This window comes from Cervus elaphus, chromosome 16 (genome assembly GCF_910594005.1).
Source record: "Cervus elaphus chromosome 16, mCerEla1.1, whole genome shotgun sequence".
Taxonomy (NCBI): Eukaryota; Metazoa; Chordata; class Mammalia; order Artiodactyla; family Cervidae; genus Cervus; species Cervus elaphus.
Genome location: NC_057830.1, coordinates 14,450,066 through 14,522,154, shown reverse-complemented (window position 1 = coordinate 14,522,154; position 72,089 = coordinate 14,450,066). Strand labels below are relative to the sequence as shown.

Sequence of the window (72,089 nt, the reverse complement as noted above, 5' to 3'; positions counted from 1 at the left end):
TGGGAAGGACCAAAGGATATGGAGGCTTCTGAGCAGAAGGGAGCATCAAGGGTTTGAAAGACAGACACCAGCACCAGCGTGCCTGGAGCCTAGAAACCCAGGTGGATAGCAAGTCAGGATGAGTCTGCAGAGGGAGACCGAGCATGGGAGACCACGACAGGAGATTTAGGTTTATCCTAGGTTAGATGGAAGCTGTGTGCCAGTTTTAAGTCCAGGATTGATGTGCTAGGACTTAAGCTGTTAGGGAAAAAATGAACTGGGAGAGGATGAATGGGGACCATGGAAGAGGAGTGACAGTTAAGACTTCTTGCAATAATAGTTAGGTCTAAAGTAATGGCAGGGCTTCCCTGGTGGCTCAGATGCAGAATCTGCCTGCAATGTGGGAGATCCGGGTTTGATCCCTGGATCGGGAAGGTCCCCTAGAGAAGGGAATGATTACCCACCCCACTATTTTTGCCTGGAGAATTTCATGGGCAGAGGAACCTGGCAGGCTACATACAGTCCATGGGGTTGCAAAGAGTCAGATATGACTGAGCAACTAACAAAGTGATAGCAGTGAAGATGGAAATAGGTAGACAAGTTTGAAGATATTTAGGAGGTAGAATCATTAAGAATGGATTGACTGTGGAGGGTGAGTGTCAAGGACAACACCTGGGAGTCTGGCTTAGGAAAATTCATGGACAATGGTAACAAGTTGTAGGCCACCTAGTCAGTAAACAGCAGAGCCAAGCCTATAATCCAAGGCATAGGTCAACCTGTAATATCGTAACTGGTTCTCAGTGTCTGGGGTTGATTTATTTCTGCACAAGTTCTCTTGAAACATTATACTCTTGGATATGAACCTCATGGAAAAGTTCTTCCAAAGTTGGAAGCAGCTAACAACGTCTTGGATTTAGGGAAAATGAATTAAAATTCCTATTGCATGGACAGGTCACTCAACACTGCTGAGCTGGAATCCTCATTCTGTTAAACAGATAGTCAAAATACCCACATCATTGATTTTTTTTTTTGGTCACCACTTGGCATGTGGGATCTTAGTTTCCCAACCAGGAATTGAACCTGTGCCCCCTGCAGTAGAAGCCCAGAGTCTGAACCACTGGACTGATGGAAAAATCAAAAAACATCCACTTCAGAAGGAGATTCTAGGGTAGAGGTTAGAAAAGGCAAAGTCAGTCTACCATGGGTCCATCTGAACTTGGATCCTGAGCACCTCATTCCAGCCGGTTGCTCCAGTCACAGTCCTGTCTTTTTGTCTATAGGTGGTTCCTGTGACACAGGGGCCAAGAGGAACTCTGCGTTTAGGTGTCTTTTTGTCCTGGTGTCCCAGGTGAAGTCAGCTGCATTTTTGTGTGTGTTAGAGGCTCAGAAAATATGTGGTGGCCAAAAAGCAGAGACATTACTTTGTCCACAAAAGTCCATCTAGTCAAGGCTATGGCTTTTCCAGTAGTCGTGTATGGATGTGAGAGTTGGACTATAAAGAAAGCTGAGCGCAGAAGAACTGATGCTTTTGAACTGTGGTGTTGGAGAAGACTCTTGAGAGTCCCTTGGACTGCAAGGAGATCCAACCAGTCCATCCTAAAGGAGATCAGTCCTGGGTGTTCATTGGAAGGATTGATGTTGAAGCTGAAACTCCAGTCCTTTGGCCACCTGATGTGAAGAGCTGACTCATTGGAAAAGACCCTGATGCTGGGAGGGATTGGGGGCAGGAGGAGAAGGGGACGACAGAGGATGAGATGGCTGGATGGCATCACTGACTCAATGGACATGAGTTTGGGTAGACTCCGGGAGTTGGTGATGGACAGGGAAGCCTGGTGTGCTGCAGTTCATGAGGTCACAAAGAGCTGGACACCACTGAGCAACTGAACTGAACTGATACTCTTAAAAGATATATGATTTTGTAATATGATGAACAAGAGGATGTAGTTATAGGAAACTCATGGGGATGAGCAAAAAGGCCTTTGAAAGTACAAGGATAACAACTCTAAGACTTTGGCACTAGGGACTGGTTTCATGGAAAACAATTTTTCCATGGACTGGGGGTGGGGGATGGTTTCCAGATGATTCCATCACATTATATTTATCATACACTTTATTAGATCCCAGAGCTTGGGGACCTCTGCTGTAAGTGACTAGTCTTTTGCCTCCATCCCAACCAAGCTACCCACTAATGTTGATTCTCATCACCTACTTCTTTATTACTACAGTTGCTGTTCCACTTCTTTCTTCCAGACTGGTTCATGCTTTCTGAAGGAAACTGATGTTTTGCCTGTGACTTTTGACTGATCATGTGTCACTGATGGTAAAGAATCTGTTTGCCATGTGAGAGACCCAGGTTTGATCCCTGGGTTGGGAAGATCCCCTGAAGAAGGGCATGGCTTCCCACTCCAGTATCTTTGCCTGGAGAATTTCATGGACAGAGAAGCCTGGCAGACTACAGTCCATGGGATTACAAAGAGTCAAACATGACCGAGTGACTAACACTTTCACTTTTGATGTCATAGGGTCAATGTTCGATTATAGAAGGCCATCATGTGGATAGGAAGAACTTGGTAGTAGATAGAACCAAGTTTGACTCCTGGATCCCTTTCATGAGTGACCATGGATGAAATCTTCCACTCTAATAAATACCTGTGTTATGCTCCATGCCTTTCAGATGGGGAATGAACATGAGGGCAAGAAGAAGTGTTTAGCACTGAGTTTGTGACTCAGAGGGCATTGGAGGCCTGTCTCTTTATTAGAGGAGACACTATGAGCAGGATGTAGGCTTGTTTGCTAAGGTTTATTTTAGCATCAGAATTTCTGCTCTCCATTTGAAAGTTTGTCTGTTTATTGTTTATTTACTTGGTTGCACTGGATCTCAGTTGTGGCATTAGGAATCTTTTAGATACAGCATGTGAACTCTTAGTTGGGGCAAAATACATCTAGTTCCCTGACCAGGGATGGAACCCTTTATTGGGAGCACAGAGTCTTACCCACTGGACCACCAAGGAAGTCCCTAAAAATTTTGTGTTTAAATGTATTTGTTTCTTTTTTTTTTTTTTCCTCAGTAGTATTCTGTAACTTTATACTATACACCATTGTACATCTGAAGACTCTCTCTAGAGACATTTGTTGGGTGGGCAGCTCACAAACTCAAAGATATGTGGAAAGCCATTACATGCAATTTACAGAACAAGTTAGTGAGTCCTAGCGGAAACTGAAGGTGCACCAACGGTAGCAATCTTTCCTAATACAATGTTTCCCCTTGAATCTGAGAGAGACTTGGTTCCCCAAACTGAAAGTCACTGAGCAGAAATGTGTTTTTCGAAACTGTGGTCAGTCTCCGGATGAATATAAAGCAGTTCTGTGATGCCATGGTGATGGTGGTTTAGTCACTCAGTCATGTCTAACTCTTTTGTGACCCCATGGACTGTAGCCCACGAGGCTCCTCGGTCCATGGGATTTCCCAGGCAAGAACACTGGAGTGGCTTGCCATTTCTTTCTCCAGGGGAGCTCCCCAACCCAGGGATCAAACCCACATCTCTTGCATTGCAGGCAGATCCTTTACCACTGAAGCACCAGGGAAGCCTCCTCTGAGATGCCATGGAGAGAAATAAGAACAAGTTCATTGGCACTGGCAACTTTTCTGGCAAGTACAGTCCACTCCTCCCCTCAACCCCCACCTCCTACAAGCTTCTCTGTCTGAATCCAGTCCCTGCTCTATCCGGGACAGAACACACCCTCTACTATGTAATGTACTTTAGAACATGAGTGCTTTAGCAAAGGAATGACCAGTCTCCCAAAGGTCCAGAGGTTCTATTTGCCAGAGAGGTTGGACCGAAGAACATTCTGGGCTCCACCCAACTCCACATGAGTAAGAAATGCGTTCTCATATAGGACAAAGGGAAGGCATCTTATCAGACAGGATTTTACTGACTAGGAGTGAACCAACAATTTAACCCAAAGAGTGTGAACTGAGGAAAGACACTCCTACTCTATCAACCTGTAAACCCTTTTCTAACATTCCAGCACCAGCTATACTATCCAAACATCCATCCGAATTCCTAAGAGCACTCAAGTTTGGCCTAGAACATGAGTCATTTATTGAGAACTGCTATTGTGTTATGGTATGTTAGGCACAAAGAAAAATGAGAAAATGTATAGTAACACCTTAGAATGGTATCAAGGTCTGGGACATAGTAGCTATTTAAAGGTGTTATTTTTGTTGTTTTTATTGTTGTTGTTGTTGTTAGATGCCATTGTTCCTGGTCAAGTTTTCTGTCTTGTCCCAGTAGTATTTGACATTATTGATAAGGTATTGTCTTTTTAGAACGTGCTTGTATTAGGTTTGCCTCCTAATTCTTGATCCATGACTTCCTTCATCTTTGTTTTTGTTGTTGTCATTGCCATTGTTTGTTTTTTATTTTATTTTTGGCCATCCCACATGGCTTGCAGGATGTTAGTTCCCCAACTAGAGACTGAACCTGCACCCTTGGCAGTGAGAGCACAGAGTCCTAACCACTGGACCACCAGGGAATTCCCTTTCATTTGTTTATATAATAGATACCTTTATCTAGCTATTATCTATCTATCTGGCATCTCCCACATTTTATTTCATTCTCTTATCTCCAGTTTCACTATGATTTAGTCTGGATTATAGCAGAAGCTTCTTCCAATCTCTCTCACTTGAGTCTGTGGGCCCACTGAAGGCAGGCACCAAGGAGTATATCTTTTATATGACCAGAGTTTTGATAGGAATTCCATAAATATTTGCTGAGTGTACATATGATCAATGAATTGATAAATGAATGAATGAACTAGCTCGCTGGTCTTTTCACCACTAGTCTTTCTGTCTCTGGCTAGTCATGCCCCCTGCAAGCATGCTGTCTCCTGGAAATTTCATCTCTATTCTGTTACTCCCTTGCTCAAGAATATAAATGGCTGTCCATTACCCTTTAAGTCAGCCTTCATGCCAACCCCACTCTCTTGCTCTATCTCATGTCCTGTCCAAAGCCCTCTTCTGTGTATAAATCCTAGGGCCATGCAGGTTGGACTCCTCTCAGGCACTGAATTTCTTCTCCAAGAAGAAATTCACTCTTTCCAGATCCTTGCTTATGTCTTTGCCTCCCTCTTTGTATATCCAAATTTGACCCATCCTTCAATGCCCGCATCCCAGACTTTAGCAATAACACAGTCCATAGAGACATAGTCCCTTCTCAGAACTTCCCACATTGACACGGCCCCTGCTTGGCTCCTTGCCAAATGCTACCCTGTATTATTATCTGACAGTCAGTTTTTAAGATCTTGAGAGTAGGAACCATGCCTTATATTTCTTTCAATCTGAACTATTGTTAGTGTGTCTTACAAATGAATCATTTTAGTATTTTAATTTAATCATCAAATTCCTATGAAGTAAGTTCTACTGTCCTACTTTACAGGTAAGGAAACAAATCAAAGCTTCCAACATCATCAAGCCCTGATTTGTTTTCTTACCCAGTGTTAGATCCTGATGATACAGGTATGAATCAGGTACAGTCTCTATTCTCAAAGAGTTTAGAAATTAAGAGAGCGAGGAAAATGAATAATTATGATTCAGTTTGATAAAGAAGTGCTATATATGAGCTAGTATTAGCCTTTCCTCTATCAAATGAAGGCAGTGACCGACCCTTTCCAATGTCTAAACAATCCTTAAATTTCTTAACAACAGTATTTAACTTCTGTAGTCTTCCTCCTAATAACCTACACTCCCAGTTTAGTCATGAGAAAACATCAATCAATTCCAAAAGAAAGATATTCTAGAATATACCTGAGCAGCACTCCTCTAAATTATCAAGATCATCAATAACAAGGAAGGCTTGTGGGATAGCCACAGCCAAGAGGAACTAAGGAGACACAATGGTTAAATATTTGTGGTATCTTAGATGTGGTCCTGGGACAGAAAAAGGATATTATATAAAACCTAAGGAAATGTGAGTAAAATATGGACTTTTGTTAATAGTTATGTGGCAATATTAGTCACTTAGTCATTACAAATACTCCATACTAATAAAAGATGTTAATAATGCAAACTGACTATGGTGGTGCTAGTGGTAAAGAACCCAGCTGCCAATGCAGGAGACCTAAGAGACTCGGGTTCGATCCTTGGGCCAGGAAGATCCCCTGGAGGAGAAAATGGCAACCCACTCCAGTATTCTTGCCTGGAGAATCCCATGGACAGAGAAGCCTCAAGGGCTATAGTCCATGGGGTCACAAAAGAGTCAGACACAACAGAATCAACTTAGCACACATGGGATAAATAGGAACGGTCTGTACTATTGTCTCAATTTTTCTGTAATTCTAAAATTATTTTCAAATATAAAGTCTACTAAAAAATAATGTTAACTCTTAAAATTAGGGTTGTGAGTGATTGTCAGGATAAGGAAGGCAAGGAACCTGAGCAAAGGAATCCATTTACGGTGGGAGGTAGCGAGGTGAAGAGGGTGAGTTTGGTTTTGGAGATACTGCCTTGGAGAGGCTGGTGGGAAGTCCAGGTGTCCAAAAGGCAGCTGAAGAGCTTGACTTGGAGACTAGGGAAGTGGAAGAGGAAGACTCTGGTTGAAGACAAACACTTGGGAGTCCTCATGCACATAGATGATAGCTGAAGCATTTGATATTTTAAACACCATTCCAGAGATCAGCAGCCAGCAACTCTGTTATTACTGAGTGACGGATGAGCCGCAAGAGGGTGGGGGGTAGTCAGTTTGATTATAACTACGGAGCAGCTGGAGCTTTCATCCTCGGGGGGAGCCAAGTCAGCCATGTGGGCACAGATGCTGGGCTTTCCTTATTCTGGAAGGCAATTCTCCGAGATAAACTCTGGATACAGTAATTATGCAGCCTCAACTGCATAAATCCCACAACAACATGCTTCCACGTTATTCAATACATTGGCTTTTCTTTTTTTTTTAAAAAAGAACATTTTAATTCTTTCTTCCACTGTAGGTTTAGGGTAATTATGCCAGTTGAAACTATTTTGATAAACATCTTTCTTGAGGACACAGCACCTCAGTAGTTTGAAAACCTAAGTTAATTAGATAGCTGATGTTAACAAAAGCTTCCATTTAAAAAAAAAAAATCTTCAAGAGCTATACCCCCCAGACTCCTGCTACAGCAGAAGAGTCAATGCTAAGTACAGTTTTTATCATCAAACTGGCACTTTTGTATAGTTAATCATAGATGTCTGCTGCCTCTGGGACAGAGATCGTACACCCCCAACTTTTCCCCCAGGGATGAAAGACTCATCACCATGGTAAAATCTGTGTTTTTCACATGACAATACTAGTGGGCTGAGTCTCATATACACTAAGGTATTAACGTTGCTTATTGTCTAGTAGGAAAAAGCCATTTCTTGGAAATTTAAGGGAGAGCATCTCAGTTAACTCTAAGTATCCCAGTGAGCATGAAAAGATGAGTAGAATTACCTAGAAGTGAGCAAAAGGACCAGGATCCTAGAAATGTTCCTAGCAATAAATTCCCAGAAGTGTAAGGTCTTCCAACTATAAGCAAATGAAGTTTAAAAAAGATCACTGTAACAAAACGAAACAAGACTGCTATACCTTGTATAAGCCTCCCTGCCACACCCCAAACACAAGCATGAATAAGAGACACATACACGGACGCACACACATTTGACTTCCAAGCTGCGCAGTGCAAGGGTGAGTTCATCAGCTTGCTTTCGTTCAGAGAAAGAAAAAGTTGGTAGCTAGAAAGGCTGCATTTTTGACTCCTGGCAAATGGCAAAGAGTGGGATCTCTGTCCACAGGCAGCCTATGTCTGAGCTCCTATGCTATCTCTCAAAGGCTCTGTAATACCAAGCATGTTGCCCAGCTCCCCTGAGTCTCAGGCTCCTTCTTTAAGGAAACGGGGTTAGAGATGGTCATTACTATTCACCAAATACACATTGAATGTCTTCCAAGCAGCAGGCACAGTAAGAAATGAACAAGAAAACACAGTATCCCCACTCAGAGACAAGCGCATCTCTGGGAGGTTGCTTTGAGTATTCAGGGGTTCAGGATACTTGACCTGTTTGTAGCTGGACGCCTGGTCATTGTGTATACAATGTTACTGATCTTTCCTCCCACCCTGAGATGAGCAGTTGAACTTAAATAAAAGGACAGTCAAACTAAGCAACATTTAGCAGCACCAGGGCTAGGACTGAAGGGTGTTAGCTTGTGGTGCCTCAAAACACTTTAATAGCAACCACACTGAAAAACCCATGAGCTCTGGAGTCATAAAGAGCTGGCCCTGAAATCTCGGCCTTGTCAGTCACTACTGCCTATATGATATTGTGCAGTTTCTATAATCTCTTTGAGGCTGAATTTCCTCATTTGTAAACTGGAGCTCTTATTAGTCATACCTACCTAAGGTTGATGTTATAGGTGATAAGGGAAGTACTGTATGTGAAAAGGGCTGGTTCACACATTAATTATTATTGATTATGTTCATTGTTATTGATGATGAAACTCCAGCTGTGATGACAGCCCCCATGTGGTGCCTTTGGGGCTGATATTGCAGTAGCAATGTTAACACACTTCAAAGGCTCCAGGATGACCTCCAGTCACTGGAAAATATTTGTAAATAAGTCCCCAACCTCATCAGGAGCAGACCCAAGGATTGTGACTTTCTTTCAAGTAATAGCCGCAGACAATGGCATAGAGAAAAGGCCTGGGAACAGCCTGCCCCAAGTTCTCAAGAGCAACTTGTGGCTCCTTCTTGGTCTCTTCCTCATTGACTTGACCCCTTTCCACATTAGGGATCGAGTGGAGAGAATTCAAGCACCACAACTGTACATCAATCTCGGAAACACCCTTCACTGCTAGTTCACCGGAATTCTAACCTGAGGACAATTTCTTCTGGTTTTTATAACCCAAGATGAATTCTAGACTCACTTGGAGAACTATCACTGAAGCACTTGAGGAACATTCATGATCTCCACAAAGTTGAATTTTAATCCTGATAGTGCTGGAGATCTGAATCATTTGAAAGGGTTTCACCATGTTTTCTAAGAGGCCATGTGCTGCTCATGCAGAAAGACTCCTGGAAAGCATCTCAGATGGCAGGCTTGTAAGGATTCCCCTGTGTTAGAACAAGGTAATGGGATCACTAAGGCTTACTTGGGCTTCCCTGGTGGCTCAGACGGTAAAGAATCTGCCTATAATGCAGGAGATCTAGATTTGATTCCTGGGTCAGGAAGATCCCATAGAGAAGGGAATGGTTACCCATTCCTTTATTCTTGACTGGAGAATCCCACAGACAGCCAAGCCTGGCGGGCTACAATCCATGGGGTCACAAAGAGTTGGACTGCATAACTTACACACACTGCTTAGTTATGCCAACTTCCATAGTTTCATGCATTCATCATACAACTTCATACCCTGGTACCTTTGCACAGGTTTTCACTCTGCTTGAGGGAAGCAATTCCTCCTCTGCTTGCCTCTGCTCTCCCTATCCATCCTTTAAAACCAAGCTCAAGCATCTGTCTGTGAAGATATTCCTGATTCCCACTCTTTCTCCACTTTGCCAACAGACCTGGCTGCAAGTCGAAGGACCTGGCCCATTTAGTGCATTCTCAGGAAGTGATTATTGTTCTCTCAAATTCTTGAAGTTGACCTGGTTTCTTCTCCAGTCTCTGACAATTAGACCAAGTGCCGTGTGAGAAGCTGGAAATCAATTATGCAGTTGTGAAACCTTTGATTGGAAGCAAGATTCTAGGTTGCTCAAATGTGAGTTACGTATGCTACACGTTGTGTAATGGGGCAGGAGGACCTCACTGTGAGCACAGATTTGGAGGCTATTTCTGGTATACGAGCACCTCTGCCGCCTTCCCATTGGGGTATCACACCTCTCAGCCCCAGCACAGCTACTGGTCCAGAGCAGGCACTTAACACAAATTTTGCTCTTTCTGGGGGACAAGGAAAGAAGAGGGGAGAGTCTTTCCCTGGGAAAGTCTTTCCCTCATCTTCTCTCTAAGATTTAGTGACCTATTTGCAGAAACCCATGTTGGCTGCCCTGGCAGCAGTTTCCCCATTCTAGGATAGTAATTAGGACAGAGGAGGCAGTCTCTTTATTGATGATGAGACTCACTCTATGGAGCAGTGTGTGTTTGGATGATCAATGCCATCATAGCTCAAAGTAGTCATCACTGTCTTATCACAATTACTAATAAAAACAGTTGGTTTTTTGTTTTTTTGCTTTTTTATGGTATGAAAGCCACTATTTTAATATTCTTAGAAAACAATTCCCATTCCATAGTATCCTTCAATTTTTTCTATTTGGATATCCTTCTGCTGAAGATTTCTACCAGAAGAAAGAGCTGAACCAAGAAAAATTTAAATCTGGGGCAGCTCCATGGCAATTAGGCTAACAGGGAGTGGGGTGATGTTCACCCTGAGATTTGAAGCCTTTGGTGGACTAAATTTTCAATGCATCTCAACCCTACTCAATACTTCCTTCCCCTGGAGGCCTCTCCTGGCTCCCCAACCAGAGGTGGCCTTTCTTCCTCCACACCTTGTTTTTCTAAAGACACCACAGCTCTTTGTGTGTCTTAACACTCTTAGCAAATTAAGAACTCCTTAATTTTGAAGGCTGTGACCATGTGATTTGGTGGAAAGAAGATACATCTGGAGACAGACAGACTTGGGTTCATTTTTTTGATGTTGTTGATCAGCTGTGTGACGCTAGGTAAGCCACTCAACCTTTCTGAATTGGTTTTGTCATCTCTGAAACAGGGATAACATAACCCATTTTGCAAGTTCCTTGTGTTGATAGAGTAAGATCATATAAATGAAGGGTCTGGCAGTAGAAGTTAGTGCTGTGGGATTAGACAGCCGCCCCCACTAACTAGCCTATGGGTTTTGTCAAGATAACTGACCCTCTAAGCCTCAGTTTTCTCTTCTGTGATAAAGGACCGACAGGACTCTCCTCATAAGGATTCAAGAGGATTTAATGAGGTTATACATACAAAAAAACTTTTCACCTAACTTGACACCAAGAATGCTCATTAAATATTGGCTATTAGCAGTGCTTCACCCACTGTCATTTCTCTCCATTCTACCCTGATCTTCTGAAGCACTTAGGTGCTGGGCAGAGTCAGGAGATCACTGCTGGACTGAAATGATAACTGAAATGATGTTAGGATGCACATCACATGAGCTTGGATGTTCATGTCTCCTATTTCAATGTTTTACGGTCGTAAGGATTTTTCCCAGTTTTTCCTAGAAATTAATTTCCACGTTTAAAAGGAAGACCTCAGCTAAAATGTCCACATCCAGGTAGTTTAGAAGAGAAGAGGAAATAAGTGCTATGCGAAAAAGAGGCAGAGAGAGAGAGAGAGATTGGAGGAGAGGAGTGACTAAAAGGGGAAGAGACAGAGAATATTCCGGAAGAAAACTTCTAGGTTAACCTAGCAGAGGACTGCTAGTTCAGGTCACTATGCTCCTCCTACACTCATGCGTCTTTGGAGATACGGCCATTGTCCCCATGGTAGCAGTGGTGGTTGGAGGATGGTTGGAGGTTGGCCCGTTTCTTACCTAAACCAGGAAGGTTTAGCATCCAGGAATCTGTGACCAGGATGGATCCAGCCCTAAAACACTTCTCATAAGAAGTGCAATGAGGGCCCTGTTAGGACCATAAGATGGTGGCCCCAGTGGTCCAGAGAGTGCTCCTCCAAAAACCAGGTGTATCATTCTTAGTCAGAATTGTTCCTTCTCAGAGTCCTCAGGGGTCACGGTCAGGCCCCTCCTCACTTGGTTGAGCAGCAGAGCCCAATCAAGGCAGGTGTTGGGCTGTGGGCCATGCTGACCTTGGCCGGCCCCCTCTGCTTCCAGGAAGTCAAGCCCAGTAGGCAGCCTCTGAGTGGAGAGAGTCCTGGGTCTCTGCTGCAATTTAGCATGTGAGTATAAAATCCAAGATGATTCTATTTGTAACAATTCTCTTTTCACCAAATCCCAAAAAACTCATAAACCACCCAGAAATCCATACTTGCAGCAACATTTCCTTTGTCTCAGAACAATCTCATGGACGGGAGTCAGGGCAGGGGCAAGGAAGAGTATTGTCTTCCTTTTGCTCTTTTATTCCTAGATGTAAATAGAAAGGTGCGCTACCCTGGAAGGGCTCAGAGGTCAAGGTCACAAGGTGTTCACACAGGAGGTTTCACCATATCCAAACTTGCTATCAAGAAGTTAGGCAGCTGCTTTGCTCCACCCACTAGACCAGGTAACATTTCCTTAAGGTTCCTGTGGAAGACCGGATCTCTTCATCCACACATGTGTGCCCTGGATTTTGGAAATCATACTTTAGGGTAAAAAGTGGTTTAACTTTTCTAAAACTAGCTAATACACTAGGTCATATTTCACTTCACTTTTTGACTTGTTAACCTCCCAAGGAAATATGGGGGTTTGGAATCCACCGCCTCCCCAGGATGTTCAGGAAGTAGTGTATTAGTGATTTCCTTAGGAAACAAGCACTTCTCAGTGGCTCCCTTCTCCCTCTTCTTCAACCATAACATGTCAAAAAAATACTGAGATGTAATAAACCTGCAATAAAAATTCACCGTTCTCCAATATACAGTCCAATGTTTTTTTTTTTCTTTTTGCCTAATATATACACCTGTGTAACAGCCACTTTGACCAAGACATAGACCATTTCCAGCTTCTGGGAGCCTCTTGTGTGCTACTTGCTTGCCAATACTTCCTCCCAAAAGACATCACTATTCTGACTTTAATTTTACCTATTTTTGAACTTCATATAAATGAAACTGTACAGCATGTACATTTTTCTATCTGGTTTCTGATGCTTTTCTACTTGGAACTCATCTTCTTTCTTGACACGGGAGGGGCACTGAACAAATATTCACTGAAATAGACATATAAAAGATCCATGTATGAAGCTGATATTTAAAAGAACATGGATTTTAAGGGAAAGAGTTTCAGGGCAGATAAGATCTTCTCTAATAAGGAAAGTAAAGGCATTAGCAAAGCCATCACTCCTAGGTAATATTACAAAAGAAGAATATGAAAGATATTCTTCACCTACTCCCTGCTCCTCAGCACCCACAATGACAAATTTTGTCTGCTGATCAGTTCACGCTGGCCTCTCTTTTTTGGATTATTATTTTTGGAGGGGAGCCTGACCCCAGGCAAGGGCACAGCTCTAGAGTCAGAGACTGGGTTGGCACCGCTGTGAGGACGGCACAGTGGAGACAGTCGGGACACTTGCTTCAGACATTTACTCGTTGTGGGTGCTTGGAGAGTCACTCAGCATTTCAGCTTCAGTTTGCTACCATAAAATAACCTATTGAGTGGATTGAAGAAAATGATGGTTGTAAATGTACACTGGGAACTACAAAGCGTGAAACAGATTCATTCCGTAAACTAGTTGTGATGGCTTATTTTATGTGTTAATCTGAGTAGGTCCTGATATTGGTCAAATATTATTCTAGACATTTCTGTAAAGGTGTCTTTTTTTGGATGATATTAACATTTAAATTGGTGGACTTGAGTAAAGCAGATTGCCTTCCATCATATAGGTGGGCCTCATCCAGTCAGTTGAAGGCCTTAGTGAAACAAAGACTGAATTCACCCTGCGCAAGAATGAATCCTGCCAGCAGATGACCTTTGAATTTGAACTACAACTCTTCCCTAGTTCTCCAGCCTGATGGCCTACCCTGCAGAGCTTGGACTTAATTAGCCTCCATCATCACATGAGCCAATTCCTTAAAATAAATCTCTCTCCCTCTCTCTCTGTATGTATAAGCATGCATCCTCAGTCACTTAGTCCTGTCCCACTCTTTTTAACCACATGGATTGTATAGCCCGCCAGGCTCCTCTCTCCATTGGGATTTTCTAGGCAAGAATTCTGGAGTGGGTAGCCATTTCCTCCTCTAGGTGATCTTCCCGACCCAGGGATCAAACCTGGGTCTCCTACACTGGCATGTGGATTCTTTACTGAGTCACCTGGGAAGCCAAGTATATATATGCGTGTGTATATCTTCCTGACCTAGGGATCAAACCTGGGTCTCCCACACTGTGGGCAGATTCTTTACCATCTGAGCCACCAGGAAAGCCCTGTGTGTGTGTCTGTGTGTATACTTCTTCTTGCTAGCTTCTTCTTTCATTCCAAATGCTATCTAGTTTACTGTTTCTTTTCTAAATCACTGAAGAATATATTTAAATCACATTTTGCTTTTTTGCTTGTGTGTTATTAAATCTATTTCAAGTAATAATTTTTCTTATCCATGAGAGAGAAAGGTGAAAAGAACATTTTTGCAGACACACTATGCGTTTCACTCTGAGCTAGGTTGTTAGTGACATCTAGAGACATTACTTCTTACCATCCCATTAATTTCAGCACGCTACGCTTATTCGTCATGTATCTAGACCTACTGGCTCAGTGCTAGGCATACACCACCCTCTATGACACCAAGGTCATGCTTAAATTTCCCTAGAAGATTCAATGTAAACCCAGGTACTTGAATTGAATACACTTAGCTTGTCTGACACCTAGAATCCTTCTTTCTTCCCACCATAGTGAACTGATAAAATCAAAATGTGAAACTTTTTGACATTTCTTTGGTCCCTCCCCAACACAAATTTCAATCCAGAATTATTTCTTCTAGATCCTTCTTTATCTTATCTTGAGGGCCTCCCAGGCAAAGGGTACACCCAGTCTTGCCTCACTGTTCTATATGACCTGTGGAAAGGGAACTAATGGGGCCTGGGGGAGAAATGTTTATCTTCTTCCGTCCTAGTGAAAGCCCCACCCAACCATGGCCAGTTGTAAGTCTTTGACGACCACAAAGCGGGTCAGGGTGCTGTCAGACAAAAGGACAGTGGGCCATTGTAGTCTGTATCTTTTGTCATTAAAAATCTTGCCTTTTTTCTTGGATTGCTTCACTGATACATACATAACTTCAGGTTTTAAAAATTCCCATGTGATCAGATATCTTTAGCTTTATTACTTTCATCTGACTTTTTTGAATCATGATTTAAGAATACAATGAGTGGGATTTCAGTTTATATTACTGAGTTCATCTTAGATCTCTATGAGCGCTCCTCTTCATCCTCTTTTTCCTGCTTCCTATCCCTTTCTCCTTCTAAAAAAAGTTATGGTGGGGGACTAGTTCCTAGATTTTGAATACAGTTTTTTCCTGATATCTATCAAATCTATGTAAACATTTCCTTTTATTTGTAGAAAATGTTCTTCAAGTCTTTGATACTACATTGGTCAGATGTCAGTAGATTTTTAGACATGCTAATTAAGCCATTTAATCATGTACCAATAGCCAAAAATAATATAATTTGTCATTTGGTCTTAGACGGTAATTTATTCTCTCCATGTCTCACCTTCTTCATATGTAAAGAAGGGACAATAATGTTTGTCTTTCAATGGGTTTGTGGTTAGGATTACAAATAATGATTAATTTTAATGGTTCCTTACATTATTATTAGCTTTGAAACCTGCAGATTCATTACATATATGGCTCTGTGTATATCAAATATTTTGTTTAAGAGAAAGTAAAAAAGGTTTATGTGGTGCTTAACATGGTGCTGGGTATAACGGGTACCCAATAAATGGTGGCTACTACTATAGATATTACAAGTTCAAGTCATGGGTCTATATACAAGAAGAAATGTCTGAAACAAATATTTAAAGTATTCAGTCCAAACAACCCAATCAAAAAATGGACAGAAGACCTAAATACACATTTCTCCAAAGGAAACATAAAGGTGACCAAGAGGCACATGAAGAGATGCTCAGCATCACTAATTATCAGAGAAACGCAAATCAAAATTATAATGAGATATCACTTCACATCAGGCAGAATGGACAGCATCATAAAGTCTACAAACAAAAAATGCTGGAAAGGGCCTGGAGAAAGGGAACTCTGCTACACTACTGATAGGAATGTAAGTTGGTGCAGCCACTACGGAGAACAGTAGGGAGGTTCCTTAAGAAACTAAAAATAGGGCTACCATATGATTCAGCAATCTGACTCCTGGGTATATATGTGGAGGAAAACATGATTTGAAAGGATACATGCACCCCAACGTTCACTGCAGTGCTATTTATGATAGCCAAGACATGGAAGCAACTTAAATGTCCATCAACAGATGAATGAATAAAAAAAAAGATACATATACAGTGGAATATTAATCAGCCATTAAAAATGAAATAATGCCATTTGCAGTAACATGGATGGACATGGAGATTATCACACTAAATGAAGTAACTCAGACAATGGCAAATATCATATACTATCACTTATATGTGGAATTTAAAAAATATGATACAAATGAACTTATTTATAAAACAGAAACAGACTCACAGACATAGAAAACATATGTATAAATTATGATGAAACAAAGTTTTAAAGAATATACTAAATATTAAATGTATATAAAGCTCCCAAATAAATATTTCTAAAATTTCTAATGAGTAATTCAGCTTGTGTTCATCTTTATACTTGAAGTGACTGCACAATCCCTGACCACAATATTTTAATAATTATCTCTTCAAATTCTTGACCAGAAACTTCACATAGATGTGGTTCAAATTATGACATTTTTATAGCAATTTAAAATTTTCCACAGTTGAAATTGTGTTTAAAGAACCTAACAACTCTTCCTTTTTTATTGGTAACAATAGATTGTTTACAATTATGCAAATGGACTTCAAATCCAATTAAACTTCTTTATGTCAAGAGTTTCAAAATAATGATGAAGCTCTAATTTGTATGACATGCAGGCATTCTTAGAGCAGACACCCTTCAGCCAGCTGGTAAATCACTGTCAATGGCAACAGCTCACTTTATTGTTTTATTCTGATTCAGAGTATCTCAACTGTGGCACTAAAGACATCTGAAGGCAGATAATTCCTTGTATGGGGGGCTATCCTGTGCATTGTAGGATGTTTAACAGTTTCCTAGCCTCTACATACTAGGAGCAATAACCCTCCACATTTCCAGACATTACCAAGTGTCCCCTTTAGGGAGCAAAATCACCTTTTGTTGAGAATCACTGCTCTTCATACTAAATGAGAAACTTGTAAGGCACCGACTTGGCACATAGTATTATGGTTATGACCTGGGTTCAGACTTACCTCTTCCACTTATAGACTAGGTGACTTCAGAAAAGTCACTCAAATCCCCTGAGCATCATTTCTTCATTTTAAAACAGGAGCATCATCTCTACTGGGTCTGCCTCACTGGGTAATTATGAAAATCAAATGAGATCTCAGATACAGTAATGCATGTAAGCCATCAAAGCAGTCAAAACCTGCCTAGACACACTAGAACTGTGTGGTGAAAAGTGTGGCAATGAGGCTGCATGGCTCAACTAAAATCCCTTCGAAGTGACTTGAGATATCAGACTGCTCAAAACATTTTGGCTTCTATTGTTATCATCTGCATTCTTCAGGCAAAGAAGCTGAGGCTCTAAGAGGTAAAGGAGCTTGACCAATAGCGCATGGAGACAGGGTTGAATTCAGAAAATATCAACTCCAACACTGGTGCTGTGTCCGTGACATTCATGTTCTTCCCAGTGACGAGTGCCATGAGTACAAATAAAAGTAGCCCCTTCTGTGAGCAAAAGGGGGTTGCCACTTATAAAATAGATCTCTGTCTTCTGGTGGGAGTTGGAGGAAGTACCACAGGACAATGGGATAAGATAATTTTGATACTTTTTTCCTGCTTTCAACTCAGAAAGGCCATGTCTCCTTAAGATCTGCTTGAAGGAAGCTAGAAATGAACAGACAGGGCCAACCCCGCCTCCCTGCTATGAATCACTCACTCAGAGGGCTAAGTTCTGCCTTCCGCATCTGGGCTCTTTTATTTTTAACTTTGCAAGCCTCAGTTGTTCTGGCTTCCTAGGGAAAACCCCTCCGCTGCCCGCAGCCTCGCTCAAAGCCCCGGGTGTCCTGTGAGCATCTTGCTGGCGGAAGGGAAGCACAGAAGAGGGCTGTCCTCTTGGCGGCCTTCCCTGAGGGAAAGCTCCTGATCTCTGGACTTCTAAAGCCTGAGCCCAACAGCTATCTACCCTCTGCACTCAAACACAGTTAGCTCAGCTGCCTTGTGAATGTTCCCCTCTGGGTCTTGCCTGATCCTGGACATTGCACTGAGCCAGGGGCATCTTCTCAAGCTCCCAATTTGTGGTCTGTGGTTACAGAATCATCAGAAAGGCAGCCTCCGCAGGGTGCAGGTTACATCCAACCATGCACCTCTTCCCTCCCAAGCCCCTGCTTTGACACTGGATTCCAGGGTGGGGGTTAGCACATAGAGATCAGCTGCAGCTCTCCGCAGTAGAGTCCCACATGAAAAAAGAGGAGATTTCAGTTAGTTTGGGCAGTGTCCTCCAGGAAGATGCCTGGCAAAGTCTTAAATATGTGTCAAGAAGTGGGACAGGGGGAGAAGAGCATCAGCTTTGGAGTCAGGAAACCTGGGTCTGGAATCCCAGATCTGTCATCTATGAGCCATCTGAACTTCTACTAATCATTAACAAGAATTAATTTTCTCTCTCTTTTTTTTTTTCCTTCCCAGATGCTTAAACAAATCAAAAAATGCTTAATCAAAAAAAAAAAAAAACCAAACTAACCTTCAACTCTGTTCAATCAGATAATTCTATCAAACTCAATTGAGGACAGATTGTACAAACAGCACAGCACCCAGCATAGATGGGTGCTCAGTAAGTGTTGCTTCATGTCCTTCCTTCAACGACCCTTTATTCAGCACCTGCTGTGTGTCACTGTCCTGGGTCTAGTCCCAGATGGTCTTTGTGTTGTTTTTATTGTTCACCTTCTCAGTTGTGATCACCTATTTGAGATCCCAAGGATTGTAGCATGTCAGGCTCCTCTGTCCTCCATTATCTCCCAGAGTTTGCTTTTGGCCTTTTCATACTGGCCTTTGGGTTCTCCAGACAAGAATACTGGAGTGGGTTGCCATTTCCTGCTCCAGTGGACCATGTTTTGTCAGAACTCTTCAACTACGATGATGGTCATTACCCTGCGCTTTATAATGCTGCAAGCATGGACTCTGCAGTCAGAGCCTGACCTTAATTCTAGTTCCTCTTCTTAACACCTGCACCACTAGACAAGTCATATCCTTCCTCTGAGTCCACATCTCCTCACTTGTAACATGGGGAGAATACTTACAGGATTGGGTGGTGGCTCCCTGAGATCACACACCTAAGGCAGTGCCTGGCGTAGTGAATGAGTCCATCCATCTATTTTTGGGGGGCTTCTTCCTTTCCATTCATCTGCTAAGTACTTGAAATTGCTCAGAGATGGGGAACTTCTAAAATGCTTCTGATTGTTGCCTAAACCAGTTCAAATATTGCCCCTCGCACTAGTTGATTGAATAGTAGTAAGACTGAGTGATCCTCACACCAGCTGACACGGGCCACCATTTCTGTCTCTGTCTTAGCAGTACTGAACTCTGACTATTAAACCATCTGGGGAACTTAAAAAATTATCAGTGTCAAGGCTCTCCTGTGGAAGTTTCTAATGGACAGCCAGCAATGAAAACCACCGGCTCCTTTCCAGAGGTTCACTTTTCATTTGAAAAGTTCAGAGCTCAGAGAGGTTGAGTGAGTTGCTGGAGGGCAGTCAGCTAACACGGAGCCTGAACAGGAGTCCAAGCTACACAACAGTATTTTCTCTCTTGTTATCTCAACAGCCTTCAAACATTTGTTTGGCTTATCTGATTCAAACTAAAAATGAGACCTGAGAAGGGTTCCCCAGAAGTGGTCTCCACAGAGCAGAGAGAGTAGGCCTCTTTACTCAGCTTGAAATTTCCTGGAGTATCTTCATTCCACAGATCATTCCTGAGACATCTGCCATGACCCACAGGCTGGGCTGAATCTGATGATGCATGTGAATGAGATATAACACCTGTTATTGAGGAGTTCACGGCTGGTTGTTATGGACTGAATTGTATCCCTCTCAAATTCATATCAGTTCAGTTCAGTTCAGTCGCTCAGTCATGTCCGACTCTTTGCGACCCCATGAATCGCAGCACGCCAGGCCTCCCTTGTCCATCACCAACTCCTGGAGTATGCCCAAACTCATGTCCATTGAGTCGGTGATGCCATCCAGCCATCTCATCCTCTATCGTCCCCTTCTCCTCCTGCCCCCAATCCCTCCCAGCATCAGGGTATTTTCCAATGAGTCAACTCTTCTCATGAGGTGGCCAAAGTATTGGAGTTTCAGCTTCAACATCAGTCCTTCCAATGAACACCCAAGACAGATCATCTTTAGGATGGACTGGTTGGATCTCCTTGCTGTCCAAGGGTCTCTCAAGACTCTTCTCCAACACCATAGTTCAAAAGCATCAATTCTTTGGCACTCAGCTTTCTTCACAGTCCAACTCTCACATCCATACATGACCACTGGGAAAACCATAGCCTTGACTAGATGGACCTTTGTTGGCAAAGTAATGTCTCTGCTTTTTAATATGCTATCTAGGTTGGTCATAACTTTCCTTCCAAGGAGTAAGCATCTTTTAATTTCATGGCTGAAATCACTATCTGCAGTGATTTTGGAGCCCCCCAAAATAAAGTCTGACACTGTTTCCACTGTTTCCCCATCTATTTCCCATGAAGTGATGGGACCAGATGCATGATCTTAGTTTTCTGAATGCTGAGCTTTAAGCCAATTTTTTTACTCTCCTCTTTCACTTTCATCAAGAGGCTCTTTAGTTCCTCTTCACTTTCTGCCATAAGGGTGGTGTCATCTGCATATCTGAGGTTAATGATATTTCTCCTGGCAATCTAGATTCCAGCTTGTGCTTCTTCCAGCCCAGAGTTTCTCATGATGTACTCTGCATATAAGTTAAATAAGCGGGGTGACAATATACAGCTTTGATGTACTCCTTTTCCTATTTGGAACTAGTCTGTTGTTCCATGTCCAGTTCTAACTGTTGCTTCCTGACCTTCATACAGGTTTCTCAAGAGGTGGGTCAGGTGGTCTGGTATTCCCATCTCTTTCAGAATTTTCCACAGTTTATTGTGATCCACACAGTCAAAGGCTTTGGCATAATCAGTAAAGCAGAAATAGATGTTTTTCTGGAACTCTCTTGCTTTTTCGATGATCCAGCAGATATTGGCAATTTGATCTCTGGTTCCTCTGCCTTTTCTAAAACCAGCTTGAACATCTGGAAGTTCATGGTTCGCATATTGGCTGAAGCCTGGCTTGGAGAATTTTGAGCATTACTTTACTAGCATGTGAGACGAGAGTCTTAATCCCTAGTGCTTCAGAATGTAATGGTGTTTGGAAACAGAGCCTTTAAAGAAATAACTAAGTTAAAGCAAGGTCATTTGGGAAGACCCTAATCCAATACGACTGGTGTCTTTTCAGAAGAGGAGATTAGGTCACAGATACACACAGAAGGAAGAACATGTGAAGAAGATGGGCATCAGCAAGCCAAAGAGGAGGCTTCAGAAGATCTCAGGCTTTCCAGCCTCCAGAACTGTGGGAAAATACATTTCTGTTGCTTAACCCATGCAGTTTATGGTACTCTGTTATGGCACCCTGAGAAAACTCATACATACACTGGTTCTAGAAGGTAGCCAGACAGGTAAGGCGTTCGTCTGCTAAAATACCCCATAATAAACAACAGGATGACCATGAGCTGGGGCTGCTCTGGCGCCCAGGGGAGCTCCCCAACCCCGAAGGGAGGGCTGGGAGGCTGACTCAGATGCCTCCAGCAGGAAAGAAACACAAGCTGTGTTTTTGAGAACAAGGAGGAGGCTGCTTGGGGAAGTGGGAGAGTGAAATGCAGGAAATCAGAATAGGGAATGGGAAGATAGTATCTCCTGCAGCACCCATTGGGAGAGTCAGGGGATGGGGCCAGAAGGGTGGTGAGAGATGAGGCTGTGACATACATAGGGGCAAGTTATCCAGAGCCCTGTCCACATCCAGATAACAAACAGGCCAAGGTTGGGCAACAGGAGCCAATGAAGGGCCTTCCACGGGGGAGCACCAGGTTAAGTTTTGTAAAGGCACACTGGTGCTCGCTTGGAGGCTAGGTTGGAAGGGAAAGACTGAAGGCAGGGAGACTAACAAAGAGTTGCTACAGCTGTCCTGGTGAGAAATGCTGGAGGCTGGAACTAGTGCATAGTCCAAACCGTGGAGAGAATTTAGTGAGTCCTCTGGTGAAACAACGGTACAGAATAAAACAAGTGAAGAATTTTTCCTAAGACATTGTTTGTCTTAGGACAAACAATTGGTTAGGTGAGAAAGACAGAAGAAGTAGGAAAAGTCAAGGATAACTTCCAGGTTTCTGGCTGAGACAAACGGGTAGGTGATGGTGCCAACTGCTGGAGCAGAGTTTTTTCTCCTGCTGTCTTAGCCAGCTGAGGCTGCCATATCAAAATATCCTGGAATGTGTGGCTTAAGCAAGTGAAACACCAGAGTTTTCTCTCTCTCCTATAAGCACTCACTGAGGAGAGGCCACATAACGAGACAGTGGGCATCTACCAGAAAGAGAACGAGGTCTCATCAGAAACAAACTGTGTTTTTACCTTGACCTTGGACTCCCAGTTTCCAAAACTGCAATGTATTTACAGGCAGAGAGAGAGAAGAAGCTCTCTGGTATAATTTTTGTAGGGCACTAATCCCATCAGTCCCAGGGCCCCACCCTCATGATCTCATCTGACCCTAATTACCTTCCAAAGGGTACATTTCCAAATGCCATCACCTTAGGGTTAGGGCTTCAATATATGATTTGGGAGGATACAGTCGGTCTACAACACTACTGAAAAGAGATGAATAATCATGCCATGTATCCCAGCCATCTCCTTGTCCCAATTGAGTTGAGCCTCTTTGATGATTTCAGGAGGAGGCTTGCAAGCACATTTGTTTACATTCATTCTTCTATCCTTCTATCGATGGGGGGAGGTGGTGGAAATGAAACCTCAGTGGGAAAGTTTGGGCTAAGCTGTGAGTTAATAGTGAAGAGCTTCTGACACAAGCATGGAAAACTAACCTCTTGAGGACCCAATCTATGTGAGGCCTTGAACTGGAAACAGGATGTCAGCTGAATTTGATGCACCTCTGTCCTCAAGAATCTCACTTTGTAGATCCAGGGGAGACTTTCTCTGGTCAGACTCGAGTCATGGACCACTTGCTTCTGGATAAGAAGATTGTTAGAGATGATCCTGTCACTCTCCTCTCTGGGACAGAACTGCATCTAATTCCTCAGGCAAGGGACAGTCTGCTTGCTTGACTCCTAAGTGGTTTGTTAGGATGAATCATGTCCCAGTTCTCTAAGAGGGTTTACTTGTTGGAAAGAGTGTTCTCTTTGATCTCATGGCTTAGAGTGTAGGTTTTGTCCAGTTAATCATGTAGCTGGCATCAAGCTTTGTCAGCTTTTATTTTTTTATTTTACTTATTTTTTTTGAGGCTATATGGCATTCAAAGGACTTGGGCACTGGCCCTGTAGCCAACATGGCTTCATTTCAACAACAGCTGGAACCTGAATCTTTTTTCAGCCCCTTGATAATAACTGATCATTCAGTCTGGTCTATTCTAAAGTGTCTCTCAGATGTAAGAGGTGACAGAAAGGGTAGGCCTTTAAAAGAACATACTTCCTTCTCCTGAGAGATTCCCACATGGTTGAAAGAGCCATCCTGATGGACTATGCCGCCTAATCCTTTCCAGTTACAAAGCACATTCATTCTACCATCACCTTAACTTCTCAAATCAGCTCTGAGAGGTAGAAAGTGTGAGGTAGGTGGGTTTAATTTTACAAAAGGGAAATTTTAACACTGGTTAAAGGGTTTACCCAATGTCTCAGAGGGTAGGAGCTGTGAAACAAACTCACATTTAATGATGTGCCAGATTCTTTCTTACTAACTTAGTTAATCCATAAACAAACCCAGTGGAATAGGTATCATTGTGCCCGTTTGAAAGATGAAGACATTGAATCACAAGAGATTTAAATCACAGTTTCAAAGTTCTACAAACCATAGGTAGCTAAGACAACACTGACTCCCTAGTCTTCTATTAGCTAATCCAGTGTTCTTATTGGTTATGCTGCATTTAAACTCTCCAAGCCTGACTATAATGAGGAAAATAGTATTTCTGCTTAGTTGGATTTTGGGTAAAAAGAGCCACAAGTGGAAAAGTTGGTTGTTCTCCCTATTTATAGATAGACTTGGATTTTTTTTCCTTCATATACAAAATGAGCAAGACTCAGAGACATGAACCCACTATCCCTTGCACTCTTTCAGAAGGCTAGCATTCCAACAATCAGGCATTGTAAACCAAGCGAGACTCTCCAAGCTTGATTGCATTGTTCAAGACCACAGGCCAGGGTAGAAGCCCCTTCATGAAGAGAGCCGTGTCTTCTCTGATTGTTGTTTATTTTCCTCTTCTTGTGTGCTCTGTGGTCTGGCAAGGAGCTGCGTACCTCAAAGGGAAGGCACCACAGTGGCAAACCTCAGTTCTTCGTCCGAGGAAGCCCAACGCAGTTTCTCAGGCTGACAGAAATTATAATCTACATGAACTGAAATCAGTGAACCTATCTGACAGAGCATTTGCCAAGTCCAAAGACATGCAGACCCAAGATAACAGAACAGGTAGACATTCTTCTGAAAACTGAAAGAATGGGGCAAAAGCTGTCATCTCAGCAGCCTCTGGCCTCCTTTCCTGACCCTCCCTCTTGGGACCCCTGATTGTTTGCTCACAGTTACTCATGGGGTCCCTGGATCTCAGCTCTGAATGAAAGTGAAAGGGAGGGAGGCTAGGGCTGTTGTAGGGTAGGAGCCCAGGAGCTCCATCTCATTTAATCTCTATTAAACTCCTTCTTTGAGAAGTGGCTGTTAGAGCCCATCTTATAGCTGGAAAAACTGAGGCTCTAAGAGGTCTCTGGTGGCTCAGTGGTAAAGAATCTGCCTGCTAATGCAGGAGATGCAGATTCGATCCCTGGGTTGGGAAGATCCCCTGGAAAAGGAAATAGTAACCCACTCCAGTATTCTTGCCTGGAGAATCCCATTGACAGAGGAGTCTGGAGGGCTCCAGTCCATGAGGTCACAAAAAAGCTTGACATGACATAGTGACTAAACAATAGTAACAATAACAAGAGGTATGGTACTTTGTCTAAGTTAACTGGCTAAGCTTGCGTTTGAGCCTGAATCTGATTGCCTGCTAAACCTGTATACTCTCAATCATTTTATATTACCAGTTGGCACACACATAGCACTTTCTATTCTATTCTATTTCATTTCATTCCATTTCATTTTTATCCTATTCTACTGTAATTAATGGCTATGTAGAGCCAAACCTTTTCTCTCCAGTAGACATGAACAGTTTAAAAGCAATGATCCTCTTACTCAACCCTTCATCTCTCACCAGACCCAAAAGGGGACCTTGTACATAGTTGATAACCCAATAATTGCTTGCTTTTATTGATTTAAACACTCAGATGTGCATTTATCCCATGATTGTTTCTGCCCCAAAGTCAAAACCCACTGGCCATGGGTGGCATTTCCCTGTACCTAGAGCTGATGACTCTTTCTGTTCTAATAAGATTTCTTGCCCATCCTCTTGGGTAACAGCAGCAGCATTCAGGAAGTAAACCCTCTAACCCAACCCAGCTCTAATCAGAGATGCAAAGGGAAGCTAGATTATCTGGAGCAGGTTATACAGGATAGTGGTGCTTTGGACTCTACAAATTCCCAAATCCATGTTGCAAGGTCTGTTTTCAATCTTCAGGCATTGTAGGCATCTCCTGGGGCTATGAGAAGAATGCTCTCATTTTAGGACAGAGTATAGCCAACAGCCAACTTGGCAAGGGCCAGAGGGATATAAATTCAGAGTGACAACCTAAGGAACATGGTTTTAATAGAAATATACTTCTATTTCTTCTCCAATCACATGTTGACTGTCTGTTTGCATGGAGAAACCTGAACTAAAATGAGGATAGTCAGAACTGGTAATTGAGGGGCTCTGCTTTTCCCCTAAAGCTCTCCTGTCCTCCAGATGACAACTATGAGAGATCACTTGGGTGGCTGGGGACTTAGTGAAGTCAGCATTACAGAGCAGCCAGGGGAAATGTAGGTATGATTTGCTTTATACCATGGAGTACAATTCTGACAAAATTCATTCAACATCATGTTAACAAATACCAGGACGGTATTGGGCACATGTTAGGTGGCAGTGTTTCAAAGGTGAATAAGATACCTCCTTGAGGAGCTTGTAATCCAGTGGAGGAGACAGACATATGAAGAATTACCCATATTCTTTTTGTATTGCCTGTGTCACAATATACATCTTTGGACATGGGATGGGAAGTAGAGAGAAGGCAACCTCACAGAGAATGCCTAGGAGTTTTCAGGATGAAGAAGGGGGAAAAAACATTCCAGAAAGACAGAGACACTAAAAAAAAAAAAATAGGGTGTCTTGGGAACTAACAATACAGTTTTAGGGCCAAGGTTGTGCTTTTGGACATGGTGGAAAAATAGAAGTCCCTGGGGAGTTATATGGAGTGAGATTATGAATGGCCTCACACACCACACTAAGAAGCTCAGGCTGTCCCCTATGGAACAGCATGAAAGAGACATGGTCAGAAGAGCTCCGTGGAACAATTGCCATGTGGTAGGTGAATGAGATGGGGATGCTGGAGAAAAAAAAAAAAAGAAAAAACAGAAATGGGGTTGATGTGGTGTTACAAAGAGATGATGAGGCAGGCAGGACAATGGGACTGAAGAGACTGGAAGGACTGGGGAGATAGATAAGAGGCCTCCTTCATTGATTTCTATGATGTTATCCCTCAGAGAAATCACTTATTGCCAACAAAAGACCTTGCCTGGGTACCAGAACCTCAGTATGGCTACTTCTCTTACCCTGAGATTCTATGGTAAAGAGAAATGTAGAGTTTCAGAAAAGCAGATCCTTACATACACACAGAGTTTACTGTTTATAAGATTTTTTTCATGTGTATTATCTGTCATCACAGGAGTCCTAGAAAGTATACATTATTCATATTTAAGATTGTTTTTGTTTTTCTGATTATAAAAAAATTATAGAAATAACAATTGTTGAATGCCTGAAATACTTTTAAAAAAGTAGGAAACCAGAATTGGCCTAGTACTCAGATGGATAGTTAGTTAACATGTTGGTAAACCAGTTGCTTATAATACAGTGCTAAGTGAAAAAAAATACAAAAATATATTTCAATTCCAATTTTATAACAGATTTTTTTTTAGATTTTATTGTGATTAAAAAATTGGGATTTAAATATAAATAAACTTTTTTTTCTTAGCATTAGATTACAAGCATTTTTTATGTTGATAAATCAAATTCAAAAGCCTAATTTTTCATTGCTGCATTATATTTTCATATACAGGTGTGCTGAAATTTACTATTATCAGCTGCTAGGTGTTGTTGAAGGACATGTAGGTTATTTCCATGGATGGGAATTTTTACTCTCATGAGTAAAAATTGTTTTGTTGAATATGTTTTGCTTAATACCTCTAGCATACATTTTCCCTGTTTATTTCTAATTATTTCCTATGAATAAATTCTTAAAAGTGGAATCTCTGGGTGAAAGGATATGTGCATTTCAAAAATGGTATTAGTTGTCAAATTGCTAGGGCTTCTCTTGTGGCTCAGCTGGTAAAGAATCCACCTGCAATGTGGGAAACCTGGGTTCAATCCCTGGGTTGGAAAGATCCCCTGCAGAAGGGAAAGGCTACCCACTCCAGTATTCTGGCCTGGAGAATTCCGTGGACTACAGTCCATGGGGTCACAAAGAGTTGGACATGACTGAGCGACTTTCACTTTCACTTTCTTTCATTGTTGATTCCAATTTGCTAGACTTACCCACAGTGAATTAGCCAGCCCATATTAACCACTTTCATCAGCACCAATCATTCTTTTAAAAAATCTTTGTCAATCTGAAACACATAAATGATATCGCACTGTTAGGTTACTGTGAGTGTCCTCATCACATATGTGGTGAGTTCTTTTTCTCACTTTAGGGATAAGGGTTAGTCACCTGCCTGGACCATAGATTCAGTAAGTGTCTGAGGATGGACTCCTCCGGCAGTGCTCTTCCCACTGTGTGTTGATACTGTCTCTGGTGTGGGAAGACTCGCCCCGACTTCGCCATGTTGACGGCGCTTCCTTTCATTGGGGTCACACCCTCAGGAGCTTCGGCCTGCATGTCAAGGCAAGAACACGCCCTGTCTCCCGAGGGCCAGTGGCTCCCTCAACCTGTTGGAGGTCCCAGCGTCAGGGACAGTTCATGCCATGCTGTGGGTGGAGGCCCCAGATATAGTATGTGCTTAGGTGGGTGGTGGTTCCCATCGAAGCCGAGATGGACAATGACAGGAGGAACTGAACCCCGTGTTCCTTCAGAAAGGAAAACTTGGGTTGTTAGCCCGCTGCCGAAAACCTGTCCTTGTTCCCTCACTGCTTCTAGGGTCTGGTCTGGACTTTGCAGTCTGACCCGCAAGGCCCTGAGAACCTGGCCCGGCCTGCCTCCACCCCAGGGTCCACACCAGGGTGTCTCACACCAACACTGCATCATCTGTCTCCACTTCATGTTGTCCTAGAACCTGCTTGTTTCTCTCCCTTCAGGCCTCAGTTTCAATGTCAACTTAAGAAGTTTTTCTTGCTACCACAGCCCTCTGAGCTTACCCCTCCTATAGTCCTCCTCTGGGAGTCAGACTGGCTGTCTACATATCTGCCTTCCTTCTGGGGAGAAGGGAACAAGTCTTACTCATTCCTGAGCCAGACACCTGCACAACCTTGGCTGAAGGTTGCACATCTACAGGTACATGGACTGAACGGACAGTCCCACAGAGAGCCTACAAGATTCCATTTGAGATCGGTCACAGGCTCCTTCATTCACTCGGCAAGTGTTCACTGAAGCGCTTCAACAAGTGAGGGGCTACCAGGCTCGGAGATGTTAATAGATACGCCTGCTCCAGCCCTGAGGCTCTCATTCACCAGTAGCTCCAAGTGTTGGCAGCTCTCAACTTTGTCTCTCTGTGGGAATGTCCTCAGCTGAAAAGAACCATTCAGCTGAAAGTTTCACCCCCTTCATCAAGGCAGCCTTCATCCAAGACAGGTCAATAGGAGGGTGTCCATTGAGGCCCCATCTGCTTGTCTCAATTTGGGACAACTCTGAAGGTTTGTCCCCAGCTCCAGAGTTCTCCACAGGGCCAGCTGAGTCCTTTTGGCCATGGCATTGCAGTACAAGTTCTGTCTGCCCAATCCTGTTTCCCTTACTCTCCCATCCCAATGAACCTCCCGGTAAACTCCCTGGATGCAAACTTCCCTCTCAGAGTCTGCTGGCTGGGGAACCCATCCTGCAATAGCGATAAGCAAAACAGGCATGATATGTGTTCTCACAGAGCTTTGGGGCTGGATTTGCCCATTAGTCCCACCTCTGTTTCTCCCCAAGGATAAACCAGAGGGCTTCCCCAATGGCTCAGCAGGTAAAAAATCTATCTGCAATGCAGGAGACACAGGTTCAATTCCTGGGTCTGGAAGATCCCTTGGAGAAGGAAATGGAAACCCACTCCAGTATTCTTGCCTGAGAATCCCATGGATAGAGGGGCCTGGCAGGTTACAGTCCACGGGATTGCAAAAGAGTTAGACTCTACTGAACAGTTGACTAAGCATAAGGATAAACCAAGGACATTCAGGCCCAGAATAGCTGTGCTCAATGTGACAGCTGCCAGTGGCCCAAGTAAAGACCTGTGCAGCCACACCATTCCCCAGGGCCATCACTAAGGCAAGAACGGGACTGAGTCAACAGCTTGCAATCATCCATACTTGTTCCATAAATCTGTTATTGAGTGTCCTCCTGTCTCCGGGTGCCAGGGCCAGATATCTATGGGGTAGCTCTTGACTTTCAAGACCATTTTCTTGAGGGAAAATGGACCCCAAAACCCAGTCAACTGGGGACATAACTGTCCCAACAAAGACCTGCAGAGTGCTGTGCGAGCCCAGAGAAGGAGGTGATGGCTTCCTAAGGGGGCAGGAAGGATCCCCAGGGAAGCAGGAGAAGGGGAGCTGGGTAAGGGTAGTGTTGATAGAAAAGAGAGGGGAAAGGAATTTCAGTTTGAAGGCGTGTCATGTAAAAGCGTGACTAGGAGTGAGGGAAAAGCAAACTTGGCGTTACTTCATGGAGCTGCACAACTGAATGAGGTTGTCTGCAAGGATAACCTATCTCTATATTATGCTGAGACTATAGAGAAACTGAGACTCTTGGAGGAGAAACAGTCATTAGAAGTGGGTCACTTGTGACTTGAACCTGATTCTTCTGACATCAAATCAGTGGCTCTGTTTAGTGCCCTGTCGCAAACACTGAGCTTTTTATTTTAACAGTCAGCATTGTATCCAATGAGGATTAAAAGGACTATAAAGTCAAAGCTTGGCTCTTGAAGCATTTATATGTAGCAATAAAAACATCAATAATAGCATGGGACAAATGCAGGAGTCCAGGCCCAAGCAAATGCCCTGGGTTCAGTACAGAGGTATGCCCCAGAAAACTGTCCTCAGACCTGTTCAGTATTTGGTACCAGTGATTTGGACAAAGACATATAAAGTCCACTTATCACAGCTATAGCTGACACACAGCTGGGAGGGAGAGAAGAAATGATTGATGACAAAATCAAACTATTAAATGATCTCAGTTGGCTGGAATGATGAGCCGACCTCATTCGGCATCCATGAGATGGAGTGCAGCAGGGGTCCATGTGAGGGCCAGAGCTTCCCTTCAGGCAGTCAGTTGTTCTAGAAGAGGAGAGGGTAGGCCCGCCTGACCGGCCATAAGGGAGGGACCTAGAGACTTCCTCAGACCTCAGTCTAACTTTGTTGTTATTGCTGTTCAGTCACTAAGTTGTGTCCCACTGGAGTGGGTTGACATTTCCTCCTCCAGGGGATCTTCCTCACCCAGGGATTGAACCTGCATCTCCTGTGTCTCCTGCATTGGCAGGTGGATTTTTTATTTTTTTTTTATTTTTTTTACTGCTGAACCAAACAGTGTAACAAACTAGGACATCTATGGCTGTGTGAAGATTATAGTCATAGTTGTAGCTCACCTTTAATAGGACATTTTATGAATTACCTTGGAGATGACTTAGTGGGACAGTTTATGAATCCCTCCAGTGGTGGCCTAGCAGTGAGGGCCAACATTGTCAGATGGAAGAGGAAGCTACTTCTGCACAGCTTCATCTGAGCAACAGTCCCGTGAGCTTACCCTCTGAGAGGTCCTGGACAGCAGAGAATATTAGCCAAGGACACGCTGGGACCCAACAGAAGGACTCACTCATATTCTGCCACTAACCAGGTGCGTGACTGGGCAAGTCATGAAGGCTTGACTTCTACACACACAAAAATACTGTATACAGCATAAATGGGCATTCCTGGTGGCTCAGACAGTAAAGAATCTGCCTGTAATGGAGAACTGGGTTTGATCCCTGGGTCAGGAAGATCTGGAGAAGGGAATGACTACTCATTCCAATATTCTTGCCTGGAGAATCCCATGGACAGAGGAGCCTGGTGGGCTACAGTCCATAGGGTCACAAAGAGTCAGACATGGCTGAACAACTAGCACATGTATAGCATAAAGCACAATTTTACATTCTATTTTTATTTTGAAATTTACAGAAATGTCCTTAAGTGACAGTTAGATTGTCAACTTTTTTGGAAAAGATGGTTTTTCTTTCTGAGATTCCATCTTTCTTTTTTTGAGGGGGTTGGCTGTTAAAATTCTCATTCTTTCATGAAATGTTTATGACAATTGATGGAAACTGTTTTTTAAGTGGGCTTCCCTGGTAGCTCAGCTGGTAAAGAATCTGCTTGCAATGCAAGAGACCCTGTTTCGAATCCTGGGTTGGGAGGATCTGCTGGAAAAGGGATAAGCTACCCACTCCAGTATTCGTGGGCTTCCCTTGTTATTATTTTCAATTGAATTACTTGAAAGGATACAAAAATTCCCTAGTCTATGAAATACAAAAAATACCTGAAAACAAATTTAGTAAAAATTTATGATTTTCATCCCTAAGGTAAGGAGGTAACTCTCCAATGTGGCTTGAGCAGAAGTCTTGGTTCTCCAGAATCTAATGTCAAATTCTGTGTCTAGCAATTGGCTGGGCACAACATGGAAAATATAAAAGGACAATCCCTGATTCCAGAGCTCTTAGCATCACATTTGGAAGGTTAAACAGGGGTTTGGAACAATTTGGTGTTTAGATGTTGCAGTGACACTAGCTGCCTGTTGACTACAGATGGATATACATTCAATTTAGCTCAGCATTCAAGGCTCTTTGTGGTCATCTTTCAACTAGTCCTAAGAACTTAATTCCTCTTCCTCTCCCTTGTAGCCTTAAACTCTGCGCTGGGAACTTCTTTGGAAGTCTAGATAAATATATACCTCCACCCACTAAAAAAATTTGTAAGACTGTGTATCATGTTACCACCACTTCTTAGAATCAGGTTCTGCCTGGTTGTGCACTTATCTGTATATTTCTTTTTCTTCCTTTCTCCTTAGACAGATGGTTGGCTGCACTGGAGCAGGAGCTAGAGCCTCTCTCTTCCTTTTGGTCCTAGCACAGCTAATAAATATGGGGTGAGTTGGATGGAACTGAACACTTCTCCCTAGTTCATCTGACTCAAATAATCCACACTAAATTACTGAGTCTTAAATGTGAGCAGGAAGCCTCAAAACATCAGATGTCACCTCCTACTTGCTGTCTCCCTACTTTAGACTCCCAACAAGCCTAAAATGGTCCTGAGTTGGTTTTCTTTGGCTGAAGCCATAACAAGACCTAAGATGTGAGTGGGAAGAAAAAAATAAAGTCAAGTTGTCAAATCTGAAAAGTGTTGGCAAGGTTCTTCTGATGTTTGGGCGGAAGACTTGTCCACCCCCACTTTATTGACTTAGGAAACTATGCCTCTTTTAAGACAATCCAGCATGGAGCTGCAGAACCCAGAGGCTAGACAAGCCAGTGGCCCTGGCTCCTGCTAATCATAGATGGATATACACACAACTTGGCTTGGCATTCAAGGCTCTCTGTGGTCTTAACCCCAAACTGCCCTTCCAACCTTCTTCCTTCTCCTCTTCAGCTCATCAACTTCAGCTCAGGGCAGCCCAGCCAACGTATGCAGTTCCCTGCACAGTGATAGGAAACAGAAGAGGCACTGGGGATAAAGAATGGAGAAGATCCGGGCCATTCCTTTGAGAGGAACAACATTAAGTGCTTCTCAGAAAGGTGTGAGGTTGGCCAAATAGGAAAGGAGAAGGCAGATGCAGGTAAGACTCTTGACCACACTGATGAAATTGGTGATGCCAAAGCAAAACTGGACTTGATTGTTGTAGGTTCTGTGGATGCCAAGTGAGGCACTTTTTCATATAAATTTACATTTATTTTCTAGTGATAATAATCACATTTGGTAAAATTACAGCATTTGCTTTATGGTAACCTTTGTCAAATCACTTGAGCTTCCCTGGTGGTTTATGGTAAAGAATCTGCCTGCAATACAGGAGACATGGATTCAATCCCTGGGTCAGAAAGATCCCCTGGAGGAGGTCATGGCAACTCACTCCAGCCTGGAGAATCCCCTGGACAGAGGAGCCTGGAGGGCTATAGTCCATAGCATCGCAAAGAGTCGGACATGACTGAAGCGATTTAGCGTGTACACAAGCACGTCAAATTATTTAATCTCTCCAAGCCATGTTTATTCATCGTTAAAATAGATGTCAACATGCATAGTAACTGCCTCAAACAGTGGCATCAACAGTGGATTAAAAAGTGCTTGACAAAAAAAAAAAAAAAAAAAAGTGCTTCACAAGCAACCTAGATATCCATCAACAGATGAATGGATAAAGAAGTTGTGGTACATAAATGGAATATTACTTAGCCATACAAAGAAATGAATTTGAGTCAGTTCTAGTGAGGTGGATGAACCTAGAGCCTGTTACAGAGAGTGAAGCTAGTCAGAAAGGGAAAAAATATCATATATTAATGCATATATATGGAATCTAGAAAAGTTGTACTGATGAAACTATTTGCAGGGCAGGAATAGAGAAACAGACGTAGAGAACAGACTGGTGGACACTGCTGGGGAAGGAGAGGGTAGGATGAATTGAGAGAGTAGCATCGAAACACATACATTACCAAATAGATAGCTAGTGGGAAGTTGCTGTGTGATGCAGGGAGCTCAACCTAGTGCTCTGTGCCAACCTAGATGGGTAGGATGTGGTGGGCAGTGGGAGGGAGTTTCAAGAGGGAGGGGAAATATGTATACTTATGGTTGATTCACGTTTTTGTATGGCAGAAACCAACACAACATTGTAAAGAAATTATCCTCCAAATTAAGAAAAAGTGCTTCACAAGTTACTAGAGATTATTTTATTTTCACCAGTTTCTGCATGCATGGTATAAACTAGTGTTAGACTTCAGGGGAATGGAGTGGTGCCAAATAACTAGGACCTCTTCCAAGTCACATTCACGAATTGCTGGGTGACCCCACATACAACAATTTATTTTTCTATCCCTCCCTCATGCCTGATTTAGAAGGCAGGGGAGATTGTATCTGCCTTATATCTATGTCCTCCACAGATAGAGAAGATGATTTAGAGTCCAGGAGACAATGAGCACCTATGGGGAAAATAGAAGGCAAGATTTTTTGTCATGTTCTCTCTTCCTCTTGTTCCTTTTATTTTTTTCCCAGGCTTTGCCAAAAACAGTTTCTCATAATTTTCTTATTTTCTAAGGCTGGCAAGACCTCCTGCTTGGAAAACAAGAGTACTTAGCTGTTAGAATGACCTGTTTTTGATTGAAAACTTGGAGAAGCATGAAGAATATATTGAGGATGGAAGATGCATGTCTACCTTAGAAGCAAGCCCAGCACTAGGCCAACGGTTGGAATGGAAAGAGCATTAGAACTGGGGTCAGGACACCTGAGTTTGAATTCCTGTTCTGTTTTTCATTAGCTGTTTGACATTGAGCACATCACTTTACTTCTCTGGGTTCTTACTTTTCTTACATACAAAATAGTAATAGCACCATCTATCATAGAAGGTTTCATGTCCACATACATACACAGTATGTTTGCCCTTGTTGTAGCTCATGCACTTGGAAGATGATGTTGTGTAGAAAACTACTTAATCTCTGTAAATCCTTGATGCCCAATGCTTATCACTACCTTTTCATCTCTGTCTTCATTCACTACCCTAATAATCTAGTGTTTGATCGTCTTTAGTATCATCTATGCGTTTATGACTCTCATCTGCCGGGATGCTCTATTTCAACTTGAATGTCCAATAAGCATCTCAAAATTAACATGTGCAGCACTGAACACCCAGTCTATCCTCCCTAGCCTGCTTCACCTATGGTCATCTCCCTCTCTGCTAACAGCAGCTTCTTTCAGCTGCTTTTAGTAGCATTATTTGTTTGTTTGTTTTTTAAACTTTTTATTGTGTGTTGAAGTATAGCCATTTAACAATATTGTGATAGCTTGAGATGAACAGAACAGATGCTCAGCCATACATACACATGTATCCTTTCTTGGAGCCTTTCTTGACTGCTCTCTCTCAAACCCACATTCAAACCAGCAGCAAATTTGGGAGGAACTCGCCACTCCTCATCACCTCCAATGTCATCATCTCAATCAAAGAAATCTTTGTCTCTCATCTGAATTCCTGCAGCAGCCTCCTGACTAGTCTCTCTGCTTCAGCACCTGCTCAGGCAGCCAGGGTCATCCTGTTTAAAAAAATTAAAAGACAAATCTAATCCTGTCACTTCTCTTTTGAAAACCTTTCCAAGACATTCCACTTCAACAGAGTCAAGCCAAGTTCCTTCTTAAGCATCACCCGCCCTGGCAGCCTGGCCACCCCCATACCTTCCTGGTTCCCTTCACTCCAGCTCCGCTAGTCTCTGGAGCACCCCAGACTTCCACTCCAGGGGCTTCTTCCACTTTCAGTATTAGCCTCCCCGATAGGTCTATGTCTCACTCTCTCACCTTCTTCGATTTTTGTCCATATGTCACCTTCCCAGCAAGGCCTTCCTTGACCATCCCACTTAAAATTGCATCTCAATCCCTGCTCCCTCAACACCTTTCCCTAGTTGCTTGTATCCATGGCATGTTCTACCTCCCAACACTCTATGCTTTACTTACAACTAGAATGTAAATTCCGTGACAGTAGGTGTGGTTTTTTTTTTTATTGTTTTGTTTACTGATTTATTCCTCTGTAACCATGTCTGGCCCCATAGCAGGTACTTCATAAATATTTGTTGAATGAATGCATGAATAGGGCAAGCTACTAAAAAATAAGGAGAATCAGCACATATAGTCTTGGAAACAGTCATTGGTTACATTATCTCCACGTTACACACTAATAAACGGAAGCTCGGAGAGATGAACTAATTTGTTTATGTTTATACAGTGGGTGTGTTTATGGTCAGAAGAAATCAGGCTCACAATTTTCAAATCCATATTCTTTCTATTACACTATGAAGCAGGATACATGTGAAAAAGATCCTAAAGTTTCAGCTTCAATTTTTTTCTTTCAGTTGCTGGCCTGGCCTCCTTGTCCTTCAGGCTTCATCCTCTGTCGGGATGGTTGGTTAAGAGGATGCATACATACCTCAGTGCAAATCCTACAGAAATTTGTCCTGCGTGCTGAGCCTTGGCTCTGTGCCCAGAAAGAACCTTCTCTGCCCCCTCTCAACTGGGGCACGAGAGTGTGGACAACCGGGCCAGCGAGGGCTGACGTTTCATGCAAACGTCTCTGCTTTTGAGGAGTCCTTTGCCTTCATGTCCCGGTCCCTCCTCCCCCACCAGGCAGGCTCCCGTGTCTAGTCTTCTGAAACAACTTTTTTTTTTCCTTTCTTCACACAGCTTTTGTCTTCTGCACTCAGTTTGACGTTGCGTCTGGCCACATGGGCCATGCCGGCTATTTTTACTGACAGCAGCCACCAGCCCATATGTTTCCCATTACCACAAACTGTTACCTTCTTTGAAACCATTTTGTAAATGAGCGGGACTGCAGACAACCAGGAGGTCAAGTCCACGTGGCCACTCACAGGGCTCCCAGGATTGGCCTGGACAGGTATGTTGGTCTTGATGAATGTCTTTGAAACCAAATTGGGTTGGACAAAATGCTGATTAATTACCTCATGTTTTTTTTTTTTTTTTCTTTTTTTAAATCCCCTTCTCCTCCTCTGTGTTCAGTTCAGTAGGTTTTCAACAGGGTCAAGTTTCAAAGGCAGGCTGTTTTTTATAGGGACATGAACTTGAGTTTTGTTTCTTTCCATTTGGGGAGCTTGCTGCAGGATGAAATCTTGATGGGAGATGAGGCACGTTAACCCCACAGGGAGGGATGCACAGTGACATGCGTCTGTCAGTGCAAAGTAGAGAGATGTATGATGTGATGAGCGGGGTCCTGAGCTTTCCCTTCCTCCCGGAAGAAGATGAGCGACTCCAGGGCTTTGATACTAACACCTCCTTCATCATGTAGAACACTGGAATTCACAAAACATCTCGAACACACCATTTTATTTGAGCCTCACCATATTGTTGTGATATTGCGCTTTTCGTTTTCATTTTACAAATGAGGAAACTGAGCGTCCAGTGGCTAACTGGCTTGCCTGAAGCTGTGGCCAGTAAGAGTCTGAAAAGAGATTTAACCTCAGCTCCAAGATCACAGGCCAGAGCTCAGGCCCCAACAGAACAGTTGCCTGAGTGACTTGAAACAAAACCAGGTAGGGCTTATTCAGAGAAGCAGCTAGCAGCTCACAGTGGAGCCTGATGGGGCTTGTTGCAGCAAAACTGGAAGCTGGCACTGAGACCCAGGCTCACGGGGTACTATAAAGCTGCCGCCACTCTGGCTGGATGACATTGAAATAGATGCAGACAAAGGGCTTCTTCCTGCAGGGCAGAATGTCACCGGATCAGGGCCCAGGAGCTGTTGTCATGCACTGAGGGTAAGCCTTCCAGGGAAGGAGATAGCTGAAAGGAGACCTCAGGGCTGAGAATGAGATTGGATGCTGGCCCAAGTGACTTCCAGCCTGACCATCTGTGACTCAGGATGGACCCACCTACCAGGCCGTACAAGGTATTCTTGGCTCCTCTCTCCCTTTCCTACAGTTTTCCAGTCCTTTTAGCTTCTCAGATGTACACAGCTCTTTCCTGCTTCAAGGTTTCTGGGTGTGGCATTCTTATTACCTAGAACACTCTTCCCTATTCTTTGCAAACCAGACTTTCCACAAGAATGTCCCCATCTCAGAAAATCCTTCCTTGGCCACTGAAATGGGTCAGATAGTGAGTGCAGCCCCCTGCCCCCAAACAAGATATGTTTATGTCCCAACATTATGTCCTAATATGTTTCCCAACCGGAAACTCTGAAGGTGACCTTGGAAAACAGGTCTTTGCAGGTATAATTAAGTTCATCCTGAAAGGAGATAATCCTAGATTTAGGGTGAATGTTAAATCTAATGACAGGTGGTCTTATAAGAAGAGGAGAAAACACAGAGACACACAGGAAGAAGGTACGAAGGTGATGTGCAGATGGAGGTAGAAACTGCAGTGAGAAGCCAAGCCAGGCAAGGCTGACAGCCACCAGAAGCAGGACAAGGCAAGGAAGGAGGCTCCTCCCCTGGAAACTTCAGAGGGAGCGCAGGCCTGCTGACCCCTGGATTTCAGGCGTCTGGTCTCTATAACTGTGAGAAATAAATTTCTCTTGTTTAGTAGCCACCAACCGTGTGGTGATTTGTTATAGCAGCCCTGGGATCTAATTTAAGCAGCACCCCCACCCTCCACATACACAAGGACTCACTAGTCATTCCCTTTTGATCCTCTCATGTCAATGATCAATTTCCAAATAAACCATCATCTGGAATGACTTGTGCACTGTCCTTATTCCCACTTCTTTAGGGCAGAGACCAAGCCCATGTCATCCTTCTCACACTCAGGCAGCTCCCAACACATTCCTAGGTACAGAGTTTGTTATTTAATCACTGAGTCGTGTCTGACTCTTTGCAACCCCATGGGCTGTAGCCCACCAGGCTCCTCTGTCCACAAGAGTCTCCAGGCAAGAACAGTGGAGTGGGTTGCCCTGCCCTTCTCCTGGGGATCCTCCCAACCCAGGGATTGAACCTGGGTGTCCTGCACTGGCAGATGGATTCTTTACCACGGAGCCACCTGGAAAGTCCAGGTACAGAGTAAGTGCTCAAAAATACTTAAGAAATAAATAAGGTCTGAGTTTTCTAGCTTCATATCTCTGCCTTCACTTCACTCCAACACACTCCTCACTGCCCTCCCACTTCTCAGCTCTTTCACACAGACAGCTCCCCCAGCCCAGAAGGCTGCCCGGTCCTTCTTTACCTGCTGTATTCCAGCTAGTTCTCCAAGGTGAAGTACAGAGCCTTCCAGTGTAAAAGAGAGATTGGGAGGCCTGATTTCTTGGCTGACTTCCCACAGGCTCCATGCTCTTTGGGAGGCCAGGACCATGCCTTGTTCACCCTGTAATCCAGCACCCAGCACAAGGCTTAGCGTAGAACATACACTTCATACAAGTGTGTTAACTCAATGAGTTCACAGAAAGGGGCTGTTATGTTTAAAATTTTTTTTTAAATATATTTTTTAAAATATATTTTATTTTTCAGATTTACAGACAAATTAAGAAGACAGTACAGAGTTTCCATATACCCTGCACCCAGTTTTCCCTTTTATTAGCGTCTTATGTTAGTATGACACTTTTGCTATAATTAATGAACCAATACTGATCTATTACGAGTAATCAGAGTTCAGATTTCCTTGTTTTATGCTTAATTTTTTTCTGTTGTTGTTATTCCAAGATCCTATCTAGGACACCACATTATATTTAGTCATCATTTCTCCTTGGGCTCCTCTTTTTTTCTTTCAAATCATTTAGTCTCAACTTGACATTGAAAAAAAAAACTTTTTTTCAGTTTTACTGAGGAGTAATTGATATATATGTATATAATATACATATATCACTGTATAAATTTAAAGTGTACAGAATTAAGTTCTGATTTACATATATTGTGAAATGATTATCACAACGGGTTTAGATAACATCTCTCATCTCATATAGATATGCTAAAGAGAAAAAAGCAACTTAAAAATGTATAAATGTTACAAGAGACAAAGGTTTAACACCTCCACTCCTCCTTTTCATCCTCTCCCCAAAACTTTGCCATACTTCAAATTATATCAACAACTAGTGTTTGCATCATTATAAGACTGTAAATATTATTCACTGTAGAACCCATTAGAATACTGTGATTGCGTGTTCCTATTTTTTAACTGAAGTATAATTGACTTGCAAGACTGTTAGTTCCTGGTGTACAACATAGTGATTCTATTCTTCAGTACACTGCAAAATGCTCACCACAGTAAGTCTAGTTACTATTAAGTATGTCACTGCCCAAAGTTATTATAATATGATTGTCTATAATCTCCACTCTGTACATTTTGTCCCTGTGACTCATTTATTTTGTAACTGGAAGGTTTCACCTCTTAATCTGCCCCCTCCTTTCACTCATCCCCTCTTTAGGTTCATTTTGACTGTGACAGTTCCAGGCTTTCTATGTTTTTGATGACCTTGATGTTTTGAGGAGTACTGGTCAGGTATTTTGCAGCATGCCTCCATATTGGACTTTAATATTTTTCTCATGATTAGACTGGGCTTATGAGTTTGTAAGAGGATGATCTCACAGATATAAAGTGCTACATCATATCATTACATCATACCAAGCATTTGTACTACCAACATGATTTATCATTGTTGATGTTTACCTTGATCGCCTTTACTGAGGTAGTATACATCAGGTTTCTCCATTGTATTCTTTTCCCCTCTTTCTATACTGTAGCCTTAAAGGAAATTGCTATCAGAAACTATATTTCATTTTTAAGCTATAATTATGCTTTAATAAGTAGTACCCTAAGTCATATCTACCACTAATTAATCGTCATGACACTCTAAATGGGAAACTGAGAGTCAGGGAGTTTAAACTATATTCCCAAGGTCATATAGTTAATAAGAATGGAGATAAATTCAGTTTTATCTGATTCCACAGTCTGACCTCCATGCCCTTTTTATACTGTTATCCTTCAGTACTAATCCGCTACATTTTTACCATGGTCTTCTAAGTGTCCTGGGTCTTGCTCCAGTGAGAGTGAAATGGAAATCAAGACTGGCAGAGCGATAATTTACCATCTACACTGTCCTTGAAAGCAGATTAACATGCAGATCTAGTCGACACACCAACATAAACCTCTTTATGTCCCCCAGCCCCAACACCATGAGCAAGAGTCCCAAACTCACATCAGCTCTGCTTGGGAAATCAGACTGCAGCTTCGGCAAGCTAGCTCAGCTACATAACACATTCCAAGCTGAGAGGATTGGAAGGGCAGAAAGTGCTTTAGGATTATTTTTAAGGGTATAGGGAAGGAATCCAGTATAACATCCCAAACCTCAAGTGACTTGAAGGCCCAGAGACAGAAAGTGACTCACCAAAGGCCACAGGGAGATACTGACAGAGCTGGAATTAGAAATAATGTCTTCAGTTTGGCACAGGTCTGTTTGGCACACATCTTCTAAGAAGATGTGAAGTCATGGCTGATCATTGTATGCACTTAGCAGACTTCATTGTTAAGAGCAGGGCCTGAGAAATGAACTTCCCATCACTGGTGCGCCATTGTCTTCACAACAATCTGGTGCCATTTGGGGGGCAGTGTTGGGATATATAACTAATCTCCTATGAGCCTCATCTGTTATCCATGAGAAAAACCCTTAGCCTTCTAGGTTAGCCAGGACCAACAGGGGAAGGAACCACACAACAGGGTATATAAAAAGTTTGGAAAGCACCAAATAAAAAGGAGGAGATTCAATGATCCAAAATTTGCTATCTGCCCTTTTAACAGGAAAACATCCTGTTTCTCACTGAGGCTATTTCTAGAGCTTGGATGAGGACCAGTGAGACACAAACAGCCCAGTGGTCCATATGACCACAAACAGAAATCAGGTAACATGCATTGGACATCTTTCCTTTTACAGGGTTCTGTGAGATTACAATATCAAGGACTACCATGATAAATTAAAGATATCAAAAACTGTTCAGAGAAGATAGTAGATTCTTTTTAAAGTATTTGTGTAATGGGCTCCAGTTTCATCCACAAAACCCACTGCAATGTTGTGAAGTAATTAGCCTCCAACTAATAAAAATAAATGAAAAAAAAAAAGAAGCTAAAGTATTTGTATAATAACAAACTCCATAGTGACAAGCATTTGTGGAGAAATTTCTCTTCTATATCATCTCATGGGTATCTTCCACTGAACTTGACATGACTGTCCCTATTTTACAGAGGAATAAATTAAAGCTTAGAAAAGTTAAATCTCTTGCCCAAAGCCATGAAGTTGAAGCTGGATTCAAGATTTCATGAATTTACATGTTGTCCTAGTGCAGGGGCCATGTTAATCTTCTTTGCATCATTGTAATTTTAGTTTAAGTGCTGCCAAAGCGAGCACACCGTAACTGCTTTCACGGGAGTTTTCTCTCTCAATCTATGAGCTTCCCGAGGGCAGGAGTTGGTCTGATCCATTTCCACCAACCTAGCACTGCCTTGCATGGCACAATGGAGATATCTGACTAGTGCTGGTTAGATGAACAAATGAATAATGAATGGATGACAATTGATGAGATGGATTGAATTCTATCTTCTTGGGACTTTTCTTTATGGGGTAAACCTCAAAGTTCTTTTCAAGTATAAATATAAATACTATGCAGAAAGAATCTCCAGAAATAACAACGATGTAGGAACACAACGGATCACTTGCTCAGTGGGTCTGAGAAGGTTGATGTTCAACCGCTAAGTCATGTCTGACTCCTTGAGACCCCATGGACTGCAGCACACCAGGCTACCCTATCTTTCACCATCTCCCAAAGTTTGCTCAAACTCAAGTCCATTGAGTCAGTGATGCCATCCAACCATCCCATCCTCTGCTGCCACCTTCTCCTCCTGCCCTCAATCTTTCCCAGCATCAACATCTTTTCCAATGAGTCAGCTCTTTGCATCAGGTGGCCAAGGTACTGGAGCTTCAGCATCAGTCCTTCTTTTAAATATTCAGTGTTGAAAAAAAAATATTCAGGGTTGAGTGGGTAGAGAACTCTTTTTGATAATGGATCAAATGGATACAGTGGGAAGACAACACCACCATGACAATCAATTTTTGAGGGACAATGATTGAAAGAGTTGTGTATTGAAGCAAAATATCATGAGATTATAGCAACAGATGGAGAAAATACAAAAAATGCAAATGATATTTTAAAAGCCTAAATTCTGAGCAATAATCAACTTCAAAGTAAGAAACCAAAGGACAGGGAGGATTAAACAAGGGGGTCAGTGGAAGATGCATTTTGCTTCCTCTCCAGGGAGGGCTAAACCTGGAAAGTGCCCCCTGCTCACTAAAGGGCAGATTCTGAATGTGAGACAAATTAGGGTGTTTCCAGATGACAAGCAAGTTCCATCAGCCAGTCAAGGAAGGCCACTCATACTCCCGTTTTCAAGACACGTTTTGCTTAAAAACAAACTAAATGAGCTCTCCTAATATATGGTTTCTGGTAAAAGACATGACCACAGGCTCAGCTCACCTTCCCCGTTTCCATTCTCTCTCCAGGATCAAGAGTCAGGGATGAGAAATGGGTGGAGGGTGCAGGGAGGAGGGGCAGGACTGAGGTTTCTCAGAGAACATTGCTGGGGGGAAGAGGAAATAATACTGGCAAGAAAAGCCACCCTACTGTGCATTGGGCATGGCATGAAATGTTTCTACCTTGTTGTTTTTAGTCGCTCAGTCATGTCTGACTCTTTGCGACTTCATGGACTGTAGCCGGCCAGGCTCCTCTGTCCATGGAATTTTCTAAGCAAGAATATGAGATGTGTTGTCATTTCCACCTCCAGGGCACCTTCCCGACACAGGCATCAAACCCGTGTCTCCTGCATTGGCAGCTGGATCCGTTACCACGGAGTCGTCTGGGAAGTCCCTTCTCAGGTTAGAAACCTTCAATGCTTCTCATTGTCTAGAACAGCACTCTGACAGTGGAAATGGTCTGTGTCTGCAGTGCCCAATACAGTCGCCACTAGACATATCTGGCTATTGAACACTTGAATTATTGCTTTTACCACTGAATTTTTTATTTTATTTGAATTAACTTGAATAGCCTCATGTGGCTAGTAATTACCATGTTAGACGGTGCACATCTAACATCCCACATCTTTAGACTGACAATGAGACCCTTCCAGACCTAATACACAGTGACAGCCCTTCCCCCTCAATTTTAGACGTGTTATAACTTGGGGTTAAGACAGGACATGTGATGTCAGCAGGCAGAAGGGAAGGGAAGAGAAGATATTCTTATGACTTTAAGTCATAACTCTCTTCTAGGTCCAGCTATACTTCTCTTGTGCAGGTACCCCATCCCCCCAGCCCCCGACCCCTCCATGCCCCCTTCTCTTCCCTCTCTGTCGTAACGTGGCCCTGTTCTGTTGGCCTCAGCCAGACTTTGGACTCTGTCCCACCTCCGCTTACCTCCTGTAGAATTAGATTCTGTTGGTCTTGGCAGCAACCTTGAGGCTACACTTGCTCCTCTACCAGCGCTAATTAGTTACTAAACAAACAGCAAGAGAGCCTCAGGGAAGGCCCACATGCAGGACTTTCGGACCCGGTGGAAAATGTCAGGATGTAATGGAACTTCTGCTCTGAATCTCGTCTGGAGAATGAAATGTTAGAGAGAGCCAGATCCTGAGACACGTGAGGAGAATAGGAGAACGGAGCGCAGTTCTCCTTGGAGCCTCCTCATCTTTGCTATGTCACGGGGAGGCGAGAAAAATTCATGCGGATGGGCAGGGCCAGGACACTGCTTAGCTAAAACCTCCCTTTGTTCTGGGTTTTGCTCTGTGGGTTGATGGACCCCGTGCTCTTGATGGAAGTTTTATGTTTGTGGATGGTTCAGGAGAGGTAAAAGTGATGAAGATTCCTCTAAAATGTGGAACACCTAATGTGGGACAGGACATTACAGCCACGTGGGCTGCCTGGGGTCAGGGCTCACTTCAAACACACTCCTAATCAGAGGAGCTGCAGCCCAGAGTGGGGACGCCCCTTGCCAAGTATGTGGAACATGTTAGTGGCCAAGGATTCTGGGCCTTAGAACCCGGGATTCCATTTTTTTTTTTTTTTTTGGTCTATAACATAGATGAACTTTATTTTTTTTAATTTATTTATTTTAATTGGAAGCTAATTACTTTACAATACTGTAGTGGTTTTGCCATACATTGACATGAATCTACCATGGGTGTACTTGTGTTCCCCATCCTGAACCCCCCTCCCACCACCCTCCCCATCCCATCCCTCTGGGTCATCCCAGTGCACCAGCCCCGAGCACCCTGTCTCATGCATCAAACCTGGACTGGCGGTCTGTTTCACATATGATAATATACATGTTTCAATGCTATTCTCTCAACTCATCCCACCCTCGCCTTCTCCCACAGAGTCCAAAAGACTATACATCTGTGTCTCTTTTGCTGTCTTGCATATAGGAGCCCAGGGTTCCTTGACTCCCAGGTAACTGCTTTTCCTGTTGTAGCTAAACAACAGAGGGAATGCACAAGAAAACACAAGCTGGGATTTCCCTGGGGGTCCAGTGGTTGAGAATCCACCTGCCAATGCAGAGGACTCCGGTTCAATCCTTGGTCCAGGAAGATCCTACATGCTGTAGGGCAACTAAGCCCATGAGCCACAACTCCTGAGCCCGCACTCTAGAGCCGAGGCTCTGCAACAAGAGGAGCCACTGCAATGAGAAACCTATTCATCACAACTAGAGAGTAGCCCTCGGTTGTCACAACTAGAGAAAGCCCATGTGCAGCAAGGAAGACCCAACACAGCCAAAAAAATAACTCAAAAAAGAAAACGCAAACTGACTTTCTTTCTTAATGGCCTCTCCTTCCAGCCTTACAAATGTCCCTGGCAGAGAGAAGGGAGATTGAGCGGTTTGCCATAAGCTCTGAGGTTGTCACACCTTCTCAATGGGGTGGACTGGGAAAAGCTCAGAAGTGAGGGGCAAATAACCTGGAGACAACCCAGATTCTTTCCATATTTTTTGCTCCTGATTCTCAGCGTATTGCTTAACTTTCTGGGCTTCAGCCTTCCCATGTGAAGTGGGGCTGGTAAACCTGATCTCGCAGGCAATTTATGGGGGTTAAATGAGATGATGGATGTATGGTAGCTAATTTAACAGCTCTGTTTATCAAACTGAGCAGCTGCCCTGCTCCTGCTGTGGGGATTCAGAGGTGCCACCTAGATGCCTGGGAGGTGGCAGATGTTCATTATGGTCAGTTGGTAGGAGATGGTGGGGGTGGGGATGCCAGTGAAGGCATCCCTGACCCAAGCAGTAGTCCTCACCCCACGCACCCTTGCTTCAGGCTGGGCTGGGCTCCTGCTGCCTCTGCCCCTCCCCCTCCCACCAGTGAGATGATGTTTTTATTTACTTTGTTTGTTTTTTGTTTATAAACCTGGGCTCCTGGGAGAAGCCAGATCCCAAAGCAGGTCCTAGACGTGAAGGTCAGCACCCAAGCATGGGTGCTGAACAGGTACCCAAGGATCATAACATGAGAGAAACCCCAGGCTGAGTGAGAAGGCCCCCATGTGATGCTGAGAACTGTGCCTCATACCCCTCTGGCTGGAGTGAAAAGTGGGCTGCACATGTGTGGGATGGGGCACGCGGAGTGATTGTGAGCTTTCTGTGACGGTATGAATGTGTAGAAAGGTGAGAAGGGAGAGGGAGTCCACTTGGGCAGCTGTTGTGACAAGCCAGGTAAAAATAGAGAGGGAGGAAACCACATCACTTGGGGTGAGAAGGAGGGGAGGTACCGTTTAGGAGAACAGTCAGGGAGGCGGAATCCAGAGGACTTGGCGACTGGATGCGGGAGACCAGGGAGAGGGAGGAATGGAATGGTTGCTAGGACACCAGCTGGGGGCGGGGCTGGCCACCTGGTGATGCTGTTCATTCAAAGAGGGAATTGAAAAGGTGGAAGGGGATTTCATATTTCATATAAAAAATTTCATATAAAAATTTCATATTTTATTTGAAATGGAACAGGGGTTTTCCCTTTCCCAAGTGGAGAGAAAATGAGACCTCAGCTTTCCTGGAAGGCTTTGCTAAGAAATTCCCTGTCTTCAGGAAACAGAAAGAAATTCCAAAATCATGCAAATGGGGCTGGGCCAGGGACAGGGAATGTGCATGCACAAGACTTCTTTTTTTCTTCCTCCTCCACTTACTCTTACCTCTACAGAACTACTACCTTCTCCCCTGTCTTACGGACTCATAGACACTTCTGGACAGACCCTTTTCATAGCTGGAGAATCTGACCACAATAAAGAGATATACCCATATACCTCTGTGTGCGTGTGTGAATGAAGTTGCTTCAGTAGTGTCTGACTCTCTGCGACCCTATAGACCATAGCCCGGAGAAGGCAATGGCACCCCACTCCAGTACTGTTGCCTGGAGAATCCCATGGATGGAGAAGCCTGTGGTGGGCGGCAGTCCATGGGGTTGCTAGGAGTTGGACATGACTGAGCAACTTCACTTTCACTTTTCACTTTCCTGCATTGGAGAAGGAAATGGAAACCCACTCCAGTGTTCTTGCCTAGAGAATCCCAGGGACAGAGGAGCCTGGTGGGCTGCCGTCTATGGGGTTGCACAGAGTTGGACACGACTGAAGTGACTTAGCAGCAGGAGCAGCAGCAGCAGACCATAGCCCAGCAGGCTCCTCTGTCCACGGGATTCTCTTGGCAAGAACACTGGAGTGGGTCATGCTCTTCTCCGGGGGGGTCTTCCCAACCCAGGGATCGAACCCACATCTCTTATGTCCCCTGCACTGGCAGGCAGGTTCTTTACCACTAGCGCCACCTGGGAAGCCCATATATCTGTGTGTGTGTGTGTGTAAGATATGAGATATATTTCATATCTCCCATATATCTCATGTATGGAAGCCCATATATCTCTGAGATATAGCCTATTCCCAACATGAGTAGGGATCAGAATCTCACCTGTAATTCAGGCCCATTTCTTATTCCTCTTCCCTACCCCTTTATGCCTTATTTCTGTACGCTGTCAGCTTTCTTATCTTAGAATGGGCCATGGGGTGCTCTGAGGTTTGGGATCAGCATTCCCTAAGCAAGGAAACAAGCAAGCAAACAAAAAGCCTTGTGTGCGTCCAGTCTTTAGAATACCTGATGCCTGTTTCAGGTATTACCTTTCTTAAGCCCCAGTTCTCTCCTTGTTTCACTGAGGATAAAACTGGTTCAGAGAGCAGTAAAGCAATTTGCCTAAGGTCTCATGGCCAGAGGTGAGACTCAGGCCTGAAACCAGGTTTCCTAGATCTCTCCTTATTTCTAGTGAAAAAGTGAAAGTGTTCGTTGCTCAATTATGTCCAACTCTTTTCAACCTCACAGCCTGTAGCCCACCAGGCTTCTCTGTCCTTGGGATTCTCTAGGCAAGAATACTGGAGTGGGCATCCATTCCCTTCTCCAGGGGATCTTCCTGACCCAGGGATTGAATCAGGATCTCCTGCAATGCAGACAGACTCTTAACCGTCTGACCCACCAGGTAAATCCCGTTATTTCTAACATGGAATTAAAACCATGTCCATAGATGAAGCACAGTAGCTCAGAGCAGCCTCCCTAAATGTTGTTTTCCTCTCCTTCTCATCTGACTCTTCTGACGAACCATGCTGTTGCTCCCATAGATCCTCCAGCCTGTGCATTCTGGAGGATTTTCTGGATTACTTTGTCCCTTTATGAAAGGACAGGAATGCAACGGTGACTCCCTCCAGCTCAGACAACTTCTCTCATTTCTCTGAGTCTATGTCTATAACCCTCAGGATAAAGTCCAGACCCCTTACCCTAACATCCAGGCATCCCGTGTGTACTCTGATCTCCTTGCTTTCTGAAACCATCCTAATCTCTTGGGCACAGCTCCTTGCTCTCGCAGTTAGTGAGAGCACTCATTACTCTAGAAGTTCCTGCCTCTCTGGGGAACCGCATCGATCAGCAGAGGGGCTCCCAGTGGCTCAGTGTTACGGATTCCCTCTGCCAATACAGGAGACACAGGAGATGCGGGCTTAATCCCTGGGTCAGGAAGATCCCCTGGAGGAGAAAATGGTATGCTTGCTTGGGAAATCCCATGGACAGTGGAGCCTGGTGGGCTATAGTCAGTGCGGTTGAAGAGTCAGACATGACTGAGCGACTGAGCACGCACACACCCATCGGTAGGCTGTGCTTCTTGAAAGTTAGATAAGTTTTATTCACGTCGTGTGCCTCTATTGATTAGCATAGAGCTTTGCACAGGGTAGTTAATAAATACTCATTGAATTAATGCAGCTATAGATATGTCCATAAATCCAGGGAAGCAATGAATGGGGATAATGATATCTGTCCCTAAGGAGCACACAGTTATTGCGGTAAAGATACAAGATATGTAAGGACAATCTAATCATAAGAGCAGGACAGTCTATGAGGTGCCAGGCAAATACGGAGCATTATTTCCATGGGCTTATAAAAAGGACAATGAAGAGTTAGCGTGCTCACTCACACAGCCCGTGCTGGCACTGTACGTGCTGCTGCCTGGGTGGCGGGGCCACGGAGAACCTTGTGACCTCATTTATTGTTATGGAAGAAACCGTGTTGTGGTTTCTGAATAGAAGTTGGTATAGAAAAAGCACTCAGATCATATTCAGATCAATAAACAGATTCAAGCTATATAGGGCAGTCTACCATCTCCACTTAGTGGGTCACCTGGAAATTCCAAAAGCTCAAGTTGATCTAATTAATTTCATTCAAGTTCTCTGAGACTCAACTTTCTCTCCATGAAATGGAGACATAAGAGCAACGGCTTCCCAGAGTCACTGTGTTAGGATTACGCAGATTAGACAACGCATGGTTGGAAGGTGCCTGTCCCGGTGTCTGCCTCACAGTAAATGCTAAGTATGTGGTGGTTCTGCCTGCAGTGATAATGCTTTTGATGAGGCTGGCAATCGACTGCTCCCAGATCCCAGGGCAGCACTGGGCTTGTTGGTTGAGCTACGTAATGTTTGCTGAAGAACAAATAGACAGATCCTCCAGGAGAGCTGAATCAGGCAAGAGGGATACACATGTGGAGTGAGTTACTTGGGAAAACAATTGAAGCCAAGACTAAATGAGTTCATGAGAAATTAGGTTTGTTTCTTTGTAAGAGATGGACAAAAAACTTGGTGAAGAAAACAGGAAATTGGGATCCTGATGAACCGGAAAGAAGGACAGTAATTGACAAAAGCCAGATGGCTTCTTCTGTCTCTTAGCATTGGGTCCCTCCCACAGCAAAGAGGGGACTACTTCATGTGAATGATCTTGTGGTCATTTAACTGGGCCAGACTGCAAGGCATGCTGGGATCTCAGGGATTCTTTGGGATCCCTTGGCTGGGTAACTGACAAAAAGGTGAGATAGGACACCCTGGGTCAGGTGTCCTCTTACCTCCAACCTGCGTGGTTGACTCCAGGTCTGCCTGGTTCAGGAAGTATCTCCATTTATCGACAAGAGGTCTAGGGTGGTGGGAAGAGCCCAGGCTTCAGAAAGAAGGCAACTGGAAAGAGACACGTCCTTGAGACCCCAGGCCAGAGGTCTAAGGTCTCAGACTAGGCATTTGTACAAGCGAGAAATGGAACTCAGGAGTGGGTCGATGCCTGGGGCATCAGTGGGCATCGGTTGTCCTAGATGGGAATGTGCTGTAAGCAGCCCAGGCAGAGCTGCCTGATGGCTGCAGCACGGCTCACTAGACACCAGTCATTGTTGGCAGTGACAGTTGGCAGGGATCCTCTCAGAGCTAACTTGCTATTGTACCATCTCCTCAATTCCGAACAAAATTGCCAAGTGGGCGGGGTAGGGCTGAACTTGTAAGCTGAAGGCTTCGTGGGTGGCTAGATGGCCAGCCTGGGGAGACAGGAGCTGACAGTTGCACTCGTGTTTACCCACAGTGTACTGACACTGGTTAGATGCATCCTCTGCTCTTCTCCAAGCTGTGTCGAGGCCACGGCCCCTTCTCTGTATTTCTAGCACTCAACATGATCCCAGGCACGTGGGGAGTGTTTAGTACATCAATGCAGGATTTATTTTATGAATACACATTTAGAGCTGGGGAAATACTGTCCTGAAAAAAGCACAAACCTCAGATATCAAATATCATCCTCTTCAACTTGAGATCTTCTTAGGTAACCATAGGGGTGTGTGTGTGTGTGTGTGTGTGTGTGTGTGTGAGTGTGTGCGGGCTCAGTTGTGTCCAACTCTTTGCAACCCATGGACTATAGCCTGTTAGACTCCTCTGTCCATGGGATTTTCCAGGCAAGAATACTGGAGTGGGTTGCCATGCCCTCCTCCGGGGGATCTCTCCGACCCAGGGATCGAATCCGCATCTCCTATGTCTCTTGCACTGGCAGTGGGTTTTTTACCACTAGCACCACCTGGGAAGCCCAGCAAGTAGGAGATGATGCCTATTCATTGGGTAACAGAGGATTCGGTAAGATGACATGTGAGAAAACAGCAGCCCACAGAATAGCTTGATAAATGTTTGTTGAATGGCAGATGCCATTCTGGTAACTAAAGTTCACCATGGCTCTGTTCTGCTTTTTGCCCTGACTCATTGCCACATTGTCTGTCAAGGACGATTCTGTTGTTCAGCCCGGTTCTTCTCAAACTAAGAGGGATATGTATGAGTTGGCCTGACAAATGGTAGGAAGCCACCATTGGTCACCTACTTCCTTGGAAGACAAGCAGTGATAGACAGACAGGCTACAGTAGCGGAATCCTGGGCACTGTTTATCTGAATGCACCGCTAGAGCCACTATTCTGGGAGAACCTGGGCAACTTCAGAGGGGGGCGCTAGACAGTGCCAGCTGACTGGCATCCCTGGCAGCAGGTAGGTTCATATTTTAGCAGGCCTCTGAGCTTATGCAAGTATCATCTGGATTAGAGAAGCCACAGGTTTAGGTCTGCTAACTATGTAACTGGATAAGGTAGAATGTCACAAGAGAGGCAGAGATGAAGCTTGTAGACTCAAAAAGCTGTATATTGAGAAAAGGCCACGATACTGTCTTTATATCTTCCCTGAGAAAAATGGACACAAAGCAATAGATTTCAACTGCAGAGAGCATGAAGACGCACGTGGAGGACTGTGGGAGGGCTGCAGGCTGGGCGTATCACTGCATTTGTGGCCTAGAAGTCTGAGCCAGGCTCCCCATGTATTATCACTCATCCACACAGTAGTAGTGTGTATGTGTGTGTGTGTGTGTGTGTGTGTGTGTATTTATGTGTGCACTCAGTCATGTCCCACTCTTTGTGTTCCCATGGACTGTAATCCTAAATAGTAAAGGTTATTATGCCCGCTTTAGTGAAATGGAAACTGATGCTTAGGTTTATTTAAGCAATTCACCCTAACTCATGACATTATTGAGAGTCAGAGCTAGGACTTGTCTGTCCAAAGGGTATTGTTTTACTGAATCACACTGCCAAGGGAAAGTTCTGGCTTATAATTTGTCTTTTAATGTAAATGGTATATATGTAATCTAGCAAAACTGAAAGGAGAAGGACTGCAGGGTGAATCTTTTCTTTAAGGAGGGTTTTGGGAATCTTCTGACAAACTTCCTGTTGTACCTCATCAATCTATGTATTTGGCATGTCACCATAATTGCCCAGTGGCTTTCCTGAGAGGCTCTATTCTCTCTGATCTCTGTGAAGCATAACATTCTGTGGACCCATCTTTCCTCTTGGTTGGTTGCACCAGCCGTGGACTTATATGATAACCCCTTAATTATAACCCCTTAATCGTTCTACTTGCTCAAGGCCCTCTCCACTCTAATCTGTCCTTCAACATGGAAGTCAAAATAATCTTCACAAAGTCTGACTCTGATTCATGTCCCAGTTTTGCACTCAAATATAGAAAGGCTATCTCCTGCAGGTCACATTTAGTCCAGTTCTGTGGTCTGACACTCAAGGGCTCCTGCAATTTTTTCAATCTCCAACCTCTCACCTTCAACCAATCGGAACTAACTATTTACTCTAAACTCAGTTGCCGGAGAAGGTAATGGCACCCCACTCCAGTACTCTTGCCTGGAAACTCCCATGGACGGAGGAGCCTGGTAGGCTGCAGTCCGTGGGGTTGCTGGGAGTTGGACATGACTGAGCAACTTCACTTTCACTTTTCACTTTCTTGCATTGGAGAAGGAAATGGCAACCCACTCCAGTGTTCTTGCCTGGAGAATCCCAGGGATGGGGGAGCCTGGTGGGCTGCCGTCTGTGGGGTCGCACAGAGTCGGACACGACTGAAGCGACTCTGCAGCAGCAGCAGCAGCAAACTCAGTTACTCTTTCTCACCTCTGTGCCTTTTCTCATGTCATCCCTAGAGATTTCTCCTAGGGATAAATATAAAAATCATACCAACAATTCAAGCCCGAGGACAAACACTGCCTCTTTCCTTTATTTCACATCTCTTCCCCTTTGCACTAAACACAGTTCCTAGAAAAGGACTTGTGGTCAAGAAATTCTTGCAAGTTCATGCATATATTATTAATGGAGTCCCTACTACAGAAAACTGTGCTATGTGTTTGGAGATGACATAATAATATACTTAGAAAAGCCTAAAGATACCACCAGAAAACTATTAGAACTAATCAATTAATCTGGTAAAGTTGCAGGATGCAGATTTAATACACAGAAATTTCTTGCATTCCTATACCCTAACAATGAAAGATTAGAAAGAGAAATGTATGCTATTTCTTAAAATATCATTTTTAGACATATATTGAGCTAAACATTATTTGTTGACATTTCCCTGATACTGTAATTGAGTAATTAGTTCCCACACATCACAATCTTGGTGGGTGTGGAAGCGATATTTCATTGTGGTTTTGATTTGCATATCTGAAGCACAAGCTGGAATCAAGATTGCCAGGAGAAATATCAATAACTTCAGATATGCAGATGACACCACCCTTATGGCAGAAAGTGAAGAGGAACTAAAAAGCCTCTTGATGAAAGTGAAAGAGGAGAGTGAAAAAGTTGGCTTAAAGCTCAATATTCAGAAAACTAAGATCATGGCATCTGGTCCCATCACTTCATGGGAAATAGATGGGGAAACAGTGGAAACGGTGGCTGACTTTATTTTGGGGGGGGGGCTCCAAAATCACTGCAGATGGTGACCTCAGCCATGAAATTAAAAGACGCTTACTCCTTGGAATGAAAGTTATGACAAACCTAGATAGCATATTTAAAAGCAGAGACATTACTTTGCCAATAAAGATCCTTCTAGTCAAGGCTACGGTTTTTCCAGTGGTCATATATGGATGTGAGAGTTGGACTGTGAAGAAAGCTGAGCACTGAAGAATTGATGCTTCTGAACTGTGGTGTTGGAGAAGACTCTTGAGAGTCCCTTGGACTGCAAGGAGATCCAACCAGTCCATACTAAAGATTAGTCCTGGGTGTTCATTGGAAGGACTGATGCTGAAGCTGAAACTCCAATACTTTGGCCACCTGATGCAAAGAGTTGACTCATTGGAAAAGACCCTGATGCTGGGAGGGATTGGGGGCAGGAGGAGAGGGGGACGACAGAGGATGAGATGGTTGGATGGCATCACTGACTCAATGGACATGAGTTTGAGTAAACTCCGGGAGCTGGTGATGGACAAGGAGGCCTGGCGTGCTGCGATTCATGGGGTCGCAGAGAGTCTGACACAACTGAGTGACTGAGCTGAACTGAATTGCTAATTATGTTGAGCATTTTTCCATGTGCTTTTTGATTATTTGTATAGCTTCTTTAGAGAAATGTCTATTCAGATCATCTGTCCATTTTTAACCTGGGTTTTCATTTTATTATTGAGTTGTAAGGGTTTTTCATATATTCTAGTTACAAATCCCTTGTCAGATGTATGAGTTATAACTATGTTCTTCATATTTGTGGGTTATGTTCACTTTGTTGATAATGTTCTTTGAAGTACAAAAGTTTTAAATTTTGATCAAGTCCAATTAATCTATATTTTCTACTGCTATTTGTGCTTTTGCTTACCATATGAAAAGATTTTTCCTAACACACTGTAATTTAAATGTATTCCTATATTTTTCCTAAGGGTTATAAAATTATAGCTCTTACATTTAGGTCTCTACAAATATTTACCTATTTTTTGTTTATAGTATACTAAATCTATTTTTAGATGGCTTACATCATTTAGTTTACAAAATTAATTTACCCATTTTCTTATTAGTATTTCAATTATCTACTATAGTTATATAGAGGAGTTATTGATTTTAATATATTCACTTGTATATATTTATTTGGTGGCTCAGTAGGGAAAGAATCTGCCTGCAATGCAGCAGACTCAGGAGACATGGGTTCAATCCCTACGTTGGGAAGATCTTCTGGAGAAGGGAATGGCAGTCCACTCCAGTATTGCCTGGAAAACCCCATGGACAGAGGAGCCTGATGGGCAATGGTTCATAGAGTCACAGAGAGTTGGACATGACTTTAGCAACTGAGCACAAGTAATTTTTCTAAACTCTAATAAGTGCTTGGTTTGGGTTTTTTGTTTTTTTTTTTTTTTCCTTTTGGGGTTAAGAAACAGAATTTAATAATTGATTTTTGAATCTCCTTTTTAATAAATTTGCCTCTTTGTACTTTATTTCACTGACATATTTCTAGAACAATGTTAAATCATAAGAGATAATAGTGGACATCTGTGTTTTGTTCCTAAGTTTGATGTCATGCACCCAATGTTCGATTTGACTTCTTGTATTCTTTACCATGTGAGAATTATCCTTCCACTCCTTCTGTATTATTTCAACTTTAATAAGGACAGTATGGTAAATTTCATCAAGATGATCATGGTTTTTTTCTCTTATACCATCTGATGAGTGATGTAATGCATTTATCAACATTTTCAGTATTGAACCATCCTTGCATTTCTGAAGTGAATCCTGCTTCAGAGTGCATTATTCCTTTAAAGTACTGCTGGTTTGGATTTGCTCACATTTTATTTATGACACTTACATAGATGATATTGCCCAACATCAATGTATGCCAAATCCCCTTTCTTGAGCCAAGCCAAACTACATTAGGAAAGTAAGGGGAGGTTAGCGAGAAAAGGCTCAGCTGAGATTTCATGATCTCATTTCTGTTCATTTTGGAGAATCTGGTAGTTGTCCATCTGACAAAGTGCTTTTTCTATATCAGTTTTTCACCCCGAAGCCCCTATTTTAGCAAAGCACAGAGAGAAAGTGCTAGAGTATTACAAGGCTGTCCCAGTAACATAAAACTGCAACACCGCAGTAGTTATTACCACCATTTACTAAGTGTTTATGATATGCTGTACTGTACTTGACACTACATATATTATTTCTCCTCTTTCCTTCTCCCTTTTTTCTCTTCCTCTTCATTATTTTTATTTTAATAGACTGGAAGACATATTGGGATATTAATTTGTTTCCATTTGATAGAAGGTTGGAAAAAGGCATCTGGAGAAAATGTCCCTCCTCTTAACAGAGTTCTTAAAGACCTTTGTGTCATAGGCCTGCCCTCCTGCCTACTTCCACCCCCAGGCATTTGTTTGAGGAACTTACTGAGGGAAGTTAGTATCTGGGCTGGAGAAGGAGACACAGCTGGGCCTACAAAGTGAGCAAAGGTTATCATCCCAGAGCCTGGGGAAGTGGGGCATGCTGTGGCAAGTCTCACAAATGCCAAGAACTTACGCAGCATCCTTAGAAGTGCCAGGATCTCTGATGAGGTGAGACATAGATGTCACAGAAATGACCACTGAGAGTGGGAGACTCTGGGAGGGTCTGAGACCACTGGGATCTTTACAGAATAGTACAATGTTCATGCTTAGCATGACGGCAAAGGGTTTCCTGTTTGTGAATGTAAATATTTTCATTGTAACATCTCAGAGAACAGTTATAAACTTAAGAATTGTGTACATTCTTCCATCTTTCAGGCACCATGTACATAGCCAAAAATGGAGACAGAGTTCCCCTCAACACCACCTTACCAAAAGAATGGTGGGGGAGAAAATTCCTATCTTTTATCTATACAGCTCTTATTCAAACCTTAGGAAGTTTTTTGTTTTAATTATTTTCCCATTTTCAGATAAAGAAACTAGTACATACTTGGAGAGGTTAAATAACCTGGCCAGGGCCATGATATCATTCTAAGTTCACCTGACTTCATAAATCATAGGTCAACAATTCTGCTATGCTGCCTTAGTTTAAACCAAAAAAAAGGTATTTCTTACTGAGGGACTATTTTGTGCCAAGTAAAACGCTAAATGCCATATGTATGTATGTATTATGTATGTATGCCTGCGTGGTAAGTCACTTTAGTCATGTCCAACTCTTTGTGACCCTATGGACTGTAGCCCACCAGACTCCTCTGTCCAAGGTATTCTCCAGGCAAGAATACTGGTGTGGGTTGCCATGCCCTCCTCCAGGGGATCTTCCCAACCTAGAGATCAAACTCTCATCTGTTCCAGCTCCTGCATTTCCAGGTGGGTTCTTTACCACTAGTGTCACCTCGGAAGTATTTATTAATTTATTTATATCGGCTTCCCTGGTAGCTCAGCTGGTAAAGAATCTGCCTGCAATACAGGAGACCTGGGTTCAATCCCTGGGTTGGAAAGATCCCCTGGAGAAGGGATAGGCTGCCCACTCCAGTATTTTTGGGCTTCCCTGGTGGCTCAGATGGTTTAAGAATCCACCTGCAGTGCAGGAGACCTGGGTTCAATCCCTGGGTTGGGAAGATCTTGTCTCTTTCATCTCTTGCATTGGCAGGTGGGTTCTTCACCACTAGCACCACCTCAGAAGCATTATGTATGCACTTATTAATTTATTTATATAGTATGCATATGCAACCCATATCAGAAATTTTCAAGGAAGTTCTTACTAGCATATTAATCATCTTATTTTATCATAAAGCAAAAGATGGAGAATCATTCTGCTAGTTGCTAGACCTAGTGTCTAGCCCCAGTTGTCCTGCTAACTCTGCACTTCAGTTTTTTCATTTGTGACATGAGAATAGCAAAACTGGCCTTTCCATATTATTATGGGTATGGAGTGAGGTACTGGAAATAGCAGGATCTTGTTAACTGTGAAAAGAGGTACACATGTGGACTTTGCCTTCTATTGAGATCACAGTCGGTACTGGTCATCACAGCTGAGAGCCTTTCCCAGCAGTTACCAGGATACTGAGACATACATTACAATGCAGAGGGGGACCAAGACACCAGGAGCTGGATGCTGGCCTTGGAAACTGATTGTTTACATTTGTTTGTAGTCTCCTTGAAGCAGAGGTTAGGTCATAGTTCTTCTGGGCCTGGCAAAGTCAGCTGGAAACTGCTAATGGCCAAACCATCTCATCTGATTGCTTCTTTCCAGTCCTTCCCTGCATTCAGGGAAGACAAACCAGATGCCCTCTCATCACACTCTGAGAACTCTCCCTTTGGTGGCTCTTCCAGGCAGCAGAAATGCCAAAGATTCCTATAGGCAGTCCATCCACAGGGCTCAGAAAACCATCTGGTCTAATGCAGGCCATCCCAAGGAACGTCCGAAGACTTGTTGTGCAGGTGTCTGTACTCAGGATGACATCAAGGCACATGTCTGTGCTCTGAGACTGCTGCTTGGCATTGACCACAGCCAGAGTCCCTCAGGATGAGCTGCTAATCCACGCCAGCAAAGGAGGGGTCTAATGTGTTTGCACAATAGTCAAGATTGCCTAGAGGAGGACATGGCAACCCACTCCAGTATTCTAGCCTGGAGAAGCCCATGGACAGGGGAGCCTGGCAGTTTACTGTCCACAGGGTCGCACAGAGTTGGACATGACTGAAGCAATTTAGCATGCATGCACTACAGTGACCTCCACTGTGATTACAGCTCGATAGCACTCCCCCCAGAGCAGCTGCTGCTGCTGCGGCTAAGTCACTTCAGTCGTGTCAGACTCTGTGTGACCCCATGGACTGCAGCCCACCAGGCTCCCCCGTCCCTGGGATTCTCCAGGCAAGAACACTGAAATGGGTTGCCATTTCCTTCTCCAATGCATGAAAGTGAAAAGTGAAAGTGAAGTCGCTCAGTCATGTCCGACTGTTAGTGACCCCATGGACTGCAGCCCACCAGGCTCCTCCGTCCATGGGATTTTCCAGGCAAGAGTACTGGAGTGGGGCGCCATTGCCTTCTCCGCCCAAAGCAGCTGGACTATGTCAAAGGCAATGGGGGTTTCAGGGGGAAAGTCAGTAGGAAATCACTGAGATTTAGAGATAAATGCCTTTTTCATCAATACTGGGAAAGTGTGTCTGGAAATGAAGGTATTTTGGAGACCTGATAAGCACCATAAGATAGAGACCTATCTTTTACTCTGTGCTTGTCCTTTACTCCAAGATACTTGACAAAGCCTGACATTCTAGATGCTCTAAAAATATTGGTTGGTGACTGAGTAAATGAGTGTTTTGGTAGCAAGTGGGGTGGTCCCACTTGCTGTAAGTCTTTGTGCAATTCAACGATTTCTTCCTGTGAAGGAACTGCACTAACCCAGTTTTTTTCTCATCAAGAGATACAATGCCAGGTGTGAAGAAACAGCCCTTGGCACAAAATCAAAGTTCTGCATCTGAATCTTGACACCTTCCCTGACCAATTGTGCGGCCATGGAGAAGTCAAAGAATTTTGAACTTGAATCCCCTTATCTGTGAATTTAGAGTATTAATTCCTCCCTTGTGAGACTTTTTTTTTTCTTTCCATAATTCAGGTCCCACATATGTCTGGGATCCACCAGTACAGTTTCTGGGAGGTGGCAATTAAGACTAAGAGAACATGTTCTGGCTTTAGAGCCTCAGAATGTATTTACATCCTGGTTCTGCCACTTATGAACTATATGTCCATAACTTCTCTAAGTCTCCTCTTCTTCATCTCTAAGAAAAGGAATAGTAATATCTGTCCCAGTGGGTTGAGGAGATAATGAATATAACATACTTACCATGCTGCCTGGAATATGATAAGAAATTACGATTGTTATTTTTGTTAGAAAGAGGAAGTGATTTCTCATTTGCATATCAGACTTTGATAAGATAAAAACGCTTACTGCTTCTTAAAGACTTTTCTTTCTTTTTTTTTTAAATAAACTTTTAAGAGCGTAGTCACTCTGTGTTCTTGTGTTGCACTACAGAATTTTAAGGCAGCATATCATTTTTTGCATTTTTCCCTTCTTACTTCTTTTGGAATAGAACCACTAGAACATGAAAAAAAAAAAAAAAACCCAAACCTTTATAAACTGGATAACAGCCTTTTCCCTTCCCCAGATCTTCAGGATATAATCCAAGTTCATGATGCAATTAAGAAAGAAGTACAAACCAAGGGACACCCATTCCACTGAGGCAACACGCAGCTCTTTCTCCAGTGTGATCTCGCAGAGAATTCTAGCTCAGACAGGGCTTCTGTGCCTCCAATTTCTCATCTCTCAAAAGAAGATTCCTGACTCATAGTGCTGGGGTGAGGCTCAAAAGACACAGTATATATGGAAAAGCTTTTGAACTGGAAGAAGACTGAGGATGCAAGTGCTACAATGTGGTTAGCAGAGCAAATCCTTCATGCTCCCTTCTTCTGGATGATTGTAACAACCTTCCGAGGCTCCTCCTCTTTCCTGCTTAATGAATCATCCATAACTCTCAGAAGACTCATGATTCCTCCTCCATCATGATCTCTGTCCCACATGAAACTTCAGCATTTCCATGGTATTTCTCTTGCACAGCTGACATCCTCCTTCTTATTATAAAGCAAAGAGGCTGCTTACAAAAATTCTGAAGGTCAGAATTCTCAATCACATACTCCTGCTTCTTCGTGATCTTAATGACTGACAGATGGCATTCCCGTAGGAAAGGTTGTTCTCGCAAGATCTGGCTCAACACCACCACCTCCATTCCCTGGCTTATTCTCATCTTCCACTTGCTTCCTGTGAAGCCCTGGGGATTATCTGAATGAATCCTGTGGTTATGAGACTGGGGAGAGAAACAAGGGTCTGGAGGGCCCAGAACTAGTGCCTGTTCCTATCTTGGTCACGCAGGGCTCAAGATTCAGAGGATTAATCAAGCCTGGTTAGCTGGGGGCAGGACTGGGTCCAAATACCTGGTTGTCTGTGTTGTATCCTATAGTTCTGTTGTCGTGTTGTTCAGCCACTCGGTCGTGTCTGGCTCTCTGTGACCCCATGGACTGCAGCACGCCAGGCTCCTAGAAATTGCTCAGATTCATGTCCATTAAGTCAGTGATGCTATCTAACCGTCTCATCCTCTGCCACCCCTTTCTCCTTCTGCCTTCAGTCTTTCACAACATCAGGGTATTTTTCAATTAGTTGGTTCATTATCAGATGCTATTCTCTCTCTAATGTTATTCTCACTATGTTGTGAGATAGAAATAATTTCCCTGCTTTCCAGATTAAAGAATCAGGGCTCAGAGGAGTTAAGTAAACTATCTGAAATCACACAGCTGGTGAGTGGCAGAGTTGGAATTTACACGTCAATCCACCTGACACTGAACTTCAGGTTCTTTTCCCCCATAACAAACTACCTCCAGACAGTGGGTCAAGATAAGCTCGTAGGCAAAGTCCTGGAAATATTTGCCTTGGTAGTAAAGACATTTCCCAAATGAAAATAGGCTTTTAATGAACAATTTCCCAAGGAGACCTAAATGCTGGAATGCTGCTGATACTGCCCAGGGAAAATCAGCAATTATCTCTCCTGGGCAGTTTTCCTCCCAAAGCGTCTTGTCTCAAAGACGCAAAGGTTATTTCTGATTACATCAGCAGCCGCACAATCCCAGTTTAGGAATCTCGAAACCACATGTGTGACTCACATGTCGTTGTTATAACAGTAGGAAACACATTAACTCGGCTTTAAAGAGCGTTCAGTGAAAAGCCAGGCTTCTAGAAACCAGTTTCTCAGTTTGTGAAGCACACCATCTAAGCCTTCCTTCTGATGACAGTGTCGTAGTGTGAGGCTGTACATTATGTGACCTGACAGATCAACGAGGCTGTTTGCTTTCACAGACTCCGTGTCCCAGCACATTCCATTGAACTTATAGCAGGTGACTAATGAGTATTTCACCACCGTGACATTTTGCGTTGCAAGCCATAGGGATTGTTGTTTGATTGAACCATATATTAAAGGTGTTTTTAAAAACGTGTGTTACAAAATCATTCCACGGAAGTCATAAACAAGAGTTCTTTCGGTCTCACTCCAGGCTGACAATAATGCTGGGGAGTTACAGGCATTTCGGAATGAAGGAAGGTATCACTTCTCTTTTCCCAAGTGTATGCTGTTGATTTTTTTTTTTTTTAATAGATTCTCATGTGCTTAAAATCAGAGTTTTTCATAACTGGATTACAAATGTGGAGTCTCAGAAATACTTAACATTCCTCAGTGTTCACATGGGGGTTGAGGACCCAGAGCCTATTCCGGGGAACAGAAACTATGTAGGGCTGGAATCACTGGACTTAGACACAACTTCAGGTTCTGCGCCCTCCCTCACTGTATGATCTCAGAACAGTCACCAAACGCCTTCGTACCTCAGTTTTCTTGTATCTAAAGTGGGGAAAACAATTTTACTTCATAGGGGAGTCTGTGAGGATTACAATAAGATGATGCATGGTAGAAGCTACTTGGTACAGAGTAAATGTTCAGAAATGTGGTTTCACTCACTTCTGTGTCTCTCTGGGGGCAGTGGGCAAGCAGAGGACCAGCGAAACAAGTTCTCAAGGTAAGACTCGGGGGCTGGGAGAGAGTAAAGGGGGAGGACTTTGGTAGGGCCAGAGTCACAGAAAGGGAAGGGGAGAGAGACTGGGAGCCACACTTTCTTAATGCCTATCACCATGTGCCAGGGATTAGCGTGGGTGTCAGAGGAAGCAGGATCAATTCTGTTAAGAGACGTGAGAATCTAACTCGCACGGACTGGTTTGACTTAAGAGCTTTGCTCTTTGGGGTTTTCTCTCTCCTGCTTTTGAAGGTGATATAAGGAGAAGGGGGAAAGGAACATATGCTTTTATTTACCCAAGGGAGATAAAAAAAAGGAGAGTAAAAAAAAAAAAAAAAAAAAAACAGAACCTAATGTTGGGTTATTAAAACTCCGGTGAAAACTGAAATGGCAGTGACTTGAGATTCCTTTGTCCTGTTGTAGTTTCTTGGACATAAAATGATATAGCACCAGGGTTCTAGTAATTATTATTGGAAAACTAAATATAAATACACCCACCAAGATAAAGACTTAATGTAAGAGCTGTCTAGCTTTTGGTTTGTTTACTGTAAGGAAAGTAAAAGCAGCTTGATTTGAGTTTGTATTTATCTTTGCAGAGGAGTTTTATGTGGCTGATTGTGCATAGACACAAGCATGTTTTCCAAGAGATGCCAGCAAATGCGGAACTGGGTGACATGCTCTGGATTTGCCCGTAAAAGTCTTTATCATCTTGGGAGGTAATTCCACCGGTCTTGATGGGCAATTGGATAAAAGGCTCTAGCAAAGGAGGGGACATGACCAAGCTCATATGCACACAGAGGCTCAGCAAACAAGACTTCACAGCAGCCTCTATAAAATGATTTCCAAAGATTTATTTGAACAGCGTCCATCAAAACGTGAATGTACACTAGAAAGTCAGCATGGACCTAGACTGCATTGTATCCACTCGGTGGGGTGTGTGATGAGGCAGAACCTTCCCAGTCCCACCCTACCCTGAGAACTCCATTCAGCATTTGTTGACCATTTTTTTATAGTCCAGATTCTGAGTTATGTTAGCAGCATATAAAGTCGAGAGCCAAGCAAACTCACTGGGGGTGATGTGGGAGAATGGGTAGACATGTTGATGCTCTGTCAAGACCCTGCCAGACCCCGTTGACATTTCCATGCACCCTTTCTCTGGCTTCTGGTGTCTTTCTTTCTAACAGATGCTACCCTTGGCCATTGCAGTCACTGTACCCAACAGGTCTGAGAGCTGGAAATGTTGCGGGAAAGGGGACCCTACTTCCAAGGCCCGAGACTTGGACTCCTGTCTAACATTTGGAAATGAACTGTCTGAGGAGACACACGTGCTAACAAAGGAAGAGACGTGATTGGGAAGGGGTGCCCGGGCAGAGAGCAGTAGGGGAAGGGAACCCAGGAGAACTGCTTTGCCTCGTGGCTCACAATCTCGGGTTTTATGGTGATGGGATTAGTTTCTGGATTGCCTTTGACCAATCGTTCTCACTCAGGGTTCTTCCTGGTGGTGTGTGCATGGCTTAGCCAAGATGGATGCTAGTAAGAAGGATTCTGGGAGGTGGTCAGACACATGGTATCTCCTTTTGACCTTTCCTAAACTCTTCCTGTTGGTGGTGGCTTCTTAGTTCTGTGTTCCTTGCCAGGACCTACTGTCGTAAAATAACTCACGAAAATGGTTACTCTGGTGCCTGGCCAGGGTGGGTGAATTCAGTCAGTGTGTGTCCCCTAACAGAAATACCTGGGAGTTTGCAACCTGCTGGGGTGGCCCTTTGCCAGTGACTGATTGGAGTGAACAGTCTGAACACTCAGCTCCCTGGCCTTGAGTGTGGATGAGCTCAGGTGTAATTTCTACTCCAGAGCCTCCTGTGGGATCAGGCTGAGGCTGGACTTTGCCTGAAATTGCACCCTCGCTCGCCTTCTTCCCCTTCCTTATCTTGCTTCCCTCACTCCTTTTCCAAGTTCTCCTGGGAACACTTCCTTAATAAATCACTTGCATTTGAATTATGGTCTCAGGATCTGCTTCTAGGAAAACTGACCTAAGGCGAAGAATTAATCCAAATGCTTCATATTGAAATAGGGTGTGTGTGTGAGTGTGTGCATATGCGTGCATGCTCATGCAAGCAATTTTAACTATTGGAAGCCTTCTCTCATGGCATTAAGGGGGACTGATTTGATCAGGGGATCTTGTAGCTCTCTTTGGAGGGATAAAATTAATTCTTTCCATCCCCATGTTGAGAGTGAGTTGGGATTGCAGACTGTGGATGTTGAGGGAAATCGTTCCTGGGAGCTATGAGAAAGTAGACGTTTTGATTCACAGAGAATTAGGAGAGAAAGCATGAAAACAGCCAGCAACCTGGAATAGTTGAGGGTCTGGAGGAGGCACAGTGTCCTATAACTCCTACAGGAGCTACTGTTCTGAGCCTAGGCAGCTGGATGAAGTCATATGTGTGGGGGATGCAAATTTTCCTTGAGAATTCCTAGAAAAAAATAATGGGGACCATGAGATCCTGATATTTTTCAAGAGACAGCTATCAATTCAGTAGGCATTCAGACCACATCATCAGACATTTCTAATAATCAGACAAGTCCAAAAAAATAGTATTATGCTCACAAACTTGGCTGCCTGTGGGTATTGGAAGCTCACCATCAAAAAAAACATCCAAACGAGACAGGAGGGGCTTTGATCAGGCACATTGTAGCTGGGTGAGATCAACCAGTGATCCTTTCAGGAGATCAGTGATTTGGTAATTAAACCAGTGCGTTCTAAAGGAAATCAACCCTGAATATTCATTGGAAGGACTAATGCTGAAGCTGAAGCTCCAATACTTTGGCCACCTGATGCAAACAGCGGGCTCATTGCAAAACACCCTGATGCTGGGAAAGATTGAAGGCAGGAGGAGAAGGGGACGACAGAGGATGAGATGGTTGGATGGCATCACTGACTCAATGGGCATGTGTTTGAGCAAACTCAGGGAGATAGTGATGGACCAAGAAGCCTGTTTTGCTGCAGTTCATGGGGTCGCAAAGAGTCAGACAAGACAGCAACTGAACAACGCTTGGCAGAGACATCGTGACATTTGCTGCTTTCCCCCCAACAAGAAACCATTCATTGACAACTCTGCATAACTCCCCCTATTAAGGAATGACAAGGACCGAAGCTGGACAATCTAAAGGTTCAGAACTCTATAAACTCACAAAATAGGCAGGAACACTTTCCCTCTTTCACTGACGGCTGGAGCTTCATCAGTTTTGTTGTCTATCCAGCTGTTGATACTGGAAATTGATTACTGGAGGTGTGGGACACATCACAGGTAGGCTTGGCCCTGCCATAGCTTCACTCACACTGCATTATGAGACTCTCTGAGTCCCATCACCATTTGCCTCACCTGGCCCTATCTGCAGGCTGCTTCATATACTATCATTCCTACCAGACACACAGATTTCATCACAGTGCTGCTGGTCCAATGGAAGGCTAACTTTGAGCTCCTTGGACATGGTAGAAAGGATAACAAGCAGAGGCCAAGAAAGTGGAAAAAAAAAGAAGTGTTAAGAAATTGACATTGGAATTGGGTGAATCCAATCACCTCAACTTTTTTTAACTTCCTCAAGTTTGAACAAGCCTGTGAAAGAATAAAGCCTATTTTAGCTCTGATCTTCTGAGAATTAAGCTTCAAACACATAATCTGCTTTCTCTTCAATAGGGATGCTCACTCTGGACTCTGAGCTGGGTTGTCCAGGGCCTCCTCATGGAAGAGTGGCTGGAGCCCATGCCTTCTCTTGGAAAATATCAAAAGAGCTGAAAACTCTGTAAGAAGTGGGAGGTAGGGAAGAAGTCCTTACTTTGGGGGAAATTAACAAGGGTGCTAGCGTAAGCATTGGGGTTTGCCTCCCCTGTGAGGCTACCTTGGGATCCAGGATTATCAAGGCCAAGAGGAGGATAAGTACTGTTGGAAGTTACCAAGTGGTACAGAAGAGAACAAGGAAATAGCTTCACGAAGAAAAGTCAGTTGTAAACTGTAACATTTCACCGATCAGAATGGTAGTGAGAAAGAGAGGGGGCAGAAGTCTACGCCCTTCGCCTTCCCCATAGACGATGCAGTCTGGAGAAGAGAGGGTTACACTGTGTGTGGAGGACTTGCTTACTCTCCCTCTCCATTCACCCGAAATCCCACTGGGATATTCTAATCTCCTTGGAACATGCTGCATTATCTGTACTTTTAGCACAGCTCACGTTTCAGATGGCAGGCTGCGGAGCAATCTGATTGTTTTACGGGCTCAGCCAAGAGAGGAGCTCCGATTCCTTTCTCTTGGCCAGGTGCCCTCTTTGAGGGAGAAGACCTGTGGTGTATAGGGACCAGCCAAGTGCTTAAAGATTTCAGAAACTTCAAAGGCAGGGGAGGAGCCAGAAACAATAAAAAGGAAAATGATAAACATTCAGCTTAAAGATGGGCTGAGTTAAAAATCCCTGAGAAATTACTCTGAGCAGAGTTAGGGGCCAATTCTCAGAGGCCAGTGGCAACATTCCATGGCATTACACAACGTTCCAAGAAGCAATTATTAGCTTTGTTTTAGTTGTGATTAGCACAGTTAATGACTCGTAGAGGCGGAAAGACAACGAAAGTAGGGGAAGATGAGCCCACAAAAAGGGCTTTCTGCTCCAGTCCAGGACTCTCCAAACTGGGGGCGGGCATCCTACCTTCCAGGGGGCCTAGGACACCTCCACCCATTTCGAATATCCAGTTTTGGAATTATTGTATAAGAAGAAACATGACTTTTTTTTTTTTTCAAAAGGCAAAACCATTGCTATAAAAGAGCTTGATTATTAAGGACTCATCACGTCCTGTGGGCAAAGTTACACCACGGAACTCAACATCTTTAGGGTCATGACTACACATGGGACATGGGCTATACCAGTGAACCAGTGCAAAGAGTGCTTCTCTTGGAACTGACTTACTAGAGAAGGAGACAGATGTAAATAAAAGCAAGCAGTATGTTCAGAGTTGATAACTGCTGTGGAAGAGCAGGAATGTTGAGGCTGGGAAGGGTGCTGAGAATGCTGGGAAACAGGCTGCAGAATTAAAGAAGGGGTCAAGTTCAGTGTCATTAAGATGGTGAGATCAAAGCAAAGACATGAAGAAGGTGAGGAAGTTAGCCTAGAGGTTTCTGGGGGAGGAGAATTCCAGAAAGAGAGAAGAGTTCCCTCAAAGAGGCAAGCCAGAAGAGTGCCCTGTGGGCCAGACAGTAAGGAAGCCAATGAGACTACAGCAAAATGAGGAGTGTGGAGAGAGTATGGAGACTCAGACAGACCAGGAATTAGGGGAGGTCCTGTAAGGCCCGTGAGGTCATTGTGAAGATGCTGTTAGGGTACAATATTGCAAACCCGAAGTCTGAATGTCTAGGGGATTTCAATAGCTCAGACTGGGAAAAAAATACAGGAAAAAAAAAAATCACAGTCACTGCCTTCAAGAAGCTTACTGTGTAGTGGGAAAGGTAGGTAAGTAAGCACATAATAATAATCCATGTAATGAGTGGGCTCTCCAGTGGCTCAGTGGGGGAAAGAATCAGCCACTCCAGTATCCTTGCCTGGAGAATCCCATGGACAGAGGAGCCTGGTGGGCTACAGACCATAGAGTTGCAGAGTCAGCAATTGAGCAAGCATGCACACATGTGGTAAGTAGACAATACAGAAGACAATCACTATGATGTAGGGACAGAGAGGAAGATCAGTGATCCTGCTGGAAGAAATTGGGGAAGACTTCTTAGAGGAAAAGCTATCTGAGTCAATTGGTTAAAGTCAAGGAAAGATGGTTGGGTGCTTTACATTACATGTGTGCCCCTGGGGACACTGAGGCTCCCAGGAGGGTAGGTGGCCCCAGGTGGCCCAGCACTGTCTCCAGTCCAGGCTACTTCCTACCAGAGCCACTTCCTCACCTATGTACAGACCCAGTGGGAGTTCTGTTGGAAGTGACTCTCTTGCAGCTTCCTGAGGCCATGAAGCGAAGAGCTGTCACTGAGCCTAAGCTCTGTTCTTCTGATGCTACTGGCTGTATTCTCTGGGTTGCTATTGTTGTTCAGTCACTAAGTCGTGTCCAGCTCTTTTGACCTCATGAACTACAGCAAGCCAGACTCCTGTGTCCTCCACTATCTCCTGGAGTTTGCTCAAATTCATGTCCACTGAGTCCGTGATGCTATCTAGCCATCTCATCCTCTGCTGCCCACTTCCCCTTTTGCCTTCAGTCTTTCCCAGCATTAAGGCCTTTTCCAATGAAAATGAGAGGGAGTATCTCTCAATTTGATATGCCCCTTCGATAAAAGCTAGACTGAGGACATTGTACAGATGACCCTGTGCAAATGAATTTCCCAGAACAAGACAAATCCTAGAGAACAACAAGGAAGACCAACAGTCAAAGAGAAAAAGATGTGGGTAATCTAATTAAGGAGTCACTGAAAATTTAAGGTCTTCAAAGTCAGTAAGCCAGAGCATGGAAATGTATTCTTGGTTGTTTGCAAAAGTTGCTATTAGGCAGACCCAGGCTCATATCCAGGTTCTTTATCAGTCCTTTGCAAACTATGTGACGATGGGTGTCTTTCCCTTCTCTTTTACCAGGGATCATAACACTTGTCTTTCCCATCTCCCAGGACTGTTCTGAGGATCACAGACATGAAAACACGTGGGAAACTATTGTAACCATGTTGTATGTCTCTGTTCTAGAGGTGACATTTTCAAAGACTTTATTGGCTTATTTGGTCAATATGACATGCTTCTGCAATCTTCTGAGTCACAGCCTCCTTGTATTAGAAATTTAAAACCTCATAGAGATTCTTGTCTGTTGGCTTCATGTTACAGATGAGCAAACAAGGGCACATTGAAGATGGCAGAGGAAAGCAGAGGCCAAGCTGGGACTGGATCCCTTGATTCATCTTTCGGGGTTCTATACTCAGGTGGACTTCGGAACATAATTAGGAGAACGTGAATGATGATTCTTCCTGCTTCTGGCTGAGTCGGGGACAGGGGAAGTATCATTTCCTCCTGGGGCTCTTCCAGGGCAGCACCTTGAACTTCCTTCCACAGCAAGTGCTTTCACTGGCTTTAAACACATTTCCTTATTTTCATAAAAGACTATTTATTAAGCACCTATTAGGTACTAGACTGACATTAAGTGCCTGCATGAAAACTGCTCTCTTTAATCCCCCAGGAACCCAGTGAGTTGTTAGTATTACCATTTTGCAGATGAGAAAACAGGCTCTGAGAGCTGGTGTGCCCCTCCCAAGATCACATAGTTCGAAGGCATCAAAGCTGAGTTGGAACCCACCTGTGAAGGCACCGTGCCCCATTGTCTTTCCACCTTACCCAAATTGTATACACTGTTTTCTCTTTTAGCCTCTGGCAGAAACTAGAAATCTGGATTAGGAAAACAAACAAACAAACAAAAAAAAACCTCATTAAAGAAAGCAACTGCAAAAGTGGAATCTGTCTTCATGAATAGGCTTGAGGAATAGAATTGATATCACAAATTAGACTTAGACTTTGGGGATGACCTGATTTTTTTTCCAAATTGCAAAATATGGAGCTGACAATATTCTCCACATACATAGTCACTTTTATGCAAAGCAGTTTCACAAACATGATGCAGATGAATCATAGGTAGGATTTATGAGTAATGTGTAGCAGTGTGGGAGGAACCATTTGAGACAGTGTCTGTAAGAATAGAGGCTCTGCTCAGAACTGCTTAAAGCAGAGACACTCGACAGATGTGATGGATTCTTCACTATTGTAAATATACTGAAGTGGAAAGAAAAGAGTGAACATCACCCATGCTTAGCTATCTAGAAGCAGTCACTCCAGACACTGCAGTACCCTTTTTTTCTCTTTGTCCCCAAACTTTGTGTTTGGAACACATTAGCTTGAATTAGACTCTATGTACATTTGTATAATTTTTCCTTTTCACTTAGTATTATTAGTATTATTTACTATGACGTAAAACACACTTCAAAAACGATAGCTTGCCGAGAAATCATATTACATTACTGGAACGAAAGAAAAGCCTATCAAAGAAATACCTTGGAGGGGGTGGAAAATGAGGACAAAAATCAAATGTGGAGGGGGGAAGGTGAGTTGGTTTCCACGTTTTTTAAGCAAAGATAAGGTCTTCTTGAGAGAAGCCAGAATGGACTCTCTTATTCAAGGATCTCTGTCCTTCCCAATTCGAGTTAACAAATTTGCGGCAGTGGTTTGGTTGACTCAAACTGGCTGGATGCCACAGCGCAGGGGTTGGTAAGCTTTTTCTGTACAGGGCTAGATAGTGAATAGCTTAGGTTCTGAGAGTCATATGTTCTCTGCTGCATCCACTCAATGCTGCCATTGTAGCAGCAAAGCTACCATAGACAATACGTATACAAATGAGCCTGGCTGTGTACCAATAAAACATTATTTAGAAAAACAGGCAGTGGGTGGGATTTGGACCACCATAAGGGACTTTTCCTATTAGTCTTGGTCTGGGATGGACTCTTTGTAGACCCTGTATAGATACAGAGAAGGGCAAAATTTTGTTTCTGCCGTCAAGGAATGGGGAGAGATAAGAAAAAATATCATTACAATGCAGCATGTCAGAAGTGATAAACAAGAGATCAAAGAGAAGGAAGCAGAGTGGTCTCCTCTGAGCAATGAGGAAGACCTCACAAATGGAGGGATGTCTAGTCTGAGCTCCAAAAATCGAGTGGGAGTTCTCGTACATAAGCCTATTCCATTGGTTGTGTGCTGAATTGCTTTTCCTATAAGGTTTGGTGGTGTCTCCATGGAAACACCCAAAGCCTGGGTCCGGCCCATGTCAGCAAAATTTCCCAGGAAACTGGTGGGCATTTTCTGGAGCAAACACCACTAAACTATTGCCTTGGCTATTTTTCATCCTTATTTGATTAGCCTATGAAAACAGCCGGTGTCTCTGAAATCTTTCTGTGTTGTGTTTATTTGATGTGTATACATGTTATACAAGGCACTAAAGATTAAATCGCAGGGAGTTGTTTCAAGATACAAATTCCACCCCAGCTATGGGGTAACTGTGGCTTCCATTCAATGCCATAATGAGTGCCTACTGTGTGCAAAAAGGAGGCTTTCCTGGGCTCCTGTCCAAGGCAATTATTATCCCTCATTTTCCAGTACCACCCACACCAGGAGTTGTAGGATAATGGTCAAAGAAATCAAGGGTCCTGGGATGTTTAGCTCAAAAGGAACCAAAGGAATGAGGAAGTGGAAG

The 72,089-nt window shown here is 43.5% G+C and overlaps 2 long non-coding RNA genes and 1 other non-coding gene across 4 annotated transcripts; 2 read left to right on the top strand and 1 right to left on the bottom strand.

Moving 5' to 3' along the window:
- The first annotated feature begins 37,007 nt into the window (after window positions 1–37,007).
- Window positions 37,008–38,839, top strand: LOC122710184. Of its 2 annotated transcripts, none has more exons than XR_006345843.1 (3): window positions 37,008–37,078; window positions 37,903–38,083; window positions 38,470–38,839. It is a non-coding gene; the product is annotated as an uncharacterized LOC122710184 (long non-coding RNA). The 2 variants fall into 2 exon arrangements; XR_006345842.1 differs by lacking the exon at window positions 37,008–37,078 and adding an exon at window positions 37,582–37,730.
- A 3,574-nt stretch (window positions 38,840–42,413) lies between these two features.
- LOC122673095 lies at window positions 42,414–42,520 on the bottom strand. Its single transcript, XR_006334586.1, has one exon. It is a non-coding gene; the product is annotated as a U6 spliceosomal RNA (small nuclear RNA).
- Window positions 42,521–62,801: 20,281 nt separating this feature from the next.
- Window positions 62,802–64,774, top strand: LOC122710186. The gene is made up of 3 exons (XR_006345844.1): window positions 62,802–62,847; window positions 63,438–63,557; window positions 64,026–64,774. It is a non-coding gene; the product is annotated as an uncharacterized LOC122710186 (long non-coding RNA).
- Window positions 64,775–72,089: the final 7,315 nt, after the last annotated feature.